The following is a 72,089-nucleotide window of genomic DNA, read 5'->3' as shown; positions in this document are numbered from 1 at the left end:
GCCAATAATTCTTTTCATTAGGATGATCGTGAGCGCTGACCTCACGCTGACCTTGGATTGGTCGGCCATATACATCACCATTTACATGGAGATAGCTGAAAAATATTAAATAACCATGAATCTTAGAAAAAAATTCTAGAAAATGAACAACAGTTAAAGAAGAAATATGTAATTTTATTTGTACTGTAGCTCTTTGACAAGTGATATGGTAGACAATCATGGAAAAACAATTATTTAACTAATTCATAACCATATTTCTGATAATTTATTCCTGCAAATGGTATATGTGGGTGTGCAGAGAGTGGCACTTAAGTTCAGTCACACAGCACAGCACCTTGAGCAAGTGTCTTCTACAACAAACCAAAGAAGGCCACTGTCTTGTGTAGGAAACTCCTCAAATACATGTCTGTGTGAATGTTGATAACTTACAGCTTCACTTGAGTGAAACAATGAGTAATGTTAACATACCTTGTTGACATTATGATCAGATGTTCTGTGTATTCAAAGAACTAGGGAATAAAAAACCCTATATAAAATAGGCAACAGGAAGAGCATCTGGCTGTAAAATCTTGTCTCATCACATAAGTAATGTCTGGATTTTAAGTGAGGGAAACAAGTGATCAAATCTTACATTTTAATGAAACTTAATTGTCAATATAGTTTCCATGATTATCTATGACATCTTTCCATCTACTCATAAACTTTTTAATTACATTAATGAAAAACTCTTTCAGTTTTGAAGAGAAGAACTCTGAAAGGTCAGTTTTAACTTCCTCAGTTGTTTCGAGAGTTAATCCATCCAAATGATTCTGTAAACTAGGGAACAAATGGTAATCTGAAGGAGCAAAGTCTGGGGAATAAGGCAGATAAGCAATTTTCTCTCAGCCAAGTACCTCAATCTTCTGTGACGTGATCTTGCATTGTCCTGACAAGACACCACTCCCTTTTGATTCACTAAAGCAGGCCTTTTTTCCCCATTCAAAGCAGCATTCAAACACTAACTATTGACAGTAGATTTGTGCATTGACTGTTGAATTAGTTGGTAGCAATTGAAAGTGGGAGACTCCTTTGCAACCCCACCAAACAGAAAGAAGAACCTTCTTCACATGGAATTCCCTTTTCAATTGTGGTTGGGCCTTTCCCCTTCACTAAGCCAGTGCTTATGACACTTAACATTTTGATAAAAGACCCATTTTTTCATCACCGGTCACCATTCTGTCCAAAAAGGGTGAGATAAGTTCACGAGAATGAAGAGAAGAGCAGATCTCCACTCGAGATTTGCAGTTGGCTTCAGATAAATCATGAAGCACTCATTTTCTAAATTTTGGGACCTTTCCAAGCTGTCGATGGCAGTGAACAGTTGTATGGCTTGAACAAAGTTTGCCTGCCAATTCTTCAACTGAAACTGCATGATCCTTTCCAAGTTCTGCCAAGAAGAGCTTGTCATCAAACACAATTGGACGTCCTGTTCAGGTCTCATCTTCAAAGCTGAAATTTCCACTTCTGAATTTTACAAACCATCTTCTGCAAGTTCTTTCATTCAGGCCTTCTTCTCCATAAGCTGAGTGACTATTTCAAGTCATTTCTGCTGCAGAGTTCCCTTTTTTCAACTCATAAAGTATTATGTGCCTTAAATGCTCCTTCGACACTTCCATGTTTAAAGAGCTTTATTAGTGAAATTTGATTAGATTATCTTGCAAAATGAAATTTAATTAGTTTAAATATGTCCAAATACATATAAATATTATTTGATACCATTAGACATTCTAAAATATTGTTAAAGCATTTACAAATTGAAAATATAGAAATTGGACATTACTTATGGGATGACCTGATATGTCCCTATTCAAACCTATGCTGGCGTTAGTTTGGATAGGGATATATTTGAGTGCATTGCAATGTAAAAAGACTCAGTATACTCTGTTAAGTGGTTAGTGTTAAGAAGGGCATCCAACCAAAGAAATCATGCCAAAACAGACAAATGGAGCCCAGACAGTCCTTCAGCTGGCCAGCTCCTGTCAAACCAAGCAACCCATACCAGGATGGAAAACAGATGCTAAATGATGATGATAATAATGATTATATATATATATATATATATATATATATATATATATATATATATGTGTGTGTGTGTGTGTGTGTTATAATTTAGAACAAACAGTAAGTTGTCATTATAGTACTCTGAGTTTCGAATGCCAGAGTGAAGAGCTACGATATATACATACATATATATATATATATATATATATATATATATATATATATATACATATATACATACATACAGTTATCATAATCATCATTTTTATGTTCAATTTTACCATGCTGACATAGGAAGACTTCTTGAGGTAGTATTGAACAGTTAGATGCCTTCCTAATACCAACTCCTACTTGTTTTGCAAATGCCGTACTTTAATCCATGCCTTTGCATGCTAAATTGCAGCAAGATGTTTTGTCTATGGGGGACACAGAAACAATAACGCTGCTGAAACAACATTATTGATATCATTTAATGTCCGTCTTCCTTGCTGGCATAGGCTTGATGGTTTGGGAGGAACTGGCAAGTTGGAGAGTTGCACCAGGCTCCATTATCTATTTTAGCATGGTTTCTATGATTGGATGCTCTTCCTAATGCCAACCACTTTACAGTGTACTGGGTGCTACTTAAATGGTACCAGTACAGGTACTTTTTTCCTGGTACCAACACCAATGGGGTCACCAAATAACCTGTGAAATAAAGACCTTTCAGTTGGGAGAAGGAGCAGTACTGAGGAAAGTGGCTTTGCGCAAGGTGAGAAGTTAGAGTAATAGGGGGATAGATAGAGGTATCTTACTATAGAGGAAATACTCGTTACCAAGTATTTCTTATATAGGAAAAGAAAGGAGAGGAAGAAGAAACAGAGTTAGAGGAAAAGATAGAGAGGCAATCTGAGTGAGAGAGGCAAAGAGATAGTGTTGGAGATGTATTGGGGCCTATCCACAGAAAACAGTAGTGGTGCGGAATATAAATGTTAAAGAGGGGGGAGGAGGAGAATGTTTCATAAGAGTGTCAGGAGGGAGTGTTTAGATATGGAGAAAAGGTAACTGTAGCTAGTGATGACTTGAGAAATTAGAGTGGCTGGAGGTAGGATGATGTAGATATGTGAGGGAGAGTGAGATGCCTACAATGGGTGGTAATCGTGTGGTGGGACGGGGGGAAAATGGGCTGCAGTGTAGTTTTGATAAAGGACAGATTATGAGTGTGTTGGGGGGGGGGGGAGCATGACTGTAAAGGACATGCCTGTATGTATAAATGGCCATGATTTTACTGAGCTTGACAGGTCTTCTCAAGCACAGCAAATCACCAGATGTTTTGATACCTTGTCATCTCTGTGAGGTTCAACATCTGAAGATCATTTCTCACCACTTCATTCCATGTCTTCCTGGGTCTAATGGACGTCAGTCTACAAATTTTACTCATAACATTTTGGTTAACCAATGGATACTGTAAAAGTTACTTGCCCAACATGCAACAGTGGGATGGAAACCATTTGGTTGCAAAGCTAACTTCTTAACCACACAATCATGCCTGTACCTGTATCTATCTAAATATACACACATATACATACATATGTATATAAACATATATATAAGTACATATATACAGACACATCACATATACACGTGTGTGTGTGTGTGTGTTTCAGTAACATTTCACTACTTTTATGTAGCCTTTGATCTCCAAAATAATCAAAAATTTGGAAGGTGTGGTTAGTATATCAGCAACTTTTCAGTTGAATGGTATTTATCAAGCTGGTATTTGGAACTGAACAACAAGATTTAACATAAAGGTATGGCAGGGTTTGTATCTACTAAATATATTATTGATGTAATAACAAGATTTCATCTGAGATTTTAAATATCATGTGAACATTTTAATACAAATGGGTTGATAAAATGGTCTTTGATGGATTTGCATTAAAGTTGTTTCTGAATTAATGGATCAGAATTTCATTAAAAAATTAATGCTTCTGTCTTTACTTATTTACCATATATCTGTCTGTATAGGTTGAATAGATCTCTAGAGTAGCTGTTACAAACCGTTATACTCATTCCTGTTTCATTATAATCAACTCCTATCTTTCTTAACTCTTCAATATTTAAACTGAGATAATGCATGATTAATCCAAAACAATATGAGTAAATAAGCATTAATTTGACTAAGTAATCTGAACGCTAAAGGGTTAAATTCAACAGAACTGCAACATCCTCTATTTTGGCATTGGTTAACTTTATTTATACTGTAAAACAAAAACAGCAATAAAAGAAAATTAACACTTACCTTCCAGTGACAACATTTTTTAATCGGATACGCTCTTCTCGGGACCAATTTCCAGTTTTACAAATAACTGTCCAGTCATCCCCTAGAAGAGTATGGTAATGGAAATACATGTTAGACAGGGGTCTGATATGGGTATACATGTCAGTAAAGGATTATCTGTCTATCTTTCTATATATCATCATCATTTAACGTCCGCTTTCCATGCTAGCATGGGTTGGACGACTTGACTGAGGACTGGTGAAACCGGATGGCAACACCAGGCTCCAATCTAAAATTGGCAGAGTTTCTACAGCTGGATGCCCTTCCTAACGCCAACCACTCAGAGAGTGTAGTAGGTGCTTTTACGTGTCACCTGCACGAAGGCCAGTCAGGCGATACTGGCAACGGCCACGCTCGAAATGGTGTCTTTTATGTGCCACCCGCACAAGCCAATCCAGGGGCACTGGCAACGTATATATATATATATATATATATATATATATATGTGTGTGTGTGTGTTAGATAGAAGTCAGACGTTTGATAGGGATATATGTTAGAGGTTAAACAAGAGAATATGTTGGGAGTTAGACAAGGATATACATTAAACAGGGATTAGATAGTATTTGTTAAAAGATAAGAAAGAATTTAGAGGAAAGAAAATAAGATTGGAGTAGAGAAAAAGAGAGGTTAATAACTTGGAACCACATCATAAGGTTGAGTATGTCATGAGAAAAGGAAATATTTAAAATGTTTTACTCAGAGGTCATCATCAGGAGCCTTTATTGTGCAATGAAGAAACACGGTAACGATATTCCCTTTATCCACACCAATATAACAAAGTCTGTTAAATTATCAACAGATTTGAGGAAGGGTGCAGATCAATAAATTTATACCATCAATACATCAGACATGGTATTGTAATGTCAGTTTTTAGAGATAATTCTTTACAGGTGTTGTTGTCTGTTATTAGCAGTAACACATTAATGCTGTTCTTATGTCAGTTGTTAAAGCTAACATCTTACTGGTGGTGTTATGTCAGTTGCTCAACCTTCCAAAATAGACGATGCTAACCTAATCCATTTAAGTATTGTAGCAATTTTCTCTAATTCTTTTAGCTTATCTGAGTTTTTTTTCCTGATGATAAATTCTTAGTAAATAGAATGAACAACACAAGGTCAAACCTCATCTAGAAGCTCTTTACATTACCAATAATATTTTCAAAAATAAGACCATAACATCATTAAAATGAATTCACCTGCATCTCCTACTCCATCTTCACCAAAGGCACTAACTTCTAAATTATTTGAAAGTGGGGAACGAAAATGATGACCATGCAAGTTCCTTCTTGTAGCAACATGCATCAGTTGGATAGTCTGGTCACATTTTACTGGAACCCTGGAAAACATAAATGATTAAGGAACTCACACTGATTGTAAAAGTTGACATGTTAAACTACAAAAGATGGAGTTTAATTTTTTTTTATTTTACTTGCTGGGACTAGATGAAGAAGCAATGCCCATATTCTTCATAAGCCCTCTTAGATTGGTGAGATTGATGCTATTATTATTCAGCTTAAACTGTGACCTGTTGACACCTACAGGAAAGATATAATGAGGAAAAACTTGATGTAATGGTCAGTGTAGGGGCTGGGAGCTGAGCACAATATGGGCAATGAGAAAGAGAGAGATAGTTATATGTTTCACTGAGAAGATCTAATAAGGCTTAAAATGTCCAGATTTGTCACCCAACACCCCAAATCAGCTTCCTTCTTCCCCTATTACATTGACCAAATACTTTTAATATCCACTGTTTTCCAGCTCACTAATATTCTGCCTTTCATGTAAGTTAATTTTACACATCCAACTTGACCCAGTTTTCTCCAGTCTCTGCAAATATTATGTTCCCCATACTTTACTGTCTTTTCCACAAAGAGAGAAATCCTTTGTTGCCAGAAGTGTTTACAAATCTATCAATTATGCCCACTCCTTTTACCAACTATACTGCTTGCAGACACTAAACACTATAAACAGTGCCTATTTCATGTTAACCAAAAACAGGCATTACATAGTGATGATGAAATTAGCTAAATAAAGAAGCACAAGAAAGCTCGCATCTATTGATCACTTTTTTAAAGTGGAGTTAAGTAGCAAAGGTAGTTTCTTCTTAGTTTTAAGTCAGTAATAATGCAACGTACAGAGCTAGGTAACTTCAACCAATCAAAACTATCAATGCATTGATGGGAGATGAATATTGCATCAACTCTTCAATCTGATCACGATAGGCAAGGGAGATAATTCTCAAATCTGAATAAACTTGTAGTGGAATTACATGTGTAATTAAAGGGCTATTAAAAAAGACATAAGAGCTTTATATCAAATAAAGTTGCTTCTTGAGAGTAGTTAAATATTTACTCAAACCTACTAAGACAGAGATTGCATGACTATCATTAGAAAACACTAAAAGATTACCATGAGCCGATAGGCATATTAGGTTAGAGCCTATCCGGATTTCTGAGGTGTTAAAGCAACTGAGAATACAAGACACTTCCTTCCTCTGAACAGGGAATCAATCCATCAAAGGGTTAACTCTCAGCTGCTGCTATTCATACTCATTTTCAGCTGAGTGGACTGGAGAAATAAAGTGTCTTGCTGAAAGATACAAATACCCATTCTGAGAATCAAACCCACAACCCAACAATTGTCAGCCCAATACTCTAACCACTAGGCTATGCATCTTTGAAAATTAACACATTGAAACATAGACAATGAAATAATTTACTGGTAAAGAATGAAGGTCATCACTTCACAATTAATAAAATGAGTTGAAATACCACATAATAATAACTAACACACTAAAATAAGAACCTTCTCTCAGTTCAAAGAATATGGTATCTTGGGTCATATCAGTCCTAGGTCAGGTTAATATTCCTGCCACCAAGGATAAAATAAGTAGCAGAATGACAACAAATAGGTGACTGAAAAACGGAAGCCTGAAACATGGTGGCTCAAAGATATGTGACAAACATGGAGTTTCACTCATACAATGGTTTAGTAGTTCACAAATTTCAGTTTGGAATCTTTGGTTAAAAGATTTACAAAGATCTAACAGACATTTTGACATTAGTCATGCCATTTTCAATGTTGGAGTCAGTAAGAAAGGCATTCAGCTGTAAAGCACTACCAATTCTTAATGGATCAAAGAAAGAAATAACAGGGTGGGGGAGTGGATTGAAATCCAAATGATTAGCAAAGCAAGATACACAAATGAAAAATAGAAAACAAGTTATTTCTATTTTGACAACTTTTTCCATGGATTTGATGAAATAAATAATTGGGATAATACATTTACCACAGAAAGTGGTGAAAATTCTACCATATGGTTGCTCTATCTGTAACAAATAACAGCCAAGCTCCTCAAATTATGCCCCACTATGTTAATAAAAAAAAAAGGTGGGAAAGATACAGTGCAAGCTTAGAAACCGCTAAGAAAAGGACAGAATGGTCCAGGCTAGAGTGCCTTTGATTATGTCTGATCCATTTGGTCTGACCTGAGGCTAAACAACAATAACAATGATGATCATTACCACTCACCCTCGAAAACAGGAGGTTCCTGGTTTGGGTTGTATCTGCCAATAACTATTGTGATCATCTGAAGATTCCACAGCTGTTACAGACTGGAAGATAAAAGAGTTGTGGAACATCCACAATTTTGTTTTTAAAGTGATTCATGAAAATAGAGACACATAGTTCTATTACAACAGCTGATGGATTTAAATAACATGAATAATATCTGTATGGGTATACAATGGTATAAGTATGGTGTTAGGATTATACAGTGAATAGAAAACATTTCAACAATTGCAACAAAGGGCATTACTTTTTGTATATGAAAGTCAGACAATAAAAAAGATATGTATATCAATGAGAATTACTTGCAGAATTATGTAGGATCCATTCATTGCATATATGAATGTTAATTTATGAGGTTGAACAAGAGTTGAAACTACTAAAAATATTGGTTGTTATATACAGCAAAGTTGTTATGTATGGGTGGTAAATGCAAGGTACATCAAGGGCTGATATACTGATGATTTAGCCAAACTGTATCACCAGTGGAGAAGGATGAAGTTCACAAGAGAGACGAGAAGGATGTAAGTTCAAAACAAGTTGCAGTTGATGTAATGTATGTTGGTGGGAGACAAATCAGCTATCAGTGGCCAGAGTTGAGCTAATTACAATACAAATACAAAACCATCCACATTTGACAGTGTAATGTGTTAAACAATATCAAGAACAGAACTTTAAAGTTGACACATATTTGAACGTTAATGAAGGACAACACTTAGATAGGTACATTCCTCTATTGTAGTCTAGTAGTTGCTCCAGATGAAAAAGACTTGTAGATGATTAATCTAGTTCTCATTGCATAATTTGTTGAAGAACTAGAGAAAGTTCCAAAAATAGAGGAATAGTTTGCAGATTAAAGACCTAATGGCAAATATTAAAGTTTCAATTACAAACAAAATGTCTGTAATATCTGAGATTTATGCTGGCATGATATCTAAAGAGATATTAGGTGATGGTGAAATCTCTGACAGACTGTCTGAGAACCAGGAGTAATTAGTAGTAAAAGCAGCCAAACTAGATTTGGTTGATGGTTTCTACTTCATTAGTGACCCAGTTAGTAGTACTAGCCAATGTTGTGGTGAAAGTAGCTAGAGTAAGGTAAGGGTAGAAAATGTTTAGGAAGATGTTACCTCTGTTGGTAACGAAGGGTTTCTTTCTTCATACACAAAACAGACAGTATGAGATAAAGAACTGAGTGTGTGTGAATGAAGACAGGTATGACCTGTTGCATTGAAATGTTAAGCTGAGCATGGTAGAAAAGGCCAAAATGATGTAGGAGAATGGCTGGAGATTAAAAGAATCATTTTTTAGGTACATGAGAGATGACAGCAATGAGAACAAGTGATATGGATAAGTAAAAATGATGCATTTACTGACAATTGAAGGTAATTACAACATAGAAAGTACAAGGAAGAAATCAGAAAAAGTGCAGTCAGGTATTGAAATATTGGGCTTCACAGACAAGCAAAATAAGATTGAGATGAGTGACACACAAGAGATATAAAATTAAGATGAGTGACAGATAAAGTAGTGATAGAGCAGACTAACTTATCACAACATAGTAAAAGAAACCCCAGAAAAATCATGGTAATGATGAAACACTTATATTCATCTCCACTGACTTTTTAATGTTTTCTATTGCACCTTAGTAAACTTATAGATGAACTGCTTTCACAATAATCTTGGATTAAATGGCTCTATTTAAGAAGCAAGGAAATAATTAAATGAATATGCCTGATCACTTCTGAAGATATTGGTATTGATCTGTAAGGCATAATGTGTAAAGTAATGACAATAACACACATTGTGATTGAGTATGTAGCAGTATAAGAACAACAAATAACTAGCAGTTATCAAGATTGATTTACTATTTTTAATCACATCCTAGTATATTACTAATCTTTATTTTATTGACACAGGAAGATATTCAGAGTTGTTTCTTTCAATTGACTAATAATTGTCAACAACAACTCTGTGGTTTTACACTGAACTGTTACACAAGCTGAAATATTTAGCATTATGAAAAACAAGGAAAATTTCTGTTATGCTTTAAGCTCAATTCCAGCCAAAGGCACTTATACTTTTCATTCTGTTGGGTTCAAAGTGTTTTGACTGTTCTCTTCCTCATGATGTATGGCCTTGCACTTATGTTAGAAATCATTATGAACAGCTAATACCAATAGTTCTCGCTATTTCATATCGCTGATTCCATACGTGTTTCCCCACATACTATCAATGTTTTCCTCATGATAAAACGTAACTTCTACTTACTTACTCTTTCATACTCGAGGTATTTTATGCTAAGCTAGCTAAGCATTCCATTAATCATTTGCCAACTACTTGTAGCTATCCTACTAGAAAGAACAATGAAGTCTCCTTCAAATCACATCCTATTGTCATAAATAAGGAGGGACAAGTCTGAAAAGGTACAAGATGGTCATGACTGGAATACTTTTGATCATTGACCTACCTTCTCTGCCAACTTGCCTATAATCCTACTACACTCTTTTGCATCCATAGTTTATGCTCAGTATACCATATTGAATGTTTATTGCTTGTCAAGCATAGTTGTTTTATCTGATGGTAGCAGAATTCTGTCATCTTTCTTGCTTACTAAAACTTTGCTAAATTTATTTTAAGGTCCCTCAGTTCTAGGTTTTGCTTTCACATCTGGAATTTCTAAACCAAATCTTCCACAGCTTCTGCTATAAAAACATCAACATATTCAAGAGCATCCTCTCAGCCCTTGTAACAGATGACACTTCACCCTACTAATTAATTTATTATGCAAGTGACTAGTTCATGACATACTGCACAAGAAACTTGGCACAGGTATGGCTGAGTGGTTAAAAAGTTTGTTTTGACATCCAATTGTTTTGGATTTGAGTAAGTCTACTCTACTATAGCCCTGGCCTGACCAATGCCTTGAGTGTGAATTTGGCAGAAGTCCATTGTTCAAACCCTCCAACCCATGCCAGCATGGAATGTGGACATTAAATGATAATGATGATGGTGTGTGTGTGTGTCTGTACATACATATTTATGTATATATATATAAACAGTATTATAGATATAGATGTGTGTGTGTGTGTATATATTTGTGTCCCTTAACACTGTTTGACATACATATCATCATCAGTGTTTCACAGGCAGGTTGAAGATGGCTCCTCTGCATAGCTTCAGTTCAATGACAGAAACCCATAAAACAATGTGTATGAGTTTTGGGTCATAAAAAAAAAATTAACTGAACTGAAATATTTAAACAGTAAAGATTGACTCAACTACAAACTTCCTCTTTTGCAGCACTTTGTGATGTTGAAACTAATCAATTCAATAAATACTTACGTTCAATCCTAAGTTAAATAAAACTAGCAGGCATACCCGGTGTTGCCAGGGTGCATTAGTTCAAAAAGGCTTTTTAACTAATAAAGCGATTAACATACCCCTCCCTTAAGTACCTTTCATGCTTTATGGCAAGACTAACACCTACGTAACTCTTTTAGGGAACCACATGTGTAATATTATGACAACAATCAAGCGAAAAAATAAAGCAACAAAAATTATAACAGCAATAACGTAGGACTGAAATATGGCACCAGTATGGCAAGTCTACAAAACTTCCTTATAAACAACATTTTTAGTTTTCCCCTGGAGGATGAAGGCATGTAAACTGTTCCTACAACCCACTCTTGAGCAACCAACGCACAGTTGACCGTGTGAAAAGCATGGTTCGGCTAAGTAAAGTCCAACGACAGACAGTGATTGCCCCTGGGACTTATTAATGGACATGGAGTAACTGAGTCAAATTGGAAACTGCACTCTGTGGAATGTGAACGGTAAGTCAGCAGCTGAAGGCACAAGGGGAATTCGCAGTATGAAGACGTCTTGACCTTTACTAGAGACGGTCATAATCGTTGCTTCAATGACATCGGGAAGTAATTTTGTGATAACAAGGCAATACCGTCGCACGTCAGTGGATTTAAATTCCCTATCAGTATAACAGGGATACCTACTTGAAGAGTAAGAATATGTGGAGGTACACCTGAAGGCTCCAAGGAATTCAAAAATTCAGTGGGATAATCAACTACCTCATCCTGATTTTGGAATGGTGTCTACTGACTTATAGACTGTCACATCCCCAGGCAAACACAGTAAAAGGCGTTTGTTGATTGCACTGACTGCAACGTCTTTAGGAGCCAAAATGGCTCTTTGGCAAAGCCAATCTAGATCTCCGCTGTGGACTTCTTGACCTGGGAAGACCTGGCCCTGAAGACTCTGGATAGTACTGGCTGTTGTACAAATGTCACTTATGTCAACATCTTCATTTCCATCTTCTGGAACTTCACCATTGCCAAGAAGGAGAATGTCCCTCACAAAATTTTCTGACAATGGATCCTCATGGAGGTGCGCTCTCATGTTGGATTCTAACTTTAAAGTAACAACATGACCCCATAGAGGTGAAGACTTAAGGCATGCCATTACTTCATCCGCCCTTGTACCTTTCAGAATCACTGGCAAGGTTTGTCTAAAGTCTCCAGGTAGCAACACAGTGACACCCTCCATTGGTTCGTGGCTTTACTTTATGTCTCACAAAGTTCTATCTAATGCCTCAAGGGCACCCTTGTGTGCCATTGTGCATTCATCCCAAACAATCAGGATGCATTGTGCGAGCAATTGCCCTTTGTCCAATGTCTTTGAAATGTTGCAAACAGGCGTTGGTGAACTTGCGAGGTTAAGGGGAAGCTTAAACGTAGAGTGTGCAGTCTTACCACCAGGGAGCAGAGTAGCAGCTATGCCCAAAGTTGCCACAGCTATTGCGATGCACTTTTGTAGCCTTACTTTTGCAAGAATGAGTCTAGTTACGAACGTTTTGCCTGTCCTGCCAGGAGCATTAAGGTAGAAAATGTCCCCTTTACGACCCTGGACTTGCTGAACGATAGTGAAGTAGGCATGCTTCTGGTCATGTAGCAGCAGTGCCTCATTGATCTGTACATATGCAGATAGTTCAGTAATGTCGTAAGATGTTTTCCAAACAATCTCAGAGATCATTTGAGGTAGGCTATGCAGCGGGGGGGGGGGGGGGGCTGTAAGTGGTCATTATATCACTACCTAAAGCTAAAGTCTTGTTTTCTATCTCAATCAGCGCTAGGTTGTATATTGTATCGGTGAAACTTATGTTTAAAGTAGGGAATCGAAACTGAGCAGCTCGCCTAAAGTCCTCAGACAGGTCATTCCTAAATTGAAGCCACAAAGAATATGGACTACTAGGTGCACAATTGTGCAGTATAACAGCAAAAAGTGTTCTAAGGCTTCCAGGCGATTTGGATACACAAGCCTCTGATAAGCAGGTTTACCACTGCCCGTCATCTTCAAGAAGACCATGCTGTTGACATGCCTTTTTGTAAGTTGCAAAAACGTTTTCATCCACAATTCTTAAACCCTGAAAGCAAGTTGGGCCTGTTACTTCATGTAGAAGATGGAGATGAAAGCACTCAGTCTGATTTGGGTGCACTGTATAAACGCACCCAAGGCAATCATCGAACTTAATGCCTTTGTGCCCTTCAACAGTTTTACCTGTCTTCCTTCTCTTACAAGTCTTGCTGTTCCAGGTATAGTAGGATGGAACCTGTGGGTAAAGGAGTGTCCGTGCAAAAGGATCAACCTGACAAAGTTTAAAAAACACAGTAGAGCTTGTGCTATTTGGGCAGCAGTGGCTTCACTGAAATACAGTCTATGGCCGTTTTCCAGATGAACAGCAAGCTGGACAATGGCAGGATACCTTTCGTGTATTGGAAAACCGAAAATATGCCAAAACGCTTCATTGCTGCTTATGTACCGTGCAGCCTGCTATTGTGTTACTTCATTGTGTTGGTTGGTGCCTTGGAGGCCAAACATGGCGGCATCGAACCCTTTATTAACGTATTTGCAGACATATTTCATTGATTTGACAGAATTGCAAAATTCAACATTGATATGTGCTTTAAATGTCTTTGAAAGAAGCGGACAGTAAGGTACTATCCATCTATCGCCAACTTCAAATTTCCCTATGGTTAAGGTTAAGCTTCCGTCGCATGGCTTCCTACGCCTATACAGTGGGTATCCGTCTTGAGCAGTTTGAGTCTGGGACACAAATTTTTTGGGAATAATTCTTAGAGCATACACCATTTATCAAGCAATCTTTCCTTGCGTAGGCAGGCCCACAAGGGCCATGGACCATATTAGATTTCATTATGCCATGGAGTTCACTATCAACGCCCGGATCAGGTATTTCAGCAGAAATTAACCAGTCTATGTCATTTGCATTTATTTTCTGACTTAACCACAGAAGTGTGTGTGCGTGAGGCATGCCCCTCTTTTGCCACTCAACAGCGAACATGAAGTTTTTAACATGGCGAAATATTTGGCCATTGGTGAGGAGGTCCTTGAATTAAATAGTTTAAGTCTAAAAACTCTCGCAATGACCTCAGGCCTATCATGGGCTTGTTGACCAGGCAGAAGACTCACTTGTATTTCATTCCACCTGGTATTACAAGTGAAGGTAATGAAAAGGTCGGGCCCACCATAGTGCCGAACGTAAATCACGGCATCTTGCAAATGTTTGTGCATATATCAAGGACTACCAGTAAAGGAAGATGGAAGTAATCACAATTGGCCTATCCTTCTAGGGGCAACATTGTTATTGATGCTATCTCTAAGATGGATGTACTTTTCAGCCTGTAGCTTAGCCTGATTGAACCGTATGTATTGTAAGCACTGAGACTCAATCTTAACAGCATGTGGTTGATAAAGGTAGTGAGAAAGATGTAGGTGATTCAAACTGCTGTCTCTAACCATGTACCGATAGGTATAGTAAGCCATACACATAACTGATTTACTGCCAACAGAACCTGCCCCTGATAGGTTTTGTTGGGGAATGTTTAAGTGAGTACGAAATAGGGGATACTGAAGTGCGTCATAGGACCTATGGGTTTCACAAATTTGTTGGAGCTCATTGTCTCAGCAGTGCAAGACTATGTCCCTACTTTGGTGTTGTTCACCTCAAATAAGCACCACAACCTCATTACATGAGGGCTCGTTATAGCGGCGAGCGTGTTGCCCAGAAGGCCTATGGTCTGCATTGATAACTAACGTGAACTCTGGAGAGTCAGCTATTTGTAAGGCATACTTAAAACTGCGAACATAGCTGTTTGTTTCGTGAATCAACTTCTAGAGCTGGTGTATTAAGGTTAGGTCGGTACCAGGTAAGAAGGACTGCCGTCTGGCAGCCTGGTTTGCATAGTCGCCAACAAAGCAAAGTTGTAGAAACTGAGGCGAGGCAGTATCGATTGGCTGAAGAGAACCAAGCCTGTGATAAATTCAATATTACTTATTGCTATAGGAACTTTAAAGGATGGCATCAATTATCCTTCTCTAATGATGTTAGCCTCGAACAAAGTCATTTGGAAGGTGCAGTTATAGGCACAAATGCGCTTAAGAAATTTGGTAGAAAAAGGCGAAGCCCCAGTCAAAAGGTCAACCTATAGACCGGGGGGGGGGGGAATCTTCTAATGGAGGTATTTTAATCTTACCATTTGAGCAGCATATGCCTGGGGTTTCTCCAGGCCACTTTTTGGCCAGACAAAAATCGCAGATCCTACTCATTGTGCCAATTGTAATGTCCGATCTGCTGCTGTAGTTGCAACTGGGATCGTTAGTGAAAGCTTTTAATGACCAAAACTTACTTGAGGGCCTTTGAAGTCCTAGCCTGTCAGCTGCAAATGTTATTCCTCCACCGTTTACCAGAACATTTTTTCGAAATCAATTTATACTTAAAACCTCTTCAGACACATAAGCAGTGTGCATGTGAAGTTTATATTTACTTGTTTAAGCTTTGTACTGGATAAATTGAAAAAATAACTAAAATAGTTCAAATACCAAGAAATATGCATACTCAATTTCAATTTTACCAAATAATTTACAAAGGAGGGAATGGGTTATTTCCCTTGGAAGCTTAAAAATAATTAAGCCTGCTGTTCAACCGTGCCCAAATGTTATTCCTCCTCTGTTTACCCGAACATTTTTTCGAAATCAATTTATACTTAAAACCTTCCCAGACACATAAGCAATGTGCATGTGAAGTTTAAGAATTGGTTGAGCTGTTTTGGCGCAAAACAAAAACCACCAACACACACACAGACATTTTCAGTTTTAATATGTAAGATTTATGTAGGTATAACAAGATCAATAAACATACACACTGAAATGTTAAAGTGAAAGCAAGTTATATTTCATGTTGGCAACATGTTGATGGAAATATTACTTTCAAAATTTTGGCACAACGCCAGCAATTTCAGGGAGGGGTAAGTTGATTACATCAACCCAGTTTTCAATTAGTACTTATTTTATTGACCTCAAAAGAGATGAAAGGCAAAATCGACCTTGGTGGAATTTGAACCCAGAACATAAAGACAGACAAAATGTTGCCCAGTGTGCTAATGGTTCTGACAGCTTGCCACCTAATATTGATTATTATAATTAACCAGCTCATCAATATTACTTATTGCTATAGGTAATAATTAGAAACTTAATCACAAAGGAGGCTGTCATACTATATACAATAATACAAGCACTCAGTCACTTTTGACTACTACTGAAATAAGCTTCAGTAAGTATACTCATTCTTATACTAGTTTTAGGTTCACATGTTCATGCTAGCAAAGTGTGGGTTGAACAGAGTGTTCCTGAGATCAAGTGATGCTAGTTTTAGACTTCACCCTTCTATGTAGGTCAGGTGTAGGTTGAACAGGGGAGATGTTTCCATGGTCAGGCGATTAATCTTGGACATTGGTACCTAAGTGGAATTTGAATTCAGAACACGGAGGCAGTAATAAGTGATCAAGACCTCTGGCAATATTCCACACTTAAGACCTGTCAAGCCAAGTGAGATCATAATCATGGCTGATGCCAGTGTTTTGTAACTGACACCTGTGCTGGTGGCACATAAAAAGCACCCATTACATTCTTGGAGTTGTTGGCATTAGGAAAGGCATCCAGCTGTAGAAACCATGCCAAATCAGACTGGAGTCTGGTGCAGCTCCCCAGCTAACCAGTTTTCAGTCAAACCATCCAACCCATGCCAGCATGGAAAACAGATGTTAAATGATGATGATGAACACAAAGAGATAGAACAGATGAAAATGACATATACAGGTGCAAGCATATTGTTTCAACTTCAGTCCCACTAAGCAACACTTTCAGCAGTTACCATCTACTATAGAAGCCAAGCTGACCAAAGTCTTGTGAGTGGATTTGGTAGACGGAAACTGAAAAACCCATCATGTACATGTGTGAATGTATGTGTCCCACCTTGTCTGAATGTCATATGATGGTTGTAAATGAGCATCACCATCTTACAATATTCTGTGAAAAAATATATTTGGCCAGGGAGAAATATTACCTTGCTTGGTAAATGGTGGGGGATGATGGTAGGAAAGGCTCCCAGCCATAGATAACTTATCTCAATGAATTCCATCTGCTCCAAGCAAACAATGAAAAGTGGGCATTAAAGTAATGATGAAGACACAAAGTTTGCTGGTTTTCTTGTAGTTGTAGGTGCCAGATGATGAAGGACAGTAACAAATAGCAAAACCTTATGCCAGTGTGGAAAAAAAAGAGGGGATGTAAGATGATGATGAGAATAATATATGGTCCAGCTCCTTTACTTCTACACACTAAATAGCCTTCACTTATGTGAATATGACATATACTTCATGTGACATGAGGGTTACCTACCTGTTGTCCACTTCCTGACCCATATTTGATGTCATGAGAGTGTAAACGGACTTTGTGATATGGATTAAGCAACTTTAATGTAGAACCACACGTCACATATTTGTAATGGAACTCTGAAAGAGAAAATAAAGATTATATTAATAAGACATCAGTAAGGTGGGGGGAGAAAGAGTAAGAAGTTGTTAAAGTGTTACATTAATTAACTTGGAGGAAATGGTGAATGAAAGGGTCAGTAATATGAGTGAGGTTGATATGGTGAGTGGAGGAAGTCTGTAAAATGAGTAAGGTTAATAGCAAATACAATCAGTTCTTAAAACACAGTTAATTAATATGTTCAGAACCAGCCACAGGAATGGACAGATGCTTGTAATGTCAATTGGACAAGTGTTTAAATGTACCTCTGTATAAGATGCTAGTCTTTCTATGACAGTGAGTAGAGGGAGAAAATGTAGAGTACAGTTGTTGCTTAGCTCCAGGTCTGCCCTGGTCGAGCATTCCAGCCATGGCCATCTAGTCTTATTCAGACATAGTATATCTAGGATATACTACTTAATGTGCCTCGCTGTGTTTAAGAATGTAGGATGTGATTTACAGATTTGACTGCTATTACTATAAGGTCATACATCCACTTATAGGCCTCCCTCTTTGGCTTCTAGAGAGTGCAGTGCTTTGCTGCCCTGGAATTCAGTAAAATACCTGCAATGAATCTACAATGCTTTATTTACAGTACAAGTGTTTATTCTTTCATTTGTTTTGGCCATGCTGGACCAGTGTGTTGTGGACATGTAATAGTGGAGATTAATATGACTCAACCTGTGGAACTGAATCTAAAAGCACACTTCTAAGCAATTACTAAATAAGCTATTATTAAGATAATTTAGACCAGTTGGTCCCAACTTTTGACCATCATTACCTATTTTGTTAAACCAATAGCCCTAGCCCTGTAACCTTTTTTAATATCTAGATAAAACATTTGCTATTTTTACAGAAATATTCGTTTTTGTTTGCAATTCATGTTGTATTGTGGCCTTTGTACTTATGGCCTTTGATATAATATATCTATGAATATTTTACATTTTATCAAACATTTCGTCTGTCTCCATGACACTTTCACAATAATACCTTGACTTACTTGGATTGTGATCCATAGATTGAGAAATGTTTAGAGTAAAAATTTAGCATATCTATCTTGCAGTTCCAATTTCTGATCATTACTAGGTGTCTTCCTGACTGTATACATTGTCTCAGGCTAGATTCCAAGTGGGAACTTTATTTCTAAATTAATAGTAATGTTGTTATCTGCCAAGTGGATGGAGCATGTGCATATTTTTTAAGACACAAATTGCTGCAGTTCAGCTCTTTGCTAACACATTGGGTCAAATGAAAGTTAAAATGATGATCATATGCCTGAAAATCATTGCCTCTCTACAGTAAGATCTCTAAGCTTCATTCTTGCCACCTACACTTACAGATGGATCAGGATGCTACTGTTAAAACTATGAGATGTTTAGAGTAACTCTCTCTCTCTAGGGTTCTGTAAGACCATATAGCTGCACCTGGAAAGTTCTTTTCCAAGATACAGGCCTGGACAACATTTGTTAAGGAATTAACACCCGCACGATCTTCACTAGGGTGTTAGGGTTAGGGTTTTAGGGTCAGAGTTAGGGTTAGTGTTTAGGGTTAGGGATGGAATTCCTTAACTCAAACCCTAAAACCCTAACCGTAACCCTAACACCCTAGTGAAGATCGTGCGGGTGTTAATCAGAAAAATTACCAAAAATACAAGGTATGTAAGTTAGATGCTCTAAAATTCAGTCAATTAGATTAAGTTTGTACACACAACATATAGAACAGAGATATAAACGTACATGAAATATATCATAAATCTTTGAACCGTTTCCATCTACTGATATAACTATATATATTAGGGGGTGCCATTTTTACATCAATGAAATAGCCAAATGGATATGATACTAGACTACCTTTTGGCTACAGATCTTATGGTGACAATTCATTTCATTGCGCTTCCAGGCAGAGCATTATATCTTACATGGTTTCAGTCCACCCAACTGTTGAGAAGATGTGAGAATTTTACTTGAGATAGATTGATAACCTACCAGGTAGATATGCACTTGTCACCTGCTTAAGACAAATAAGAAGACAAGAACTGTCTCTCGGAAATATCTAAGGGGACTCAGCAGACACATTAAAGAGGAGGCAATAGATATTATCCTCAGATGTAAGAAATAATACAAGCTGAAATTTCTGAAACAACTATTACTGTAGATTAGTGTGGGGAAAATGAGTTTCGTGTTCGAACTACCTGCTCATTTAATTTGGGTAAGTGGTTGAATACTCCACAAACACGTTCTCTTAATGTAATTCAGTGTGGGAACTAGCGTGACACCAAGATTGGACCTTTGAATTACAGATAAAAATTCATCCGAAGGGCTTATATTTTCCGTCTACTCAAGCATTCCAGCCACGATCATTTCCGTGTTCCCTAAGATAGTATAAAGCAAGATTTGAAGGATATTTGCTTCTATTTCTAGCAGATTGACTGACGTCTAAGTTATTTCAGCAATGACTGAGCAGACCTTCCGTCATTTATTCAAATAGTGTATCTAAAATTACATTGTTATGCAATGTCCTGTTTTAAAGACGGTAGTGATTTGATGGAGATTTAGTTACTCTTCATAGCATATCAATCGAGTACTTGGAGTCTTTCTCATCGTGGGTATAAAGTTTTAACACATCACGTTTTCTCTATACTATATCATTCACCATTGAACTAAAGGAATAAAGGAAGAGAAGAAAACAGAAATGAAAAATATGACAGTTGGCGTCTACTTAGAACGAAATATTACCACTAACGTGTTTGTCTATACATGTAAGTATAAACATGTAAGTATACACGTACACAAACGCACACATACGTGTGTGAATATGTGTACATGTATGTAAATGTATATGTGTGTGTTTCATTGAAATTATTTGATTTCTTCCTTAAAAAAATTCACGCCGGTCACTAACAAAGTTATGTGTATGTGTGTACATATATGTATATATGGGTGGGGTTATAGTACTTACGTTCTGTTTCTGTAAGAGTAAATGCAGAGAATAACAATAGCGAGAGACTGGTGACGGACGGCATGGCCATTGTAAGAAAAATCCGTGTAAAAATTGATGAGAAACAGATTCGATTTCGCCAATGTCGTCCAATAAATTAAAGACACGTCTCTACAATCACACGCTTTTATACCTCCTCACACCAAAGAGTTACACAGTCAGAGAGTTATTCTATAAGGTAAATGATGAAGAATAGCGTCGGTATGGATTATATGCTTCTAATGAGGGGAAATCACTGGTTTACAGCATTGCTGATGGTGAAAATTATAAGTGGGTATTGATTCGGAAATATTTCAAGGAAATTCGTTCGAGTAGCATTCATGTTGCCTTTTTTTTTTTTTTATATTTAGTTCCTTCACAATATAATTTGGAGCAAGATAGACACACACACACACACACACACACATACACACACACACACACACACAAACACACACACAAACACACACAAACACACACACACACATATAAATACATGCATACGTACACCTATACACGTACATACACACACAGACACACGCATATTTGGCTACCTACAAACATACATACGTTTGTTTTTATTTGCTGAGGCTGGAGGCAGGGGCAGTACCCGCCCATTACTTTTGTAGGCCATCCGAAACAGGTGACAGGTGAGCAGTGAGCACCTGCAGAAAAGACATGAGCAAGGAAATGATGGATATTCTGGGGAGAAAGAACAAAGCATAGTGGTGAGTGCATGATCCTTAGAAATGAACGCAACAGGGATGACGAGAGGTGGAAAGACGAGTGGGTCGGGGGTGCCTGATTGGAGGTAGTATGAGACCAACTAGCTCCGAGGGACGGGCTATTATAGTTGCCTCAGAAAAGAGAGGAAGAGAAGACAGCAGACCTGTGGATCAAGGGCTGAATGGAAAGCGTCCGCAAGTGATCAGGTCGACTGGCCTTTTTCCCTGGACGGGGTGAGCACCGTTCCGGATGTGGAACCAGTACTACAGTAAAGTCCTTAAGTTTTGTAGTGTCAGTAGTTGTTGGTGGAGGGAAGTGAAATATTTTCTGGCTCTGAAGAGAGAGTTAACGTTTGAAATGCGGTCCTTGCTATATTAAGGATGTGCTTTTTCAAGGAGAGATCCTATGCGATAATAATGATCAATATTTGGAGCTAACAGTGAGGGCTGTAATTTAGTGCTCTTATGTGTAAAGAGTGGATAATACGATGACATATTTTGTGAAATGAGTAACGCTTGATTATTTTTTTCTTTTTCTGTTAAAATAACAAGATTTACTGTTAAAAGGATAAGCTTCAACGGAGGATGCTCTCGAGGTATCTATTCATAAAATTAATGCAGCTTTGACGTGTGATTGCATGTGGATGGTGCATGTTTGGGAAATGTAAGAGACGAATAGAAGGTAGAATCATTTGTATAAAAGTGGACGTTGTTGAACGTCGTTAGCGTGTAGATCATTGATGAATAGTAGGAAGAGAATGGGGGAAAAAGAACCCTGGGACACACCAAGGTCTATTTTGAAAGTGGGGAGGAAAAAGCTTCGTCAACACAAGTGACTATGGTGCTATCTGGTAAGAAGCTACCGAACCAAGAGTCGAGAGATGTGTGGAGCCCATAAGCGAGAGTTTTTGATAGGTGATTCACATTTTAGACACGAGGGAAAGTTTTAATGATGTTCAGGGTAACAACCGTACTTTAACCGAACTTCTCTATAGCGAGTGCCCACTGGTGAGTGGTATAAGAGAGGGTCTCCAGTGGATCTGACTCTGCGAAAGAAGTCATCATGCTAATGGTTACTGAGAATAGAAAAGGAATCGGCGGAGGTAAAGAATACGCACACCACCCATTTTCGGCCTAACCCTAAACCTAAGCCCTAATATACATACTTTGTTGTTGATGTTGAAATTTAAATGAAGGAGCCTTGGATCTAGGTTAGAAACCGATTCTTTCCCTATTGGCAAGAAATCTTGAAATAAACTGAATAATGACATACATACATACATACGAACATACATGCACGCACACATACATACATACATATATACATACATACATATGAAAGACGTTATACTGCAATCAACAACTACCCACCAAAGTCGTGAAGGTACTCCCTCCCATCGCAACATGATGAAACTAAAACAATTTACAACGCCATCCGTAGGAAAGACTTTCCTGGGATGATATATATATATATATATATATATATATATATATATATATATATATATATATATATATATATATATATATATATATATATATATATATATATATATATATATATATATATATATATATACAATACTCCTATTATTGAATATATTCATAGATACCGACGAAAGGGATATTGGTGGCATATTTTCATCAAATATTCTATAATGTGAAACATGAAAGGTCTGATATCGTTATTTGGGAAGAGAAAAGAAATCATATATAGTCAGGGAGACCGGCTGTCCTGCATATGCGAACATCTCTTCCAAAATTAACGAGGAGAATATGTTTAGCAAGTGCTTTGATATCTGCAGCTTCTCCATACTGGTTATAAATTCACATTTATAGCAATAATTATTTGTACACTTGTTTTTATTAATAAATGTTTAAGTGATTATCTGGAAAAGCTTGTGTTTTCACGTAAAGAAAGCAACTAACTAACGCACACTTAACCAATACAATTTGTAAGCAGAACAGGAAAAATGTACAAGACTTTTCTACAGTTCGATATATATATATATATATATATATATATATATATGTAGTGAAACTACCTCCCGCCATTAGATACAAACTACTATCGCCATTACATAAATCTTCTCATTTAAATATAAATAAACGCGAACGTAGGGGAAAACATTAACCTTGTCATCACGTGACTGATCATTATTCGAATCAGCAACTTCTTCGAACCTTTCCCGCCAGAACGCAAACTGACCAATCAAGGCCCCTAATAAGGTCACGTGATAGAGTAAAATTCTGAAGCCATCGGGAGCCCATAGTTTGTTATAAATAGCTTTAACTCATACCCAATAATTCGTCTCGGTCCAGTTTCTCTTTGAGAACTGTTCCGTGTACCACACGACAGCAGCAGCAGCCAGCGACCACTTCAGCAGCTTCGTCCAGCCACGATGACCTCCGCCGTCGCCACATCAGCAACAAGAGTCTACTACTACTATCCAGCATCATCATCATGACCAACACGATTCTACGATTACTACTAACCAGCAACAATCTCCACCAGCGTCTACACGACCTTCTATGTACACCAAACCTCCGCGGCACATCTCTCTCTTCGATTCTGTTAGGTGACTCAGCTTCACCACGGTAAATAAACAGACAAGAAATTCTCAGCCAGCGACGAACATCTGTATAACAAGAATCACGGCCCGGCATCGATGCCACGACATCACAACTAGTGATCAGCACTGCCACACTCAGCCTCTCCTCACTTTCACATACAGAACTTTTCCTATAGTGTACTAACGATCTGGTATAATTGTTCACGTGTTATTGACTCTCTTTTTCTCTGCTGTAATATTTCTCATACACACATGTATCACTCACATACACACTTTACTTTGTATGACGGCCTGTCTTTGATTATGTTCTTATATGTCGCATTCACACTCTCACACAGACATACATCTTTAACGCTACAATAAATATCTCTGTTATTCATCTAATACGGTTGTGGTCTTTCATTACTGGTCATCTATGTTATCGTCGCATAACATATCATCTATATCATCATCGATATTATTTTGTGTTCGACCGTGTGACACGTTTAAATAAAAGGAGTCCTCTGTTTTTCCATTCGTCACCATATCTCCTTTTTGAGTTCGCACGGTCGGTCGTCCCTTACATATATATAGCTGTCTCTCTCCATCTTTCGAACTCACGCTAGACAGCTCACATCAACATACCAACGTCCCAACAACCATGTTCTCACACACAGAAGGCGTCTCAACAACCAAGAGTAAAGCCGTATATTTTCCACCTTAAATAAATATTGTTGAGTTGATAGTTTGGAGTTCTGCGTTCCGTTCATTCTAATTTAATATAGGAAATTGGGTGTACACCTAATGGCGTATAACCAATTTCCTACAGCCCTCTTCTGTTGATCAGTATGGGACGGAGGAGTAGTAGCTTTTCGTTCATTCTGGCAATTTCATGACAATATGTTTCTGCAGTAATGGTTTTTCCGGGTTTTAAGAAGTTATAGTGGATGAGTTCAGCAGTACACCACCAAGAAGTCACCATAACCTTCCTTTTGAAGAGTTTGGGTTTAGGGAAGGTTTTCGGTGCTTCATTTTAGTCCAGCCACTGCGAAGAACGTTTTTTATTATTGTACAGAATCTACTTTTCATCGAAAGTTACAAAACGGTCGAAAAATGGATCGGTCTGGTTACGGTGAAAAAGCTACGAGCAAATTTCATATTTGCCCATTTTTTGATTTTCATTCAAATCTTGTGGTACCCGTTTGTCGAACATTTTTGATTTTTCGATCGCATGGAAGTGGTTGCAGGCAGTTTTCTGGCTAACTTGAAGTTCTTTTCCCAGTTCTCGATTGGTTATACGTGGATCTTTCTCAATGACGGTCTTTAATTGACCGTCATTGATGACAGATGGGCGTTCATTACGCTCACGATCTTCAAGGCTCAGGTCTCCACTGCGAAATCTAAATCATTTTCGAGCTGACCACTCACTGGTCATTTCCTCACCAAACGTTTCGTTGATGTCGCAAGCGGTTTCAGCTGCTTTGCGTCCTTTTTTGAAGTTGAATAGCAAAATTGCTCGAATATCGCGCTTTGACAATTCCATTCCAGATGATTGGAACAACATTCTCTTTATTGCACACAGAGGCCCAAACATAGAGGGACGGTACAAATGAGGGAGAGGTCGATGGTACGTATGATTTTTACACAGGTGAAAAGTTAAAAATTTATATAAGCGAATGATAAACAAATGATAAGCAAGACAAATACACAAACAATGAAGTGAGGGATGGATTTTGCTTCGACCCAGCAAGCCCCATGCCACCACTGTAACCTTTAATATAACCTTATGGATACACTATGTGGGTTCATTCATTCGCAACAAACTCGACACAGCCTTCCATCTTTTTTCATATACATCAGGTGACAGGCATTTTCCAGTGCTTTTCTTAGCAACTAACTCTTTGCTATACCTAATAGACTCAAATTTTATGTCTCCTTTGAGGGCATACCACCATTTGTTGTTAATAATGGCACCACACTAACTGTCTAATTCGACTCATGTACTCCTCATTAGCCGAAAGTGACTTATTGAGCTTCCAGTAGCCGGATCCCTGTCTACATACCTTATCTAAGTCCAGCCTATAGGTCACAGATTTGTGGTCTGTATAGCTGACATAGTGAATTTGTGGACGACTAACTAGGTTTTTGTCTATTTCCCTAATTAGAATCATATCTAGATAAGATTTGGTTGACCCATCGCTATTAGTCCATGTCCAAATTGGAGCGTCAGGATTATCTAGTCTGAACCTATCTGCCAGCTGAAATCGACTGAGCAGATTATTGAAGCACGGGTTTCCCCCTCTTATCAGTAGACAAACCAATGTAATCTACGCGTGGACCGCAGACTACATTAAAGTCAGCTAACATTACTATGGTGTGAAACGTCTCAAGAAACTTCTCCAGGTCTCGAAAAAAGTCAGACTGTCCAGTTCCCGAAGGAGCGTAGACAGCTACCAGCCTGAAGACCTTACTACTGCTTAGTGTCACGTCAAGGACGACCAACCTACCTTCCGTGTTGATGAAGATAGTTCTTGTCTCTAAATCCAGGATTTTTCTGAGCAGCACAGCGACGCCTCTCCTTCCTCCAGGTAGGCATAGAGAAATAATTTTCTCGTACCCATTTAGGAGGGGGAAAAAACCCCGTCGACTATTACTCAGTCTGAACTCTGTGACAAGTACTATATCCATCCTATGCGCCTGAGGTAATTCAGGAAACGACCTTGTTTCCATTCTTCCCCCAGGCCGCGTGCATTTAAACATCCAGCATAAAATGTATCCATAACATTGTACTTACGGTTGGAGATGGGGTAGCACTACCATCTCATTCCTTTGGTTTTTCATCCGGGGCTTGCGAAGTGTCGTTGACTAGGCTCTCAAACATTAGTGGAAAAAAGTCTTTCCTCAGAGAGCCTATGTCATTTTTAAATCAGTTTCCTAACCTATTATAGTTAGTCCTGTCTATTTTGTAAATTGCTATATTTTGGGGGATGTTTTTCCCCCTCAAAGTTTTTTGTAATGTTGTCCGCATTGGGCACGTCTTCCAATTACTGCAGTAGTGACTTGTTAGTTATCACTACAGCAGTGTAATTCATGTCTAGGTGGGAAGGGAACATTTGGGGCTGGGAGGTTTTGGTCGTTGTTTTCTGTTGGTTGTTTTTTATGTTTTGTTGTAAGACTAGTGGGATCGGATGGGGAGGGTCGTTTCCTTCCTTTTCTGGAGTATATCTCCCACCCTTCGCCTTTGGCTTCTTCCATTTCCTCTTCCTCTGTTTCATTTTCAGATGTTTCCTCACTTGGTTCTTCATCTGTTTTTTCCTTTTGTTTTCGACAGGCGGGGGAATCGCTGCTTTTTGGGAGGAGGTTGGCACTCGGCCCTAATGTGGTTTTTTTGGCCGCACTTGTAGCAATGAGGCTTCCTCTCCTCTTCTGTTACTCGCACCTTTGTCTTCCCTACCTGTATAGTTTCTATAATATTTTCTAAATCGGCCGGGGCAGCCTGTATAATCATTTCGAGGCCTTGCCCATACCAACTCTGCTGTCCCAGTGCTGAGGCTTGGAGAATTGTGATCTCATCCTCCAAGCCGTTTATCCTGACTGCCACCAGCCAAGCGGGGTCTACCTCGGGTGGGATATCGCCTACCCTAATCTTGGAAGTCCGCCTTCCAAGATAAGGAGGTAGGAGAACCACCTCCGCAGTTTTTAATCGCTCCGCTGATGCTTGTTTTGCCTTTTCCTCGGGTTTCAAACGGACATCTATAGTGGCTTACTTCATTCCTCTTCTGACATATGTCAGGTCGTTCCAAACTGGACAGAGGCACGGCTCCACTGCCTCTTTACTTGCGTTATCCATTTTTTTTTTTTTGCTTTGGTCACAAATAATTGTATATCACGGTACACCTCAGTGCATTATGCGTCGTTTCACTGGGAGGAGTAATCACTGTTTCGCTCCCCTTCCTTTCCATCATACCTTTATATTTTCCAAGCTCATCGCTTGCACAATCTATTGTCTTTTTTGAGACACCGGCTGCTGCTGCAAAATTGCTAGCTTTTCTTCCTTGAATAAATTCTCTTGTCAGCATGCTATTTAAAACTGTGCTGCCTTTTCTTCTTTCCATTCACTTGTACCAGGGTCTTGGCTTTAATAGGTGATTAGTCCATCTTTTATTTATTTATTTATTTATTTTTGGAGAAATACAACAATATTTTCTTCTCTCTCGCACGGGTAATGCCAGCAGCGGGGTTTCCATCTCGTCCTTTTATAGAGGGCTGGTAGAGGTTAGGTGTGATGACGGCCTGGGGGAAACTCTGGGCCTCGATGAAAATCAACTAGCCAGTCGCTCTAAAAGATAGTTCCAAGTTGATCTTTAAAATTGTTCCCCCTTCCTCCTTTAATAAAGAAGGTAAGGTTTGTTTTCTCGCTGTAGCAAAAGAGACGATGTGAAAGACTCATATGAAAGGAATCGGGACAGGCATCTTCATCTCCAGCCTCGGGCTTGTGAGATTCCTCATTTTCAAGCTAAAGAGGAAAATAAGGTTGTATATAAGAAAATGGGGAAGGCTGTTGCGAGCATGGTAAGAATGAATGAGTCCGCATAAGGTACCCATGAGGCAAATTAAAGGTCTTAGTGGAACGGGGCTTGCGGGGCCGAAGCAGAACTCGTCCCCAACTTCATTGTTTGCCTAAATAGTTCGTCCTAATCATTCGTGTAAATAAAAAAATAATAATAATTAATTTCATTGTATTTTATTGTATTTGTTTTCGTCTTTGTGGTCCCACCATTGTACTGTGCCCTCTGCGGACAATAAAGAAATTGCTCCTCGACTATAATGCAACCCTAATTCCTGGGCACCTCCTCACAAAGATACGGGCTCACATATATTGTTTTGTCCCAACAATGGATTTCATTTATAAGTTTGGTATTTGCTTCATCGTAAAAAACGATGTACTTTTTTCTTTTCTTTCCTTACAGGGTAAGGCTTGGGAAATTTGGGGCTGTTGTGTGCATGTGCTCATTTTTTCCGTGTCGGGTGGGGTAGGGAGAGGATTGGTGTCTGCAAGAGAAATGTGGGGAAGAGTGGGCTTGAGCGGGAGTCGGGTGGGACGGGGCTCATCATTTACAGGTTGTCTTCCACCTCTTTCTCCTTCTTTTCTCCACTTTTTCCTATCCGTCTTCCTCTTTATTTTCACCTATCTCTGCTTCCGTACTAGTTACTGCTGGAAGCGGAGGTGCGGCTTCCTTTCCGCTCACGGGCCTGGTTTGCATTTCTGTGGGTAGTGGAGGACAGTCTACCCTAATGTGACCCTTTTGGCCACATTTGTAACACCGAGGGATCCTGCTCTCCGCTCTAACCTTCAGTATTGTGTCTTCAATCGTTATAGTCTCTATCATTGTTTCTAGGTTTTCCAGGACGGCCTGGATTAACACTGCCCCTGCCAATTCTTGTGGGCAGTACAAGTGGCTTGGAGGACCACCACCTTCTCCTCCAAGCTCAGCAGCATAGCGTCCACTAGCCAAGCTACGTCTATTTCTGGTGGTATGTCTTCTACCCTTACCCTGGAAGTACACCTTCCAAGGTATGTGAGGTTGCCGAGCGTAGCCTGGCGTTCGATGCATCTTGGAACCACACTTCCACAGTTCCAAACTTTCGGCCTCTGTCGAGGTAAACAATCTCTCTCCATATTGGCTTTAATGCGTTTTCAATTTGAGCAACCGTCATTACCGCAATTTCCCCGTTCAGCTCACTCTGACTAACCAACTTATGTTTAGATAAGATTGTTATTGATAACAATTTTGTTTGTCAACATTCCAAGATATGAAATGAAAACAAATCAATATTTCTTAAAAAATAGGGGATTCGGAATAGAGGCAGAACCTTTAGTGTCTAGCAACTGCACCTTGCCAGTAATGGTATGGTAGACAGGCATCACTGGTCCTCATTCAACTGCTGGCACAAACCAGATGAAGGGATGGTGTTAACACTGCATCAGTAGACGAAAGAGTTGTCAGCTCAGGTCAATGGCCTAGTGTTTGGGGTCAAGGTGCGTCTCAGGCAGAGGCATACGGTTTTGGATATCAGCTAATTTGCCCATGATATATTCATGATGATAACAACCAGACCAGAACCAATACCGGATTGGTCATCGCCCGGGTTAACATCAACGAGTGGACAGGCCTCAATTTCTCTCGCTCACAGAGGCCAGCAGAAGACGGAGAAAAGTGGCGAAATCTGGTTGCGACATCATCAATGAATGTTCCAATGATTGCACAGTTAAAGGAAGGAAGGAAGGACTTTGAAAAATGTTTAATAATTCAATAGTTCAGATAGAACTTTGTCAGCCCGAGTTACACTTTGAGTCTGAGAAAAAATTAGAAGACAAGACTGAAAGTAGTTGCTCTGAAACATTTCTGGTTGGCTTCAAACAGATATAATTAACTGCAGGGTTATTCGAGCTGAACCTGTGTTGTGTAATAGTTGATATTAGAAGTTGGGAGGACAGCATTATTAAAAAAAGGAAACCCTTTGTGTAAGTACATAAACCAACACTCCATAAAGAAAATATATCTTTAAAGTCTTAACTTTATCCAATTAGTCTCTTAAACTCAGTTAAAAACAAGAAAGAAAAGAAAAGCAGAAATCAATGTGAAATTTGATAAGATAAAATATTTTATTAGTTTTACGGATCCAAATCCCGCTTGGATTGTATACGTCTTTCATCTTTCAATATCGACGATGTGAAATGTATGTAATTGTCCGAATGTAAGAAATAATGTTCAATTAAATGCAAATGTTCATATTTATAATTGCCTTATGTTTATAGTTCTACATGTGTCAGTGTATTACGTGATATCTTGTTAACATGATACAGCTACATGGAGGGACATCTTTCAGCTCTCGTTGTCTTAGTCGCGACAATATCGCCAATGGCAATACACACAAGGCTGAAACGCACAAAAATACTCCAGCCAAATAAAATGAACCCCTATAGTGTCCAGTCAGGTCTCGTAACAAACCTAGAATGAAATAAAAAGATAGTATTAACAACAATTATTATTATTACTATATCTTATTTAGACAGATTCCCCAGTTCAGGACCACAGCCTCCCATACTACCATAAAAGGCAAGGCCAGTTATGAAAAATTGTGTCACCATAAAAGAATCGACGCATACTTAAATATGTCTTAGTAAATCAGATTGATTGTTGTGTAAACTAGTGAGCTGAAATCTTCCCTCCCGCCAAACAGCTTGATCGAACTTTCTGGAAACTCCGTTGGGCGTTATAAAAACTGGATTTTGAAAACGTTGGACAGAACAACTTCTGGCGTTATACGCAACTGTGCCGCTCAGTTCCATGATAAGTGTTCTCACTTTTTGAATTTCTTCCGCTCAGAACAGCCTGGAGTTCAGTTCGGAACTAAATCAATCATCTTTGTGATAAAGCATTCTCTTACAGCACTCTCGCATAAAGTACATCCTTATTTTACAAGTATATCATGTGAAGAAAAAACAAATTTAGTATGCATTATCATACACTTATCGAAAGATATTGTAAGGTTGTTTTATAGGGGGAAATGTATGATTCTATGCATGTAAATACAATGCTGTACAATAGGATAAAATATGAAACTATGAATTTATATATAAACTGCGTTATATAACAATCGTATTTCATTTTATCTTCTGAACAGTTGTATAGTTGTTCATCTTAGAAATTCCTAGTTTATATTTCGACCAAGAGAACTGCAGGATGTAAAACGCGTATTTTTGGCTATGATGCTTTGTCTTACTGCAATCGACTACCGTTGTAATGACCATCGCCATGGTTTTGTTGTCATCCACTCATTGCAAATAACTGGTAGGCGGACGAACACTTAACATCTCTTTCATCTTTTTAAGGGAATTTTGATTTAGATAATTATAAAATGTTTCTTAAAGGTAAGTCAATCATTTAAATAATATAAAACTCATATCAACTGTAGGTTATGTATGCTAGGGAAGGAGGTTTAAGGAGATGATGTGATCTCTCCATATAACTACCAATGCACGGTAAGCAATTCTTTTGTATTAGGTTGTCTGGAAGGTTCTGAGCGCTTTTTAATATGCAAAAAGGGATATAAATAATTGGCCTTTCAATAAATTTTATTCAATGCAATAATTTCCATTATTATTAATGACCTTTGGCCATCTATCCAGATAATTTAAATATTCCATCAGCATAAAATTTTGGCTCCATCTAAATCGTTAAATATTCTTCCTTGCAATGAGTTCTGTAGAGACAAAAACAAGTGGTAGTTGAATGGCATAATATCAGGAAAATATGGTGGATGAGGTAAGAGATTCCAGCCAAGTTCATGCAACTCTGTTCGGGTAGCCAAAGACATATGTGGTCGGGCATTGTCTTGTTGGAACACGACCCCTTTCCTGTTGGCAATCTCCGTCCTCAATTCTTTGATTTTTTTTTTCTTGGTTCAGATTAGTCAGCTGACGACACTACACATCAGAATTATTGGTCCGGTTTTGTGAGAGAAGCTCATAATAAAGAATGCTTCTATGGTCCCACCAAACACAAAGCAAACCTTTTTTTGGCATGGATATTCGTCTTTGGTTGCTGTTTTGGGAGACTCTTACGCAAGCTCCAGGATCTTAGCGGTATTTCGTCCATCTTTACGTTCTGGGTTCAAATTCCACCGAGGTCGACTTTGCCTTTCGTCCTTTCAAGGTCGATAAAATAAGTTCCAGTTGATCACTGGGATCAATGTAAATGACTAACTCCTCCCCCGAAATTGCTGACCTTGTGTTAAAATTTGAATCCAATATTATTAGCAATATTTATTGTGTCTAGCACTCATGCTTATCCGACTCCCTAGCCCACAATACTCGGTCTCTCATCTGTAATGTGCCACACGCAGAGCAATTTTCTTATGCATTTTAAAATATAAAAATGTGCGTTTTATATGCTGAAAAAAAAGTTAATTCTTTTCTCATAATTATAAACTGCTCTCGGATTGCTATTTAGAATATTATGCAGTGAAAACTTGTATTTATTCCATTCGATATAACGTGAAAGCTGTTCTATTTATTCAATTGTCGAATAGTTGTAAATGCAAATATTCTTGATTAGTAAAATTGTATGAAAATTAATAGCAATACTAAGGCGGCGATTTGGTAGAATCGTTAGAACGCCGGACTAAATGAACGCGACGCGCAGCAAACCATCGAAAACTATTTAACAACACAAATACGGCCATAAAACTCAAGTCCAGTATATTTGATGGTGGAGTTAAAACGATATCATCGACTCCAGTACTTGACTAACTCTATTTTATCGACCACTGAGGAATGAAAAGCACAGTTACCCTTGACGTCATCAGAACTCATAGCATATATTCCGACACTCTAACAATTCTGCCAACTCGTCTCCATAATAATAATAATAATAATAATAATAATAATAATAATAATCCTTTCTATTGAAGGCACAAGGCCTGAAATTTTGGGGGAGGGGACTAGTCGATTACATCGACCCTAGTGCGTAACTGGTACCTAAATTATCGATCCCGAAAGGATGAAAGGCAAAGTCGACCTCGGCGGAATTTGAACTCAGAATGTAGCGACGGGCGAAATACCAGTAAGCGTTTCATCTAGCATACTAACGATTCTTTCAGCTCGCCGCCTTAATGATGATGATGATGATGATGATGATGATGATAATAGAGCATCGAAGGCCCGATATAAGTAGCCTTTAGAAGGGACAAGCAAAAGTGCCTAATAGTCGACATGGCAGTGCCAGATCAACATATCGTGAAAGAAAGAGCAAAGGCTGACAAATATCGCGCCAACATGTGCCAGCTGCGGGAGTCAAGCATAAACGTTGTTCAATACTACCCAACCTGAAGAAATATTTGGACACTTTAGAAATATCCTACAACCTTGGTGTATAGCAAAAATTGGCTTTACTTGGAACTGCACGCATACTGCGTAAGGTATTGTCTGGCGGAGGTCCTTATGGCTTGATACAGAGTTCAAATTTCCGATGCACACGATATCTTCAATGTACAACACAACTAATGGCAATGACTTGTGCAATCGCTCATTGCTTCCCGTATTTCAGAGGCAGTAACCGGCTTTTCGCAGAATCTCAGGTCCATCACCGAGAGCCGTGATAAACCGTTTAGGTATGACGTAAAGTTCGCTACCGTCGTCGACCCATCATCCTCCCCAAACAGCCTCGCAAAGTGCTGCTGGAAAGCCACACACATCTGCTCAGAACCGAGTAGCACACGTCCGTCCTGATCCGTCAAAGACTTGATCGTGGTTTTGTTTCCACGTCGCGTCTCTACCGTTTGGGTCCATAGGATGGCTTTTGTTCTTTAGCTCTGACTACGCATCCATCGTGTTTCACCCCAAAGAAATGGTCAAGAGCCATTCTCGCCGCTATCACGTCGGTCGCGATGCTTTTACTAATAGCTTCTTCTAGTTTGCTAACTAGTTCTCCCTCTAATCTATCTCTTTCTATTGCTAAATCTTTGGCTGATAAAGAAGCCATCATAATGTTCGACAAAGGAACGGGCTCCTTGTCGAGAAATATTGAGAACGAAGAAAGAATTGAGAATATATAAATATCGAATGGCCTAAACTTAATGACGCCACCGAGGCGAAAAATGTTTCGTCTTTAAGCAACGTCAAAACTTTCGATGTCAACAACGAGAACAACAACAGCAGCAGCAGTAACAGTAGCCACAATAACAACAACAATAACTGCAACAACAATACGAAAGAAATTAATCATAAAAACGCAAATATCGCCTCTGTGTCTTTTGCGTTAGCGGTGGGAAATATGGAAGAAGAATTAACATTGGCAAGGAAAATTGTAAAAGAGATGAGAGAAGGGTAGCTCTAAACCCTCCATCCAAGGTGATAGAAAATATCGCAAGATGCACGGTAACATACCGCTGCATCGGAGTCAAGCTCCGGCGGGTGGAAAAATTCCCCCTGGGAATGAAGTACAAAAATGCCTTGGGAGCGTGTGGGAGAAAAGATTAATCGCCTTTCTCCAGTCTCTGTCCTCTCCCACATCGCAGCTAAAGAGGATTGTGGAAGGCAGTCGAACTATTTCACCCCTACGTAACAACACAATAGTACTGCGTTCCTTTGCCCTTTAAATGCTAGCAGCGGAGGAATACACACGACGACTTCCGCCCAGCCGAAGGGCGCGGAAACTTAAAAAAACTTTAGAAGTCTGTGTTCCCGTCGGGTCACCATTTTAGATGGTGCAGGTCGTCGTTGTGCCACCTAATATGATTTTCAGACGGCTGTAATCTCGCTGGTAGTAAACCCAGATGAAAAACATACACAAGCAAGGTTGTAACTTTAAACATGTTTATTGTGGCTACACGTATATACACAATGTAATGATAAATAAGATGGTTTATGTGTAATGGCCATGGTCTTCCGTGCTATGCTCCTATCTGCAAGCTGGCCTGTGGCATAAGATAGTACCAGTCAAGTTGCGTCCTCATAGCCTGCGTGTCAGTGCAGAAAAGAGAAAGAGATGAGGTCACGTGTCTGAAACTTAATGTTGTGTAACGCTCTCTATATCTGGCCAGCTTGTTTGCTCCACTATGAAGGAAGTGGGGTAATGCGTCTACAAAACTTTCAGTAGCTGTCTAGAAGCTGGATGCTTAATACGTGATTATCAACTGTCCGGTGACTTCGGTCACACGGAATAAGACGCTGATTGGTTACTTATACATTCACTTGGAAACAACTTATTGTATTTTCTCTTTCACACAACGCATTGATTTTTACTGCTTATTGGTGAGCTAACTCTTTTCTCTGCCAGCATCACTCCAGTAGATTGTTATTCCTATCGTCGTACACATCCTTATACACGAGTTAAAATCATAATTACCTTTATTTATTTGTTACACCGTGTTATTCTCCCTTTAAATAAAGTAAACCCCAAAAATGCCTTCTGATAATTACATTTTCTCACACTGAGCAACCTCTCTTATCAAAGATGGAGGAAGTCTTGAAATACGTTGTCTCATGTCAGTTCTCTGCTGAAGGGAAACTCTTCGGTTTCGAAGTCGACGTTGGCCCTTGGTACTTCTAGCAATAAGGATGAGGTGATTTCGTTTACTTCTGCTCCGACCATTCCTGAAGCTACGGTTGCTGACAATCTCGAAAAAAATCAATAACAGCAAAAGTCTTGCCCCCTGGGTCTGTTGTTATTGTTGCTACTGCTGTTACTTCCCTGCTGTTGTATGTCTCTTTTTTTTTTCTGTTCCTCTTTTTCAGAACAGAAGGTTTTCAAATTGACCTTTACTACCGCCTGTGTTATAAAAAGATCTTCTATCCTGCACCACCAGTATGGATGATTCCATCTCCGGCTCCCCAGTGGGATACGATTCTATGAAAACGTAAGATAGCAGTCTTTATCCAAGGGAGATAACAATTTTTAAAAGATGTTATGACAATGAGATAATATATACAGTACTTGCCATTTGAGATCCAAATTTTATATATTGCAGGGAGAGAAGACACATACTAAACATCATACATACACCTTAATACACACATATTATACACGTATATCTGAGAGATTCGACAAGACGGAGCAAGACTATTTTCGAACCGAAAGTAGAGTACTCTCAGAATTCAAAGTAATTTTATTTTTTTATATGAGTAACTCGTTATATATTCACGAAATAATTTACATCTAATACAGAATACCAAGCAACTCAAAGCAAACTGATAAAGTTGTACACGAATTTGAATTTAAAATTATACATTGCTGAACTATTATATAATAATTTTCAATCTACAACATCAGATAATCTATTTCAGATAGTAACTGATCCTGAGAGAAGCTGAAAGTTTTTCACTCTAGCGATGATGGGCGAGGTCCAACAAAGCAGAAGTCGCAACGCTTTATACGTCAAACCCTTTTTTAGCGGTTATAACTTTACCAAGTTTAATAAAATTGCATGAGTGTATATGTGTGCCTGAGAGAGAGAGAGAGAGAGAGTTTACTTGAATATGGTGTGTTGCCTTACCTGCAAGAGAAGCACTGGCAGTGCTACCGACTCCAAGTGCCAGTGTGAAAAACCCGAACGATACAGCTATATTATCTTTGCCTGCAATATAAGCCAATATGGACGGGTCTAATCCAGCTGTTATTCCATAGAAAAGTCCAAAAAAGGCAGAGAATAGCATGCAGAACCAGAAGCGTTGCAGCAATGGAATAAGAAGAGTTGACACGCCGCTCAGTAACATGGCCACGGTGTAGAGCATTAAGATGTTCAATTTTGAATAACACGACGCTGCTCCAGCTAGTAGACGACCGACAAATCCAGTGACTCCGATTACAGACACTAAAATGGCGGCTTTCTTTGTGGTTGTACCAAATGACTCAGCATAGTCCGATATGATAATAACAGGAACTCCAGCGCCAGTAGCTGACAGCAAACAGGAGCAGAAAAGCACTAGATATTTTGTATTTTTGAAGATATTAATATCACGGAGATAATTTTTTATACAGTTCCAACATCTATGAATCTTTCCCGTAAAACTTTGCTCTCCATTTTTTGAAGATTTTTCCACCAAATGATTTCCTTCCATGACGTTTGCACAAAAGTTTTGGTGATATTCTAAAGAATATCTATCAACAGTTGAGATAGAATTAGATTGTGTACTGGAATATTGCTCATCAGTACACATGTGTCTCTTCGTTCCTGTTTGAAAATCTCCTGAGTCTTTAATAACATTTATTGATGAGGAATGAAACTGAATGTAATTTACGCTAGAGTCTCGTTTCGTTTTACTGTAAAAACTTGATTTCATATCGATCAAACCATCCAGCCATAAATCTTTCAGAACTGCCGAAATATTAGGGTAAATATTGACATTAAACGAGATTGATCTTCTTTTAGTCGACTTATTCCGAAATTGGCAACAAGGAAAGAATTTATTTCTTTTGGGGAACATCAAAAGTGAACAAAGACCAGTAACTAGTTGAATACCAGAAAGGAACTGCATTGATGGTCGCCAGCCAACCGAAGCTATCAGCTCGCTGATTATAATAGGAAATATGATATTTCCCACTCCACAACCACTCGATGATATTGCACAGGCAAGACCTTGCTTTTCCTGGAAATGTTCCGTCACACATAGAATGGCCGTCAGATTCAAGCAACCGAAACCAATTCCTAAGGAAAAATAACAGAAATTGATATTATTATGAATGTTATCTAGCTATCTATCTATCTATTTGCAGACAGACAGACAGACAGACAGACAGACAGACAGACAGACAGACGGACGGGTAGGTTGATAGACAAACAGACAGACAGATAGATAGATAGATTTACAAATAATGCTACCTAGCTTTAGAAACAAGCTTAAATAGAGAGCTTGGTTCTTCGGAAAGAGTAAAATGAATTGCTTGTATTAGGTCCAGTCACTTTACAGCATGCTACTTAAAGTTTCATGGTTGAAGATATTATTCAGATAGACCTGGCTGGTAATAGTAATTCCAGTAAGTCTAGCGATACGGCAGTAGTAGGAAAGCGCGACGTGGACTTCCAGTAACTTACATCTAGAATAGCTGCGGCGTGACTATGATTGATATCATGTTTATTGATTTAAAATGTTTGATATCTTAGATAGGATATGGAATTTTTCCTCCTTGCAGAAGTTACAAAGAGTTTTTCCGCTAATTTTTTTACTATTAAAAACTAAAATCGATCAAAATATTTTACAATTGGTATGACTTGCCTATAGTTGTCTTATATAACTTGAGAGAACTGCGGTGTTTCTCTAACATATTTAGCAGCATATTTGTGAATCGAGTAACAACTTGTGACGGATCAGATTAAATCAATATTTGTCTTCAATTTAATGTTTACGTTTATGTACTGCATGTGGAATTATAATTAAAACTTTGCATTTTTCTCTTTACTTTGATTAGATTTAATTGAAATTAATCATTGAGACTGTCTCTTTTCAACTTCACTACAAAGATAATTTTTAATTCATTGAAAAACTTTTCCTCATTACATTAAATATTAAGTTATCACTATTGAGTTTCGTGCAGACAACGTCCCAGTGTAATTTTTCTCGATTGTTCATTGTAATTTATTCTCTTATTTACTACAGAAGTTCTTGCTAATTAACTCGTTTCTTATATATTGAAAATGTCTGATGTTTTAGATAGCACTTGGAATTTCTCATCATTATAAAGGGCTACAAAAAATGTTTCCATTTTCTTATTTTTTTCTAAATGCTAAAATCGGCCATGGCGTTTCAAAATTGGTACGATTAGCCATTAGTTGCCTTATGTTGCTCAATAAAACTGCAGCGTTTTTCTTTTCTTTTCTTATGCATCAATATTTCTTTCTTATGACTTATAAAGGGAAAAGGAGTATTAGTGAGTTAATTGGAAAAAATATCAACGGAGAATCGTAATAGTGGTTCTTACTTGGAACATACATCCTTTGTCAGGCTTCAGAAACCATAATGGTAAGATGTGGAATAAATTGTATATTTACCTGCTAATACACTATACAGCACGTAGAGTTGTGGGAGAGTGTTGGCATAGGAACTTGTAAATAAGCCTATGACTGATATAACTGAGCCAAATATTGCAACTGGACGTGAGTGGAGCCTCTTGACCAGAAGGCCTGCAAATGGACCTGTGTAATAAAGTAAATATATCAAAAATTGTTATCATAGAACATATAAGGATTGCAATGAAGAAGGAGACAAGGAAAGAGTCTATAGCCATCGAAATGAGAAGTTCATAGACACAAGAAAGATAATACCAGTTCGTAGTCAATAGCACACGGTAAGTTAAATACTGTATCAAGACGTCGCAGCCATGATGCTGAGCCGGTTACAGGTAGAAGGAAAGGATGTAGTAGAATTAATCGATACGGGAAGGATAAAAGGTAAGCTCTATCCCATAGGGATTTGAACTCAAGACGTAGACGATCGAGACTAAATATATAAAATATTTTGCCTATCAATTTGATGGCATGCACTGCTCTGTCACTCAATGATGATGATGATGATGATGATAATGATGATGATGATGATGATGATGATAATGATGATGATGATAATGATGATGATGATAATGCATGGACAATTTCATAGGGATGTTGCAGATAAAACAGACAGAGAAAAAGATGGCTATGGATGACTAAAAGTGACTTAAAACCGGAAACGGAGGCTCTAATTTGTGCTGCCCAAGAGCAAGCATTAAGAACTAATTACATCAAATATAAAATAGACAACACAGCAGAAAGTGATAAGTGCAAAATTTGTGAACAAAATGAAGAAACCATATGGCATATTACCAGTCAATGTATGCCACTACAATGTATGAAAGGCAAATTCGATCTCGGCGGAATTTGCAGTCAAAACGTAAAGACGGACGAATTGCCACTAAGCAGTCTGTCTGATGTGCTAACGATTCTGTCATAACATCGCATAATAATAATAATAATAATAATAATAATAATAATAATAATAATAATAATAATAATAATAATAATAATAATAATGATAATGATAATAATATACAGAAAATTGCACTACTGGGCACATACAGAAAATTGTACTACTGGGCCCATACAGAAAATTGCACTACTGGGCACTGCACACATCCTACGCAAAACACTTTCAATACAGTAACCATAAGAGCATCACAGCCAACCACAGCACATACCCAAGGCACACAGAGCTGCGCTCGGTAGTGAAGTGAAAGCACGTTATAAAAATAAAACTACTGAACAATAATAATAATAATAATAATCCTTTCTTTATTGGCCACAAGTGCCGCACCAGAAAAACAAAGGGCGATACAACAAAAGGACAATAGGGATTTACATATAGTGCGTATAAATTGTAAAAAACCATAACAATTAACAATAAAAATTCGAACAGTAAAATTCCTCCAAAGTGGGGAAGTTCCACCCAGGAGTAGCCAAGGAACCCTACATATCCTGGAGACGTCGAACACCAAGGGAGTCTCGGGCGGGTATCTCTCTTCTCTCCATTCCCTCTGGTCAACAGGCGCATGCTCAGAGTAAGCCCATTCACACGTGACATCCTTGCTACATACACCCACCTTTAAACAAAAATACCGGTGACAGTGGGGTGGGGGGACAGTATTTCTCTCTCCATTCTCACCACCCTGTGGAACTTGTAAGTCGATAAGGACTTGACCGAAGCGGAAAGTATCTGTCTTCGGTCCTTTCAACCTCGACCACACTACCTCTTTCGCCATAACCACTCTACAGAGAAAACTGCCTCTCTTTCCCGGTCAAAAAAAAGGCGGCGGGGCGATCTTTAATTTGGACACGGCCGATAATCGAATCCGTCCTACACGCGTCAACAGTTTGCCCACCACTAATCCCCTATAGAAATTCAATGTGAAACTTCCACCGGCCGCATTGCCTGACTGGCACTTATTATTATTATTATTATTATTATTATTATTATTATTATTATTATTATGGCGGTGAGCTGGCAGAATCGTTAGCCCGCCGGGTGAAATGCTTAGCAGCATAAATTAAATACCAGTTATTCACTGGGGTCGATGTAATGGACTAATCCCCTCCCTCGCCCCCAAATTTCATGCCTTGTGCCTTTAATAGAAAGGATTATTACTACTATTGATTTGACTCTACTATTGATTTGACTCAGGTTCGTTCTTATTCCAAGTAGAGTTTATATGGGTAGCGGGTTACTCCCTGTAACCTGAGGTATCCACAAGCTTTCAGTAGCCTTTCAAGTGCTTAAGATCTAACAGTACAACTACAGCAACAACACAGCACGGGAAATGTATGAAAGTAACTTTCAGCTGCTTTCGGCACCGCCATCACCAACACTGTAACAATAGAAGAGATCAATGACAAACAAAAGAGATCAATAACAAACAAAAGTGATCAATAACAAACAAAAGTGATCAATGACAAACAAAAAGCAGTAACAACACTATCGAGAATACTGCCACCTCAACCACCACCGCCGGTGGCAACAACAAACCCACCATTACGAACACCACCACTAACGTCATTAACGAAAATATACAAACGAAGCAAACGAACAATGCAAATCTGCTGTTAACGATCTCGCCGACGAGACGCAGCAAGTCAATGCAGGATTTTTTATAAATGAAAATGAATTTAGAAGTGCAAAATATACGTTGGAGAAATATGGGCGAAATGTAGCACTGATGTCCTTAGATCTGTCTCGCAAGACACTAATTTGAGGACAGTTCTATACAAAGCTATTGGAATAAAAAAAAAATAGAATAGAGCAGGCAACACACCCGCAGGTAGAAAAACATACAGTGGCGGGCAAGGGTAGCGAGATCCTCGGGGGGACTCTGAGTGTCGGAAGAGATGAATTGGCTGATCTTTTCGGGCCGGGGTCTATGGATAGTTCCCAGAAATCCTTGGCCTGGCAGTTCTACCGGGAAGCTTTATGAGTTAGAGACAAGCTCTACTGGCACGGAAGTGTTGTCAGACGGACATGTCCGAAACGTGAGCAAGGCGATGAAACCGTTCTGCATGTATTCGTCCAATTTTCCACCAAAATTTTTATGTAGTACAAAGTATGATCTTGAGTAGGTATAAACGTTTGTGTTAAACGTTCTAAACTAAAATTACAACACAAAATTCGGATAAAATTATATTGCATACAGAAAATATCAATATAAATAGTCTTTCTCTCACTTCGTTCTAAGCAATTAGTACTACTTCAGTATTTTATAAGTATCAAGAGAGTCCGCCATCAAGCTTACAGTGTGAACAGAGTTTTCTTAGTATTAACAACTCTGTGTTCCGTGCTTTGCACTATATTTTCTATTTCAATTTCGGAATATTAAATCTAGTAACAATTGCCAGAATATTGTACTGAAAATGTCAGTACATTAGACATGAATAACCACAACAGACTGTCACAGAAGTAAGGAGTGAGAGAAGAAAGAAGAGTGGGTGAGAGACAGGAGGAAGGCACAAACAGAGGGAAGGAGAAGAGGAGAGAGAGACAGAAAGAGAGAGACAGAGAGAGAGACAGACAGAGAGAGAAACAGAGAGAGAGACAGACAGAAAGAGACAGACAGACAGACAGACTTCGAGTGTATCACAACAAGATTACGGACGAACATGTATTTATTGAATTAAAAAACATTAATATCGATAAGGCTTTATGACCACTAGATCATTTTAGACTTTGAATGATATTGTAATAGTAAACTAAAATTGAGAGTGGAGAAAAGGCAAAAAGAATGAGAGAATGAAAAAGAAAGAAGAGGGGGAAGAGAGAGAGAGAGAGAGAAAGATGGTAAGATGATTAAGGTGTTTGAACCTGTATTATATTCCATTACCAAACGATCTGATGGAGGTACTTTTATGTTCTTGTGGAAACTGTTCCGGGTTTTGTTCTAATAATAAAATTACTCGTCTAAGAGAAAGAGAGAGAGGGGGGAAGATATTTAAAAAATAACCTTGTCAAAGCCGGAGGTGCAATTCATTTTCAACGATTCACCAACTATAAAAAGATCTAATTCTTGGGAGCTACAAAAAAATTTACAAGAGAAACATATAAATTTTTTTTTTTTTTCTATTTCAGTTAGAAAAATCTCTATAAGAGCAGGGATCTAGGTGGTTTGGCTGCCAGCATTTCAAAAATTAAAGTTAATCGAAAATTTTAAAATTTAGCACAATAATATTGTTACATTATTTACATTTGACGGATATTTGTCCTCATCTTGTTCGTTGTTAACACAATGTTTCGGCTGATATACCCTCCAGTCTTCATCAGGTGTCTTGGGGAAATTTCGAACCTGGGCTCTCATTCCTAAGGTATTTTTCGATGTTATCATAATTATTATTCAGGTCACTGAATCTAACTCGGAATCTTGGGGTTAGTAACCCGCGCTCTTAGCCACTACGCCATATGCCCGTGGGCAATTATGGTGTGAATTTTAGGGCTTATAAATCTAATATTTTCCTATCCTTCCTTAATACCGGTTCCCATATGCTATTCATATCTGCGCTCGGTCTGGTTGGGAGGTTGTTGTGTCCTAGCATATGTGCTGCTTCTTTTAGTGTTCGTATTTTCCAGTGGTGTTCTCCATCTATTATTTTAACTTCATCTCACAGGGGGAGGTGATCTCCATTTTTCCATACATGATCAGCTATACCCGATTTATCAATGTCTCCCCGTGTCACAGCTTTGCGATGTTCCTCTAGCCTTATTTCGAGGAGGGCGGCATGTTTCGCCTTTGTATAACCTACCACAGCTGCATGGGATGGAGTACACGCAGTTTTTGGTCATATTCTCTTCTATTGATGGTTTTACTCGGAGATATTTGCGAAATGTTGTATTACTCTTGAATACTGTCCTGGTGTCATATGGGCCGCATATATTTTGTATCTTTTCGGAGAGGCCTATCACATAGGGTAGACAGACGGTGGACCGTTTATTGGTTTCATCCTCTCTTTTCTTCATAATTGGAGTGGATAGTATGTTTTGGGGGTAGTTGTTGCTTAATAGATTGTTACTGAGCCTGATCATCTCTTCATGGTGGGTTTTCACGATCGCTACTTATTTTCTTTGCTCGATGTTTTAGGCACTGAGCAATCCCTTTCTTTACACTGTATGGATGGTGAGAATTGAAGTTAAGATATCGTTCGGTGAAGGTCGGCTTGGTGCGTGTTATTAATAAATCCAGGAATGCCAGCTGATTGTCTTTTTCCTTTTCCATTGTGAACTGTATGGATGGCTTTATTGAGTTCACATGATCTAACAGCACTTGGACATCTTCCTGGTGGGACCAGAGTATAAAGGTGTCATCAACATATCGCAGCCATAGGGTTGGTTTTAGTGGTGTTGATCCTAAAGCCAAATTCTCAAAGTATTCCATATTTTTATTGGCTATTTTCGGTGATAATGGCGAACCCATAGCTAAACCCTCTTTTTATCAAGATATATCAGTGTCTGTACTGAAGTAGGTAGTTTCTACACAGAAGGTCAACATTTCCATCAAGTTTCTTATTGGTATACTAGTGCGTTCTTTTAGATGGGTGTCCGTCACTAGTTTTTCTTAAATCACCGATAGTGCTTCACCAGTTGGGACTTTGGTGAACAGACTTATCACATCTAGACTCACCATCTGGTTGGATTCAATGGAGGTATCCTTGATCAATTCTGTGAAGTGGGTGGAATTCTTCGCGAACGAAGTTGACTTTCCTGCTAATGGACTGATTATATCCACAAGGAAGCGGCTTAATGGATGACATGCTGAACCTCTACAGCTCACTATAGGCCTTAATGGAATACCCTCCTTGTGAATCTTAGGGAGACCGTACATGTATGGTAGTTTACTGTAGTGTTAAGTCAGTTGTCTGTACTTCATTGGTGTAAAGTGATCCTTGTTCTTGAAGATCTGTGACAACTTCCTCTCTGTTTTCAGAGTTGGGTCTTTCTTTACTTTGCTGTAGCTACCATCACTTTTAAGACTTGCCAATTTTTCAGAGTAATCAGACTTGTTCATCACCACTGTAATATTTCCCTTGTCTGCTGGAAGTATTATGATGGAATTGTCACTCTGTAGTCTTTTGATAGCGAACTTTTGGGAAGTTTCGCTTTTTCTAGTACCTGTTTCACTTTCCACCTTCGTTCATCTCCCTGAGCTTTTGGCATTTTACGACTATCTCTTCAATAGGAGCTATTATGTCCAAGTATTGAATGTGCTTGATGGTTGTCGCAAAGTTGAGACCTTTGTTTAGTACTGCTTCTTCAGATCTTTCTAGATGTCGGCTACTTAAATTAATTACTGCTTTCACTGGTGGGTGACGGACTTCAGTCTTTATTCTCTGATCTTTGAGTTTCATAAACTTCTTAATCTGGCGTGTCTTCACCATTTCAAATTATTTCATGTACGACTTTCTTAGATCTTGTTGGATTCTCCTTTTATCATCATCTCTGGTTATTTTCCTAAGTAATAGAGATAACCTCTCTCCTCTCACGGACGAGGGCATGTCCTGCCCTTTTCGCTACTCTTCTAGCTTTATATGAATCCACTGGTGTCATTATATTCATGCCAGGTGGGATAAGGTTTGAGTTTCAACATCTGCACAGGAAAGTTAGATGATTTGAAAGACGAGCTAGTTTTTGATGGAGTTTCTCTATATATCTTCATTGAAATCTAATGTCGGCTCCGTACCGATTAGATAATGCAGTTCTATATTTAATATTATTTTCCAAACTGAATTGCTGGAGTTATTTCACTTTCTCCAGAAAAATGTTTTAAAAAGTTATAGAGGTTTAAAGTTTGATCATTTTCACTCAGTCAGAAAACAAGATTTGGAAGCTGTGATTTTGTGCGTGACTGCACATTTTGTTGTCAACATCCTGAAAATAGTACGTGTTGTCAATATTTGTAAACAACACGTCTTTTGTAATTTTAAGCATTCAATGTGCATTTATGCGATAACACGAATTAAAAGATTTATCTAAAAACAAAATAGCACATTACAAATATAATATTTTTTAAGAAACAAACTTTTTGTTGGTTAGTTCATTAAAAGCGAAAGTTAAAAATGCATTCAATCAATTTCTTGAACAAATCACAATTTTCATATCTCCTGCGCTACATAAATTCACATGCTCAATTGTCATCAGATGGATAAAACAAGTGGTTTCAATGCATTTGTCAACACGTGCTTTCTCGCAGACAAAGAGTTCTCATGTTCTGCTTGTTACTATGGAAACAGGCATGAATGTGTTTTACGATTGGCTAAAATTACCAAAATTTTCAAATTCTAATTGCGAATAATTCTTTATTGGTTTAGAGTGAAAATGATTTTCACTTCAGTCATTAACTAATAAAAGTGTGTCATTATACAGAATATGAAATCAGTTCAAACAGAATTAATGCTAGCAGTCAAACCGACTAGATCCGAAAGCTGTAACTATACTGAGAAGTAATGTTTATCGTCACTTAAATATGGCCGTTCCATAGGAACCGACGTTACTGTTATTTTTAACCTCAGGCGGATGCCTCCTCCAACAGGCTACTTGATGCAATTTGCACCCGATATATATTACAATTTGTATTTCATTTGACTAAAATTTGGAAACCAAAAACAAAGTGATTGATTATTTCATCTCAACTACTACATGCTCTACACGTATTTATTGTATTCTGTTGTAAAAAACAAAACATAGGTCGTATAAGCACAAACGTGTAATCTGTGAGTGGAACAGTAAAAATATAGAAGACTTTTCTCAAGTTCCAAATGTGAATTTGTCTGTGTTAACTACATCCCAAAGATGGGGCCTTGTATTTTTGTTAGAAACCGGCTTCCCCTCAGTGGAAGATTTATAATAATGAAAAAATAGAAGAGACATACATACATACATACATACATACATACATACATACATACATACACACACACATATACGTACATGCATGCACTCACACATGCGTACGTACATACATACATACATACATACATACATACATACATACATACATACATACTTGATATAATGATTTGGGATAGAGAAGAGAAACTGTGCACAGTTGTGGAAATTAGTTGCCCAGCGGATGTCAACATAAATCTGAAGATCAGTGAAAAAGAGAACACCTACGCTGAACTATTGACAAATCGGCAGTTACTCTATCCAGATTACAAGTTCAGGTTTATACCTGTAATTATTGGAGTTCTAGGATATGTAACACACTGCCTAAATACCAATCTTGAGAAATTAGGCTTCTCAAAACCAGAAAGGAGAAAGCTAATTCGAAGACTACAGATCCAGTCCATCGCTGGAACTGTAAAAATCTGAAAAACTTTCCAGAAGTTTATCATTTAAATATATATAAGCATATCTAGATATGCAACTATATGCATGAGAATACATACATAAAACATATGTCTGCACATACATACATACATACATACATAAAGAACAAGCATACAATCGCATATGAAAAGAGTATACATTCATTGCAGCAGTGCAAATGCATTACATATGCAGCCACATATATACACATGCGAACTCATACTAACATACTCACAAATTACCGGAACTGTCTTGACCCAGACAAAGAGGAATGGTCTATTTGTTTAATGACCGGTTCGAATTTTACAAAATAAATACACTGCAAGTAAAATATGCATGCATACTTACACACATATACGCATGCATACATACAAATACACAAACACACATATATATATCCACATATACATACATGCATGCATACACATGCGCACGCGCACAAACACACACACACGCGCGCGCACAAACACACATACACGCGCGCGCCCACTTTCTGAAAGATAAATATTTGATTGGTATTAGTATCGTATGTTCTGTTCAATGAACTTCAATGAAATAAAAGTAGATTAAATAAACAGCTCGAGTAAAAATAGACAAAAACTTCAAATAAACGTTCATAGACATATACAAAATAACGAACGATATGTGCATAACTGTGTGTGTGTGTGTGTGTGTGTGTGTGTGTGTGTGTGTGTGTGTGTGTGTGTGTGTGTGTGTGTGTATGCAAAGTGACGCACTACTGTGGGTGGAGAGGTGCCATTAAGTTCAGGTCTTGTAAACATTATTGATGTCCCTAAGTACAGAAACATCAGTTAATCCATACACCACTTCCCTGTCTGACCATCCCTGAAAACAGATATTCAATAAAATCCTTCCTTAAAATGACCCAGCCTGTGGACCGAACAGCTTCTTAAGCGTTTTATGTTCTAAGAAAATATGACATGCCATGAAAGTTCCAGCTCAAACCAATCCCATTTAATTCTGCAATCTATGAGCTTAGCTTACTTAAAATAAAAAGCATGTTATCACTCTTCCAATCACTAAACACAAATTACTTTCTATTCTAGTTTTAAAATTTTTTTTGTTTCTTTTTTCATTTTTTGTGTTGCTTTTGTTATTGTTTTGTTTTTGCTTTCCTTATATGAATTTAAAGCAATTAATATCTATTCATCAAGAGCCAGCAATCTCGCAGAATCGTTAGCACACCTGGCATAATGATTAGCAGTATTCCGTCTGATTTTTTATTCTGAGTTCGAATTCCGCCGAAGTCGACTTTGTCTTTCATCCTTTTGGAATCGATAAAATAAGTACCAGTTGAGCACTGGGGTCGATATATTTGACTAGCCTCTACCTCGAAATTACTGGCCTTGTGCCAAAATTTGAAACCACTATTTATTCATCAAAAGACGGTGAACTGGCAGAATCGTTAGCACACCGGACAAATTGCTTAGTGGAATTTCGTCCGGCTTTACGTTTTGAGTTAAAATTCAAACAAAGTCGATTTTCCTTTTCATCCTTTCGGAGTCGATAAAATAAGTAATAGTAGTGTGCTGGGATCGATATGATCAACTTCACCCACCGAGATTTCCGGCCTTATGCCAAAATTTGAAACTAATATTCATTTATCAATTTATCTTGAAGTTTTAGAGAAAAATTCTTGTTTACAGTGTATGAATGGATTTGATCACAGAACAGGATAAAGATTTTAACTAACTGGCTTTCAATAGAAGTGGGATATTTTGTGCAGCATTTTTCTTATTTCCTTTCTTTTTTTCTTCCACTTACCAATAAAAAAATGATCTCATCAACGCAACACGAATTAGAAAGGGCAATGTACACTTTTTCAGGGTCTCCAAGGCACGTGGGGTGAGGAAATTACCTTCAAACCGGAGACTAATCCGAATGCTTGCAACAGAGTAAGGCACTCAAGGTGCCAGGTGGTGTTAAACTAAACAGTAGATTATGCATGCATCCCAAGTAGAAATTGGAAATTAATCATAAAGAGCCGAAACAAATACCACAAAGCATACTATACGGCGTTCCACTGATTCCACCAGTCCACCACCCAAGGCTTTCTCTGCACATGTGTACATGTAAGTTAGTTTGTCAATTATGTATGTTTGTGAGGTGGGGATGTATACATGCAGCACGCATGTATAGATATATGCAATCATGTATGTATGCGAATGAATGATTCTTTAATTTGTCGACCATAGAAGGGTGAAAGATAAAGTTAGTCTTGAATTGCTTAAACTGAACCTCAAATTAATCAATCTTAGCAGTTTTGGACAGTCCCAGTCCCATTTCGCCGACTGAAACATTAAAGAAAATCTGAGTACTTTCTGCACCATTAATATTATTTTGATATTTCTCTAATAGAAGGCGACAAGCTGGCAAAATCGTTACCGCGTCGGCAAAATACTTAGCAGTATTTCGTCTGTCCTTACGTTCTGAGGGCGACTTTGCTTTTCATCTTTTCGGGATCGACAAAATAAGTACCAGTTGAGCACTTGGGTCTATGTGATTGACTTACCTCTCCCCCGAAATGACTGGCCTTGTGCCAAAATTTGAAACCAATATTTACCTAGTGGAGAAACTAATATTTATGGCGTTGTGTTAGGCTCACGATCATTACGTTGTGCATTTTATTCAACAGATGGAATTTTATGTTTGAAAAGATTGTTCTCATTGGACATATTTTAAGAAGACCAAATATATCACTAACCGCTATACTGGTTTACAAACATCAAACTGCAGAGCCATATTTTATTGGAGGAGCTTTGTAAAAGACATAATCGTTAGAACATAGGTTACAATGTCTTGCAGTGTTTGTCCTGAATCTCTGCACACTGGGTTTCATTGTTTAGGAGTCAATAAAAGAAGCACTAATCCAGAGAGGTAGACTGGCACAACTCTAAGAACGTTGAAACGGTTGTCTTGCAGTATTTGTTCTGGATCTCTACATTCTGACTTCAAATTACGCCATGACTTACATGGGCGATAGGTTTAATCTGTTGCCGATTTAACACCACCACCAGGCACTTCGGGTATCTTTAGCGGAATCCACTCAATTGCAATCCCTTGGGTCAGGTTTCTCGCTAGAGGATACCTTTCTCCCACACAGACTAAAGGATTTAAAAAATGATGAAAGACTATTCATATATAATATTAGATTTAATGAAGCTTCTGATTTTGCTCACGGATAAGGGTCAATCTTGGACTGATGAAGATAGGCAAAATCCTTAGAGCGTCTGGGAAAATGTTTTGCGGTATTTGTTCCTGATACAAATCCTACTGGGGTTAAGTTTGCCTTTCTTCTCCACGGGATCGATAAAATAAAATACTAGTTGATATTATCGTCTAACCTTCTCCTCTCAAAATTACTAGTCTTGTACGTAAATCGGAAATAATATATTTCATGGGAGGAAATGTTTAATCTTACAATTTTCAATTGACATGGATGTAAGGAATACTCCATGTCTTGAGAGAAAAACCAAGCCATACAAAAAATAAACTGTCAAACATTAACAGAAGGATAATATTAATAAAATTGAATAAATTTTTACTAAGAAAAGATTGACACTGACTTCGAAGTTTCGCTGACAGTCGGCTTCGTCAGTCTGACAAAACAGACTAACGGTGAAACTACGAATTCACTGTCAATATTTTCCTTGAAAATGTGTGTCCGTGTGGTGTGTGTGTGGGGGGGGGGGGTCTCTGTATGTGTGTATGTGTGTATGTTTTTGACAACCTTGGAGTCAAAGAAAGAAAGAAAGAAAGAAAGAAAGAACGAAAGAAAGAAAGAAAGAAAGAAAGAAAGAAAGAAAGAAAGAACGAAAGAAAGTTGTAACGTACCAACACCAAAAAGTAATCCAATGGATATTGAACCGACGGCTGCCGTACGGGCTTTGCCCTGCTTGAATTCATCTAAAAGTTTCACATAAAGAACGCCAAAAGAAAACACTATTCCTGTTACGATGACGTTGATGATATAAGAAATAACAAGAATAAACCATTTAAGCCATCTTGGACTTTGCGCTGTTTCACTGGAATTGGTCTGTATTTCACAGAAACTGGTCTGTATTTCACTAACAGTAATCTTTCTTTCACTCGAAGCATTTTGTCTTTCGCTGGAAATGGTCTTTATTTCGTTGAAAGTAGTCTGATTATCACTAGAGTTGGTCTGTCTTTCACTAGTATTTCCTTCGTGATGCTGGTGTTCCATTTCCTGTCTTCTGGTTGTGTATGTGTATATGTCTTAAGTATTTATATATATCTTACGTGTGTATATCTTGTATGTGTGTGTGTGTGTGTGTGTGTGTGTGGTGTGTGTGTGTGTGTGTGTGTATCTATATATAAATATATATGTATGCTTATATGTATCGTTCGACGGATAAAAGTGACGTGGTCTGTATTACGTGATGTTTTGTGAACGGTGCGGGGTATGATGTGGGGGGGGGAGTTGTGTGTATGTGTATGTATGTGTATGTATGTGTGTGAATGTGTGTGGAAGTTGTGCGTGCGTTCCAGGAGCTGCAGTTCTAAAAAATGAGAAAATCAAATACAAAATAATTTAACCAATTTAAGAATAAATTTTAACGAAGATCTTTTTGAAACTAATGGATGACCTTGTTAGATATTTAAACAATCAGCTAATTAAAGATTAAGCACAAATTATATGAAAAACACACCTGCACATTTAATCATGGACATGGCACAGACTATGAAGAGAAACAGAGTAAAACCCTCATAATAAGGGAACACGACTGTGTGCTACCTAACGTATATTTGTAATTAGAGTAAAATACACAAGTATACAATGGATAATGTATTCCATGATATACAAAAAGACGAGAATGCTTTTTAGCTTAAATCTGTTTGATCAGTACTTACTAGAGCTAGAGTCTAACAACAAGAGCCACAGAATCAAAATCAATATATATATATATATATATATATGTTCATATAATGATATCTACCAAATGTATTGGTGAGATAAAACATGTAATCTTTACCAAAATATCAAAAATTCGTCCACAAAGGTCTATAGTAAACTCCTTATGAATCGATCTCATTGGTTATATATCAAAAAATTTTAATAAGAGCTTTGACGCTAAATCCATATATATTAAAGTTTATTACCTTTGTATACATTTCTGTATAAGGTCAAATTCAACTCTTAATTCGAGTTAAATAAGTAAATTATCTTACACATCCTCAGGGTAAAAAGTAAACACCAAAAAAGATTTATAATTTCTAAGGTTGATCCATTTTCAAAATTCCTCCCGAATAATAGTCCGTCTAAGGGAGAAAACCCTAATAATATTATTAATTATAAACAATCAAGCAATACAAATTATTGAACACTGGTAATAAATTCTAAACTAATGGAGATCTATATTATCTCTAGAAACTTTAGTAAATAAATACAAATATACAATTAGATTATTAGAAATAATAAATCATACAGTTAATATATCCTGTCTTTTAAACCTAATATTATATTATAATACCCGATCATACTGAAATATATAATTTATTTAAGCCAGAAAAACGTATGCCTAAGAAAATGGCTACATCTGAAAGCATTGTATGTGAGTTTATTCATTAACTTACCCTTAGAAAATAATATAAAAAATAATCCAAGATTACACAACGAGCAATATCTATTACCTTTGTCATAAGGGAAAGATTTTCTAATAATTGACCATTCTAACGAATATTTCTTCTTTCGTTCCTTCAGTTCCCAAATAAATTTACTAAGACTAGTATTCGCCATTTTACTTCTATCTCTAAACGTATTATAATGATTCGATATTCGTTGACAAATTTGTCCCGAAGAACAACCCACGTATATGTTAACATATGTTTGGGTCGTTACCTTGCATTGATAAACTATATTCTTCAATCTAGCATTTGGGCCTTCAAACTTTAATCTTCTGGGGGTTAACCTCTGTTACTGTAATCCTAGTACGATTATTATTATTATTATTATTTATATCAGAGTTTCCATCACTATCCTCCCCAATTTTCTTTGATTTAGGTATTTTAAAATTATGAGCTGCAATTATTTGGGCTAAGTTCTTAGTGTTTGAGAAACCAAACCTAATGCTATGTGTATTAATGATTTTACCATAATGTGAATTCTTTGGGAAATATCTACTTATCACCTCTCTAAACTGTGCAATCAAATTAGATTTAACATTTCTACTAAAAGGGATTATGAACCATACATTATTATCTTTAGTGTTATCGCAGTTATTTGTATAATTCTTAAAAAAATTTAAATCACCTATGTTACGTTTATGAAAATCTCTTGGTTTATTTTCCTTATTTCCTCTAAACTTATTCTTATACTTATTATTCTTATAATTCATATCTGTCTTAATATTGTTACAATCAGGTTTGTCATAGTAAACCTTCTCTTTGTATCCTGTCCTATTTAATGCCGAATTATAGAATTGAGCTTCATTATCAAAAACCATATCATTTGCAGATAATTTAGAAAGTCTTAATGAAATATTTCTTACTAAATTATCGATAATTTTTCTAGGATGATTACTCCACTTACTGATATATTTCAGGTTAGTGGAAGGTTTATGATATGGTCTATATGTCTCATTTCTAATATCTAATGTCACATCTAAGAAATTAGCTAAAGAAATATCGTCTTCATAAATTATATTCATCCACATTCTACGAAAAAATCTAGCCAATCTACCTTTAATTTTTTGTAATTGTTGGTTGGAGCTATTCCTTATAGAAGGCAATCATCCCTATATAGACCCCCCCCCCCCCACACCTAATCATAGGAAATTGATCCTCTAATTCATAAAGAATAAAAGAACCTACCATATCAGCTTTTTGTGCGGAGTCCGAACTCCCCATGGGGACATCGAAAGCATCCGGTGTATCCTTACGTATCCATACTTTATCATTAAAACTAATTAAAGACTTCCTAGCAGCTAATATCACTTTAATTTCTTCTCTAGTAAGCCCTGCCTTATTATGAAAAAACCATAGTGCCTTATTCAATATGATCGGGTTAATGGATGTATAAAAATTAGCTATATCAAATTGAATGAATTTAGTATTTTTCTTGTCCTCAATAGAATTAAACCACCCGATGACTTGGTCTGTATTCGACCACAAATTTAACTTCAACTTATCAACTATAGTAGTTATGTACTAATTTATAATATTTCCATATTTGCCTTCAAAATCGGACGTAGGGATACTGAGTAAAAATATATAAATAATAATAATAATAATCGTACTAGGATTACAGTAAAAGAGGTTAACCCCAGAAGACTGAAGTTTGAAGGCCCAAATGCTAGATTGAAGAATATAGTTTATCAATGTAAGGTAACGGCCCAAACAGATGTTAACATATACGTGGGTTGTTCTTCGGGACAAATTTGTCAACGAATATCGAATCATTATAATACGTTTAGAGATAGAAGTAAAATGGCGAATACTAGTCTTAGTAAATTTATTTGGGAACTGAAGGAACGAAAGAAGAAATATTCGTTAGAATGGCCAATTATTAGAAAACCTTTCCCTTATGACAAAGGTAAGAGATATTGTTCGTTGTGTAATCTTGGATTATTTTTTATATTATTTTCTAAGGGTAAGTTAATAAATAAACTCACATACAATGCTTTCAGATGTAGCCATTTTCTTAGGCATACGTTTTTCTGGCTTAAATAAATTATATATTTCAGTATGATCGGGTATTATAATATAATATTAGGTTTAAAAGACAGGATATATTAACTGTATGATTTATTATTTCTAATAATCTAATTGTATATTTGTATTTATTTACTAAAGTTTCTAGAGATAATATAGATTTCCATTAGTTTAAAATTTATTACTAGTGTTCAATAATTTGTATTACTTGATTGTTTATAATTAATAATATTATTAGGGTTTTCTCCCTTAGACGGACTATTATTCAGGAGGAATTTTGAAAATGGATCAGCCTTAGAGATTATAAATCTTTTTTGGTGTTTACTTTTTACCCTGAGGATGTGTAAGGTAATTTACTTATTTAACTTGAATTAAGAGTTGAATTTGATCTTATACAGAAATGTATACATAGGTAATAAACTTTAATATATATGGATTTAGCGTCAAAGCTCTTATTTATATATATATATATATATATATATATATATATATATATATATATATATAGTCAATAAAGCATATGTCAGATATGTCAGAAGAGAAGCACACTCTAAAGAATACATCAATAATTATTACAGCAAAAAATTATATTTTGGTCATAGAGTTACCAAAGGTTTCGTATCCACAAAACTAAAGCCTTGTGGACAGCTCGTCAGAGTCTATACTACAAAGACAAATTTTTTTCTCTACGTCACGGACGTGAGGAAACGCTCAGAAATCGAAATTAAGTCTTAACATAAAAAAACGTTAATGGCAACGGGTTGTCTCCCATGAACTAGAAGTGAAAACAACCCTTATAGATCCGAAAAAGCCTAACCAGAAAGCGGGGAGATCCAAGTTTCTAGTAGGTAGCGCTTGAAGTGGACACATTTAGAGAAAAACTTCTTAACTATTTAACGCGCCAGGTTTAGTATAATCCTTAAGAATTTTGGCTATCTCCGCGGTATTTATATCATTCAACCACGGTAGAGGTTGAATATATTCTTAAGTCCAACATTTCGTCAATCGCAGCAGCTTCCAAGCTTCATTACTAATTCAGTTCTCATCTAAATTTCAAACTGTTAACAGGTTTAAAGAGGACACCTCCTCAGCTACACTTAGGCATAAATAATTTGAGATTTGGTTAGAAAATAGTTACATCAAAATATCTGAGACCTCAAGTGGTGGGCAGTAAGGCACCTATTCACCTTCAGTTAACATAAACTTTTTAATTTTAAAATAAAAGTATACTTTTCTTGGGCTTAAATGATAGAAAATGTATGAAGAATTCAGAGTCGTTAGTAAGAGAGTAAGAAAATAACGCTTAGCAATAAGAATAATAAAGAATATATTGCTAAAATGAATGCTTACGTTCAAAGGCGGCGAGCTGGCGGAAACGTTTGAATTCACAGATATATTTCTGTATCCAGATTTCCATCATTTTGTACAGAGCCTCCAAGGTAGATGAACGAATCGACAACCTCAAGTAACTTACCCTTAACAAAAATTTTAGTGGGGTTACAAACATCACCACATGCAGGTTGATACATTACAACTGTTTTTTTTTTTTCAAGTTGATGGTCAAGCCAAAATCATTACAAGCTGAGTCAAATGCAGATACAAGAGATTGCAGACCTGTTTCAGAATGACTGACAAGATCGCAATCGTCATCTTATAAAAGTTCCCTAAATAGTGAAGTAAAATCTTCGTTTTGAATTTCAGTCTGTTCAGATTAAAAACATTCTCTGTTGTCCGATATTTTATGTAAATACCCTCCTCAGAGTTTTGAAAAAGTGTGACAACACAACAGCAAAGGTTTCCTTGCTTTACTCCATTATCAACGGCAAAATATTCAGAGAGCCTAACCCCAAAATTAACTCTAGCTTTCATATCTTTCTGGGCAACTTATTTTCCTTAGAATTGGCCATAGAGCATTTCGATTAACAGTATCGAATGCTTTGCTCAAATCAACAAAGCAATGGTATAAGGCAAGATTCTTTTTAATGCACTTCTCTTGCAATTGTCTGATAGTAAAGATACAATCAGCTGTGCCCTTGGAGGAGCGAAAACCACACTGAGACTCAGACGCCATATTTGAAACGATGAAGGTATTTAAACGTTCTAATAAAATGCGGGCAAGTACCTTTCCAACCACAGACAAAAGCGAAATCCTACGAAAATTACCACACAGATCCCTTGGCCCAGATTTATACAAGGAGATTAATATGGCATCAATCCAGTCTTGAGGAACTTTCTCAGTTCTCCAACAATGACAAATTAATATTTTTAAGAGTTCAAACATTTTGTCACACACATTTCAAGACTTCTGCACAGATTCCATCAGACCCTGGAGACTTATTGTTATTCAGCTAATTCACAGTTAAATAAATGTCATTTAGAGTTGGTTCAAATGCCGTCTCTTCTATAACTGGAAGGTGTTCGATTTTTTCTATCTTCCTCATGTCAGCAGATGATGGTCTATGCAAAAGTGCGGAAAAATGTCCTACCTAGCGCTTATGAATAGAAGCAGTGTCAGTCATTTGCTGTTCTCACTGGAGCTATTGAACTAGATTTTGGGCCATATACCTCCTTAACGTAAGTAACTTTCCTTAGCGCAGTCTGCACTTTTCTTTTCAGCTTTCTATAAGTTTCGTTTGAGTTGGGGTTCAAGGACTGAGAAAGAAGTGTATTACCTAAGTTTTGTTTTTCTAAAAGTAGATCATGAATTTCTGCTGATCTATCTGAGAACCAGTCACTGGACTTACAGGATTTAAATCCCACTGACGAACTTGCAGCCTGAAATACTTTTGTTTTGAAATCTTCCCATAGATTGTTTGGCACAACATCGTGGAATCTTTGCAAGTTGCTTGATAATTTAAAGTTTGCAGCATTTAACTTTTTGTGTACCTTAGGACCGGACTGGCGATTTTTAGGCATTATCGAAAAATGTATTTTTCCACGCACTAGACGATGGTCAGTTCAGCTTTCTGCTCTTCTCATGGCCCGAACGCTAAAAACATCTTTCATATCACGTTTTCTGATCAAAATATAATCTATGAGATGCCAGTGCTTAGATCTTGGGTGCATCCAGGTGGTTTTATATCTATTTTTCTGCTTAAACAGAGTGTTGGTAACAACTCGATTATTCTCAGTACAAAAAGTCAAAAGAGCTACTCCAGTTTTTTAAACTTGCCAATCCCATGTCGGCCTAAAACAGGCCATGAAACGTAGTCATTTCCAACTCTTGCGTTGAAATATCCCAACATGACCAGCTTGTCAGAAATTGGTACTTTCCTCAACAATTGTGCTAGATCGTCACACACACACACTCACAATTACAGCGCACACACACATACACACACATACAAACGCATACCCAGTACCAACATACACGGAACACACATGCACACACGTACACATCACCTGGATAAACCCAACGTACAAGGACACCTAATAAATACAACACACACATACATGCTCACACACATGCACCCTCATGCACACACATACAGTTGCTCCCTCACACACACACGCACCACAAGGACAATTCAAACACAAACATACTTAGAGACACACACAAACTCACGTACACACACACACACCACAAGGGTATTTAAAAAAACACACTCACTCAGACAGAGAGACACACACACACTCACGTACACACACACACACCACAAGGGTATTTAAAAAAACACACTCACTCAGACAGAGAGACACACACACACTCACGTACACACACACTCACGTACACACACACTCACGTACACACACACTCCCACACTTACACAAAACACTCCCACGCACACACACAGATGCACACATACATACACACACAGATGCACACATATGTACACACCCTCACACATACATACGGTTGCTCTCTCTCTCACACACACACACACCACAAGGACGATTAAAACAACACATACATACTCAGAAAAATAGATATACGCACACTCTCACGTACACACACCTAGCATTCCCACCGACACAAAAAACACACAAACACACATACACACGCACTCACAAACGCACTCACGCACACACACGAACAAACACATATACACATACACACACATGCGCACACACAACACCCTAACAAATATTAATCACACACATACACACTCACACAAACGTGCACACACATACACACACCATGCTACCATAGATAAAACACACACATACTCATATACACATGCCACACACGCACACATACAGACATACACATATATATGAACCATCACACACATACGGTTGCTTACACACACACACACACACACACACACCACAAGGATATTTAAAACAACACACCCACTCAGACAGAGAGACACACACACACTCACGTACACACACACTCCCACACTCACACAAAACACTCCCACGCACACACACAGATGCACACATACATACACACACATACGCACACATACGTACACACCCTCACACATACATAGGTTACTCTCACACACACACACCACAAGGACGATTAAAACAACACATACATACTCAGACAAAGAGATATACGCACACTCTCACGTACACACACCTAACATCCCCACCGACACAAAAAACACAAACACACACTCATATACACATTAAACTCTGGGACCAATAAAAACGGCACACACACACACACACACACACACACACACACACACACACACGGACACAAACACACATATATATACACACACACATAGAGATGTGCACAAAACCAGTCCCAAAAACCAGTGAACCATGACAGACTAGCTCACAGACCAACCAAAAATAAAAATTAAAATAAAATTAAAAAATCCCTTTTAACTCTTCCTTCCTCCCACTCCAGCTAACCAGTCATACTGTCTCTTAAGACAGCAAAACATTCCCTCAATATACACAAGAGAAAAAAGCCAGGTCAGTTCCTCCTCAACTCTTCGCGATTATCAAAGAATATGTATATGTATTTTTCCATATATGTATTTTCATACTTACACTGTTTTAAAGAATATGTATATGTATTTTTCCATATATGTATTTTCATACTTACACTGTTTTAAACATTTTCATCTTATTATCAGAGAATGTGTGATAATCAGTATGTAACACTACGAAGTTCATACAAAGCTTTATACTTTAAATATATTCCTCTTATTATCATCAAAGAATGTATATATGCATTTTAATATTCAAACTGTTTTTTAACATTTTTTATTATTCTCAAAGACTTTTGGTAATCTTTTTCTAAAAAAGTGAAACCGGTTAAGTTAAAAAATATCTTTAAAATAAGTGCATTTTCCAACCTTCTTTCATATATATTTCCACTTTTACGGTATTCCACAACTTTACTTTATTATATATATATATATATATATATATATATATATATATATATATATATATATACTCTCTTTTCGCTTTTACTTGTTTCAGTCATTTGACTGTGGCCATGCTGGAGCACCGCCTTTAGTCGAGCAAATCGACCCCAGGTCTTATTCTTTGTAAGCCTAGTATTTATTCTATCGGTCTTTTTTTTGGGGGGGGGGGGGGAATAAATATTTGCACATGTCAAAATTCTTTATTTATTTGATTTCTAATGAACATAAATGGGATATACCAATACTATATTTGCATATACATGCATAAACTAAGAATATGCAAAAGAAACTAATAAATTATAGTAACTAATGAATTAACATACAATTATAAATATAAATATAAATAAGTATTCGTACAGAATAAATTTATGAGTCTCTATGCCACAAAACACTGTTAAAATAATTCATTTTACTAGAACTTTCTCGTTTGTTCCAATAATCTTATCAGTAGTCATTTTAAGTGTCAAAACGCTAACTTCTTCATTCAGCACTGAGACAACATAAAGTAGTGTCGTAATAATGGCGAGAAGGAAAGAACTCACAAATTCAGTGAAAAACTTAATTATTGAACAGTGGAAAGCAGGTAAAAGTTACAGGAAAACATCAGAGACCCTTTGTATTCCATTTTCTACCATATCTTCATTTATTCAAAGATATAAAAAAAATCGGGAACTGTTGAAAACAGAATATGATCCAGTGCACCACGCAAGATTTCCCCTAGATCTTTAAGAAAAATGAAGTAAAGAATCGAAAAAAATGCAATGATCACCAGAAAAGAGTTTCAAGAAGATTTGTTAGCTTCAGGGACTAGTGTTACACTACGAACAATCAGTAATGAACTTCATAGGAATGAACTGAAGTCATGCTCTCCTAGAAAAACTCCGCTGTTGACTAAAAGGCATAGAGATGCCCGTTTAAAATTTGTTTATGAACATAAAGATAAACCTGATACATTCTGGGAAAATGTTCTATGGACAGATAAGTTGAAAATTGAATTGTTTGGACGAAATTCGCGTAGCCATGTTTGGAGGAAAGATGGTACCGCCTATTCGCCGAAAAACACGATTCTTACCATAAAGTTTGGAGGTGGCAACATCATGGTGTGGGGGTGTTTCTCTGCAAATGGCACTGGCAATTTACATGTGATAGATGGTAGAATGAATGCAGAGATGTACCAAAATATTTTGAACAATAATTTATTGGACTCTGTAGAAAAACTCCAGCTTTGTGAAGGGCGGGTTTTACAACAGGATAATAACCCTAAGCACACAGCGAAGTCTACCAAAAGTGAATTGTCGATCACAATATAAAATTATTAGAATGGCCAAGCCAGTCACCTGACTTGAACCCCATTGAAAATTTGTGGCGTTATTTGAAAATGAAAACTCATTCAAGAGCCCCAATGTGCATTCCAGATTTGAAGAAAATTTGTCAAGAAGAATGGGAAAAAATTCCCAAAGAAAGATGCGAGTCATTGATTAAGAACAAGAAGAGTTTGGTTGAAGTGGAACTGAACAATGGTTATGCTACGAAGTATTAAATCAGAATTATCGGTTATTTATGTTCTGTACGAATACTTTTTTTACCCCTAAATATTTATAATTGAATATAAATTCCTTAGTTACTATAATTTATTAGTTTCTTTTGCATATTCTTAGTTTATGCATGTGTATGCAAATATAGTTTTGGTATATCCCATTTATGTTCATTAGAAATTAAATAAATATAGAATTTTGACACGTACGAATATTTATTTCCGCCCACTGTATAGTTAAATTGCATATATCTACCACGTAAATAAGCGTGAATATTTCACGGAATTGTACTTATGCGCATGCGTTAGGTGATATAAAAGAAACAGTTCAATTTAAACAAAAAATACACTTTCTACTATCCAGTCACCACTACCACCACTTCCATCACCACCAACACCAACACCATCATCATCTTTCTCTCCCCCTCTCTCTGTGCCTTTCATTAACCTCTCCATCAGAACATCAACCCTCCGTTAAAATTATTACGTTCGCCCTACCTCACGTCATGGACGCTCTCTCTCTCTCTCTCTCTCTCTCTCTCTCTCTCTCTCTCTCTCTCTCTCTCTCTCTTCTTCTTCTTCTTCTCTCTCCTTTTTCTTTCTCTCTCTTTCTGTCTCACTCTTCGTCTTATATTCTTTTCCTCTCTCCCTTTTCTTTTTGCTCTCTTTCCCTTCAACTAATCACATGAAAGTGTTACCCACGTGCTAAGTAACGCAATGACAAACAGAATTATTATAAGATGTTGATCATAGGTCCATAACACTTTGAACTTACTATAAAGCACTCTTATCATTAATATCAGTGATAGCCGGCGGATAGAAGAGTCGTTAGAGTGACACTCACCCCGGAGTGAGAGACAAGGTTCTAAAATCTGAATACAGAATTTCCTCCAAAATTTCTTCAACCTAGATAATGAGACAGTATAATGACTTCTTTATTCATGGAGTCATGAGGCCACTTCTCTTTGCTGTCAACAGCAAATCGTTTTAGAGAAATAATTCTATCAGGCACATGACCATGGATTAATATGACTATTACATGATAAAGCAAGCAGACATATATTTACTCTCATGATGTCATAAAACTATCAGAAAGTTTATCATTGTCAGTCTGCGTTTCAATACACAGATAAGATTAGTGTGTGTCTGTGTGAATGTGAGTGCGTAAGAAGTGAAAATAAACGTAACAACCGTTTCTAGATAACCTTCTGCATCCTTCTCGCCACCCTCACCACCATTCTCGCACTCGCCGTCTCCCTCGCCAGTCTTTCAGACACTTAATCTTCTAGTCACCCTCTTCGTTACCGTTCTCACTACCATTCTCGCACTTTCTATCCCCGCTTCTCGCCATCTCACTCCTCACCATTTTAGTCACCCTTCCAGCTACTTCAAGCCACCCTTCTAATCATTCTTCTAGTCACCCTTCTCGCCACCTTTCTATCCCTCCTCCTTGCCACCACTCTAATTCCCCTTATTGGTTACCCCCCTAGTCACTCTTCACACCAACTTCGGGATTTAAACTGTTTAACAACCAGCCAAAACACTTGTTAGTCTTACATTTACTGCAAAAGATAATCGGTTGCTGCTTTTCTGTCCTTCTCGCTGCAGCCATGCTGGGGCACCGCCTTGAATTTTTGAAGTCGAATGAATCGACCCCAGTACTTATTTATTTATTTATTAAGCCTGATACTTATTCTATCGGTGTCTGCCGAACCGCTAAGTTACAGGTATGTTAACACACCAACACCGGTTGTCAGGCAGTGAAGAGGGACGAACACAGACACACACACGCACACAGACACGCGCGCATAAATCCACAAAGCTTTGGTCGGCCCGAGGTGCCACGCAGAGGGACTGAACCCGGAACCATATGGTCGGGAAGTAAACTTCTTACCACTGTCAATATATCGATTGAAAAGTAGAGGTCTCTAAATGGTGGCTGTATCTGCTAGAGATGACAGCCAACTATATTTGAAATCACACGTCATCGTCTTAATAAAAGTGAAGGACAGTAGATAATGTAGTCTTGACAGTTCCTAAAACTTCGGGATGGTCACGATTGGAATGACTTTGTTCATACGTCTATTCGGTCAGAGTAACTTAGGGTTAAATGACTACAACTTGGCCTATATTTTGAACACAGGAAACTGAAAAGCATTTTTAGATAAAACAATAACTGGTTGTTTTTTCCTTCACTAATTTGCAATAACTTTTTTTAAAAGGAAAAAGAACGCCGACAGAGTAATTCGATTACGATGATGATGACGTCAATGACGACGACGACCATGATGATGATAATTTTGGCTATTGTGATGTTACGCTACATAAGAGATATTTATCACACCGCACTGAATATGTCTTGTCCCAGTGCGTGATTCATAAAAGAAAATATTTTAAAATTAAATTTAAATCTCTCTCTTTCTTTCTCTCTCTCTCTCTCACACACACACACGCACGTACACACACACACACACACACACACACACACACACACGTACACACACATATACATATGTCAATTAAAAGAAAATTCTTAAGTAATTAACTATTTCAGTTTTATAGCAAACGTAGTTAACGTAGCATGTCACTAACTTTACGTGATCGGTATGGGAAAACATAATTCTGGAAGTTAGATGAAATAGTAACTTTTACCTTATGTTTAACATATCTGCTGTTTTGTGGCGAACATTGGAGATTGAATTTCGAGATGGTGAACTCTAAGCTATTACAGGTAGAAAATTCAAACATTTGGGGAGAAGATAGAAAGAGTAAATATAATGAAAATGAAAATCAAAAACACTACGAAATGGAATGATGTCATGAAATAAAGACAATTCAAAACTCCACTTTAACTAAAGAACATCACAATTTCTAAGCGATTAATTAGTTAGAATTTAACTCTTTTAATTCGTTGAAATAAGTGCGATCATTAAACTATATATTCCTTACCACTTAAATTACAGAAAGATCGTTGCTTTCTATTGAATAAGGTTTTGGTATTACCCATTAAAAGATCCTTGCACGCAACTATTTAATGAGATGAAATCGATATTGGTACCTCATGACCCTTAGGTCTCCAGTGCATTGAACTTTTACCAAACAATTACCATTGATCCACTAAAGTCAAGAAATTTTCTCCATGTATTTTTTTTTAATACTGTTATAGACCTTTCTACGCTAGGCCATATTTTTTTTTTTTTTCGAAGTCTTTCATTATTGTAAACTGGCTTTCTGGTATTAGAATTCAAAACTCCCCTATGGCTATTTTATTTATTTCTTGCTCTTCAGGGTGAGCTAACTTAATCACACCACCTCCTTTCCATATTGTGTATTATCCCTATCTTTATTCTGCTTTGGTTATCAAAGTCCTTCCAAACTTCATTTTATAGGTCCCTATAAAATATCTGTAAAATGTTTGGGGTATTAATGACTTAGTCAGTGAGAAAAGGGCAGTAATCTTCACCTCTTTATAAACTGGAAGACTTTAACGGGGTCCACTCTATGGACCCAAGGACTAAGTGGTGGTTTTAGAGCAAGTAGTGAATTAAGTCTATTACAAAAGAACAGGAACAGCGTCTACGGCGGTCTTCAGTTTCCGTCTACCAAGTTTCATCCAAATTACTTTAACAGACTTTAGGCTAGGGTAAAAAGTACTTGCCCGTAGTGGAATTTTATTAGGGAAATTTGAACGCGAAATCACGTGAATGTGAAGCAAATTTCTTAACCACACAATCATACATAAGCCCGGACACTACTGGATTAGTGGCCTAATGGAAACGTGTTATTACGCATAATTTAACTCCTGATATAAAAATAAACATTCGTAGTTCGAATCCAGTTCAGTACCTGATGATAAGTTCAGCACCTTAAAATAAGATACCTGATGACGATTAAAAATCAAATCGGCCAAAACGTAGTGAAGATGCAAATATTACAAAAATTAAGAGGTACTTGTTCTTTGGTAAGTGGTCAGATCACAGACATCATGGGTGATGTGAATGATTGAACAACAACCAGTCAGATAGTGTTAATTATGTAGGATATTGAACAACTAATCATATAGCGGTCACTTACCTTGTTATACCTTTGGTAAGAAAAAAAAAAGGGACAACTCGTTCTTCACTTCGTAGAAATTTCCTCCTCTGTGATAAATCCTGAATATGTAATCCCGGGCATATAATAATAATAATAATGATGATGATAATAATGATGATGATGATGATAATAATTTTGGCACAACGCCAGCTATTTCAGGGGGAGGGGATAAGTCGATTACATCGACCCCAGTACTTCACTGGTACTTATTTTATCTCTCCCAAAAGGATGAAAGGCAATAATAATGAGATTGGAGAAGGAAATGAAGGGAGAAGTAGAAGACGGAGGGGGAGGAAGGAAGGAGCAGGATTGTCGTTATATAAATAAAATGTCTGTTATGGAATAGGTAGAGGTTGGATGGTGGGGTGTACTGTTAGTGTTGTGTTTTGATTGATCAATGCAATATGGGTTTGTCAGTGGGAAGACCTGAATATCGGGAAAATATTGTTTGCCGTCGTGGAAGAACCCTGGTTAATAGAATGACATTGTGTGAAAGCTTTCGGTTATATATATAAATATATAAAGGAAAAGGGGTGGGAGGTGGAAAGAGACGGAATAGAAGGAATAATGGAATGGCATGGTGGTGGGGAAAAATGGAGGAGTGTATGTTAGAGGAACATCTGATCAAATATGGTAGTAGAGGGAGAGGTTAAGAGAGAAAGAGAAGAGGATTTAGAGAGAATAGGTGAGGAGTGAAGATAAAAGATCGGTAAGATGCATAGTATATAAAGAGTAAGAGGGAGAAGAGAGGTCGAGGGTAGTAGGAGGAGATCTGAGTGTGGTAGTGGGAGAGGGAGTTGGTATCTTAGAGATCAGCTTGGAGAGGAAAGTATAATAGTAAGGTATAATAGAAGGTATGAAGAGAGACAGAGTGAGTTAATAAATGTGTGAGTGCTTGTGTGACAATGTGAGCGTGAGCGAGTGTATGTGTGTTTGTGAGAATGTGTGTGAATATATATGTGAATATGTGAGTTTGTGTGTGGGGGAAGGTGAGTGAGTTAGTGAGTATGTAAATGTGCGTGAGAATGTGTGTATGAGTGAAGAAGAAAGAAAAAGAGAAATAGTGGTTTGATGGTGCTCCTGTGAAAATATGTCTGCTTGCTCCAGCACGTAAGCCTGTAGTATAAAATTGATTATGGCAGTAACAGACTTGTCAGTTCAATTCTGCAACCTTAAGGCTCTATCCCTAGGACTAGTTGATGTTGATAGTAAAAAAAACAGTGACATGGGGAACTAAAGGTGCTTGAAATAAAATAGCTTATCTCATGCGATGAGAGGAGAGCGTGAAATGAAAGCATCTCTCTTGGCACAACCAGTGTTAGTGGTGGCTTTGATTACATGGCACAAAAGTGTTTTGATACTTAAATTTGCACCGTTACAAAGTTTTGATGCATCCAAATGGGTTCTCCTACTTTCAGTTGCAGATTATAAGGGAGGACACCAGTGAGCTGAACAATTTTGAAAACTTTTGTTGGCAAGTTGGCAGCATTATCAACATCATATACTCTGTGAACTAACTTGTATCATTTGAATTAGACTGATTTGAATTAGACCTGTTAAATGACGGTGGTGTTAATATTCTGCACAATGTCATATTCTAGAGCTGGGGTGGCACGTTCAGAAATCCACTCATAGTTTCTATAATTCTGTGAGGGTCTAGGATAAATTTTCATTAGTATTTCTATCATACTTTTTATAATTTGACATTTCCACTCTCAGTGCCGGCTGCTAGCCGGCCATTGCCCCCGAATGATGTTAAAACATTTGCAAACTGGGTCGCTGAGATATCCCTGTTAAGCTACAACACTCATGTTGGTAGAAAGATGAAGTTTTTCTTCTCGTCTCCAAACGTAAGGTTTGGAGAGAGAGCAGATGTACCTTTGGGATGACTGGCAGAGTTTACCTGAAATCACCAGAGAGGACTATAACTCCACCTCTGCGTATGTTGCAAGGTGCAATTGAGAGCCTCAAAAGCAAGTCAGCGATACATTGCTCATTTATCTCATAATTTCAACTTCATCTTTACTAATATTGTACTTCTTGATAGTCTCTCGAATCTGAGAAAGACAATTCCGCAATTTCTCGCTGAACAACCTGCACAGAAGATCTGTTTATAGTGATCGAATGTTTAAGCTATACATGAGTTCATTCTTTCCATCAAATCAACATTGCCTGTTCAGACGCATGATGTGCCACACATCAGATGTTGAAGTGATCGCAATTTTTATACGCACAACTTTTATAATGTACAAGGTTAAGTGAAGGCTTCAAATCAGAATGAACATTTTTACCACATATGAGCAAAGTTGCAGTAATTTCAGAGGACGTCTGAATAGCAGCCTGTGTGAACTAATTTTTGCCAAAATTAGGCTGATCAAAAGTTTCTTTGGCTACACAACTAATAGCATCAAAGAAAACTGTTCCTCGTGTGTCAGATATCGTATTTTCTTGAGTTTTGTTTAAGCTTTGTTTTATCTGGAACCATGAGATTATTTTAGTGGACATACTGTTCCGGGTACTGAATGTCATTGCTAGTTTCATAAAGAATCTTGTCATTAAAAGTTGAAGCTACACTTCGTACTCGATTGACAATCCACTATGTTCAAAATTTTTGCCAACCATGAACAGTACAGTATTATCAATGCGTATTAATAATTGGCTAATCTGGCAGAGGTAAACTCTTGATGTGGTATTTTTCTATTCTTGTTGTGTTTGACTAAGTATATCTTCTGCCATACTGTCCTAGCGATTATGCTAAAGTCGCTGAGATTGGAAACATCAAGCAACTGTTTTGGGATCTTCGGATGATACTATGAATACTGTGCAAAAGTTGTGTGAAATTTAACTTGATTACCTAAATTCTTCATTTAAAATCACATCACCCAAAACATTAGTTCTTGATAGAAAATAATTTATTCTTTCATAGTAGTACATTTAAAACAGTTCTATATTTTAGAGATGGCTACATTTAACTTTGTATATATTGATACCAAAGCATGTTTTATTAATGTGATCTACTAGCATCTGCAACAACAACAGGAAACAAAATATCTGTACTATGATAAAGACATCTGCATGTTAATTAGTTATGAGTGTGCAACTTTTACTACAAAAAAGTAATTACTAAAGTCTATAATATCTAGAAAACATTTATAAATTTCAATTTTGATTTTTCAGCAAAATATTTCTTTCGTTATTGAAGATTTCAACTATGTACATGATTCAATTAGAAAATCATCTTTATTCAATACGACATAATCAGCATTTTTAAATACCTTACACTTGTATCAGTTTTCTTTCACTGTTTCCTTGCATAGCTCTCTCTGGCACTCTCTTTCCGTTTCTTCTTTCTTTGCTGCCTTTATTCTTATTAGTCTTTTTTTTTTCATCTCCCACTCTATCATTTCTTTCAGAAGACACAAAGACTACAGTAATATTGTCTTTTAGAAACATACTGAAAAGTCTTGGTGAATAAATATGATCTTTGGCATCTTCTGTTGTTTTAAACCAGTTACTTGGTGATTCTCAAATAAAAATCAGAAATTTCACATGTTCACATCTATAACATTTACTGTTGATAGGCTGATATTATGCTTTCTCGTCCACAGTTCCCTATGGTCAAAATAATTTTCAAATAAATATCTAGTAAAGAACTGACTGGTGTTCTGAGTAATTCACTATTAGAATATTAACGTTACAAATCTGCTGAACAGTGTTTCTCTCTTCTTGGAAACAAGCCTATAATCACTAAAGCAAATTATAAAGAAATTTTTTTTTTTTTTTTTTGCATATTCGTAATATCCGACATCTAAAACGTAGGAATCCGAAAAAAGTTTTTAAAAAAATGCATTTGTATTTAATTTCGATTTGCATATTTTCGTCAATTCGCTACAATCTCTTTAAAGTAAACAAAATCAAAAATTGAAATTGGAGGCGGGGAAGAGGTGGTGGCGGGTTAAATATTTTATTTTTTTACATATTCTTAATCTCCGACATCTAAAACGTAGAAATCCAAAAGAATTGTTTTTAAAAATGCATTTTTCAAGGAAAGGTGCGAAACTGCATTAGCCCCGAATGTATATCTACAAAGTAACTTACGAACAATACATACATATCTATGTAATGTATGTATGTATGCATGCATGCATGTACGTAGCAATTGACATCGAATAAACACCGATTACACGGATAATGAGTTTCATACATAAAACTGTACTTCACCTGTTATTTTTCTAATTGGTCCATTCATATAAGTAAAACAGCAATACCTTGCTTGATTAACTAATTAAGTGAAGCGTATCGTTGTTTTCACACATGGTGCTTTTTTTTTTTTTTTTTTTTGCTTTTTAGTGTTATAACAATTAATTCAGTCCCATTCTCCAGTGTATAAAGCATCATCACAAATTTCATAAAGAACATCAGTGACATAAGCACCTCATCTACTTTAATAGTTTTGTATAGTTTCCAGGTGATTTATCACATTTTAGTATTGTAAATGCTTATGCAACATCTGATATCATTTGTGTTTCTTTCTGTATATTAAAGGAAATTTCTTTCCTTAATTATGTTAACACATTACTATCTACTACTGTTTTGTGACTGTAAAGTTCCTCGCAGTCTTCTCTCCATCTTTCAGTTTCTCCATTTGTTTTGGTTAAAACATTGCCATATTTTTCTTCAACAACTTCGCATTTAGTTACCCATTCTTTGGTTAGATTTTTTTGGTATGTTTCTCTGGAGTTATGTACTTTATGATTTGTTACTAATTCTTTATGTCTTTCTTTAACCCATGTGCTTTTTGCTGGTTTAACCTTCTTTTCTACTTTCCAACTGGTTAATCTACTGGTTCGTTTCCATATCATATTTGCTTCAGACTTCCTCTTTCAACAAAACTAATTAAAAGCCCATAGGTTCTAATTCAGAAATTCCTCCAAAGACTAACAACATTTACTATGTATGAAGTCTGCAGCTTTTATGAAATTTTCTCACAAACACTTCTGAGATGTAGCTGTTTTTTACTTTCCCTTTCTCACTTCAATGCTGCTACAATAGCAGCTAGTCATTCATTCATTCATTCATTCATTCATTCATTCCCCACCCCCTCTCTCTCTCTAACTCTTATTCTCTCTCTTTCTCTGAAATGTTGCGATGTTGCATTAATAACACTTTGCTCTATTTTCATATCTATCTCCCGTCTCTGATCTATAGACTTGAGTCGCTGTCACAGCAAATAAGTTACAATTGAAAAGTATATACGGCATTTCTTGAAGTTTATTTGTTGCTTTGCAAGCTATGAATACGATTTTTGTGGTGACGAAATATCAATTGTTGACTGCATATACACTGTATATCAGACTATAATAGCCTTATTCTATTCTTCTAAATGTTTAACAATGATGATTGCTTACGCGCGCGTGTGTGTGTGTGTGTGTGTGTGTGTGTGTGTGTGTGTGTGTGTGTGTGTGTGTGTGCGTG

The 72,089-nt window shown here is 37.3% G+C and overlaps 2 protein-coding genes across 2 annotated transcripts in view; both read right to left on the bottom strand.

Annotated features, from left to right (window-relative positions):
- Positions 1-20,950, bottom strand: part of LOC106876836 (stromal cell-derived factor 2) — a 21,796-nt gene extending 846 nt beyond the window's left edge. Inside the window, exons 1-6 of the mRNA XM_014925550.3 lie at positions 20,791-20,950; positions 17,701-17,813; positions 7,894-7,976; positions 5,559-5,698; positions 4,325-4,406; positions 1-95 (exon numbers count right to left, since the gene is read on the bottom strand). The exon at positions 1-95 is cut by the window's left edge and continues 846 nt beyond it. Of these exons, the coding sequence (XP_014781036.1) occupies positions 1-95; positions 4,325-4,406; positions 5,559-5,698; positions 7,894-7,976; positions 17,701-17,813; positions 20,791-20,860 (583 nt within the window). The 5' untranslated portion in view covers positions 20,861-20,950. The remainder of the gene's footprint in view (positions 96-4,324; positions 4,407-5,558; positions 5,699-7,893; positions 7,977-17,700; positions 17,814-20,790) is intronic.
- A 9,778-nt stretch (positions 20,951-30,728) lies between these two features.
- On the bottom strand, positions 30,729-66,826 carry LOC106876834 (monocarboxylate transporter 9). The gene is made up of 5 exons (XM_014925548.3): positions 66,594-66,826; positions 51,813-52,498; positions 39,638-39,781; positions 37,145-38,296; positions 30,729-31,098 (listed from the first exon to the last, which is right to left on the bottom strand). Exons 2-5 carry the CDS (start codon positions 52,180-52,182, stop codon positions 30,917-30,919), a joined length of 1,848 nt encoding a protein of 615 aa, XP_014781034.1. The 5' UTR covers positions 52,183-52,498; positions 66,594-66,826; the 3' UTR covers positions 30,729-30,916.
- Positions 66,827-72,089: the final 5,263 nt, after the last annotated feature.

Source organism: Octopus bimaculoides, chromosome 4 (genome assembly GCF_046866305.1).
Source record: "Octopus bimaculoides isolate indiv1 chromosome 4, ASM4686630v1, whole genome shotgun sequence".
Lineage (NCBI taxonomy): Eukaryota > Metazoa > Mollusca > Cephalopoda > Octopoda > Octopodidae > Octopus > Octopus bimaculoides.
This window is presented reverse-complemented; position numbering and strand designations above follow the sequence as displayed.

Bases quoted from the DNA above. Each gene is read 5' to 3' on its own strand.
- LOC106876834 (XM_014925548.3), bottom strand. From the start codon at position 52,182: ATGGAACACCAGCATCACGAAGGAAATACTAGTGAAAGACAGACCAAC. The intron at 39,782-51,812 runs GTACGTTACAAC...TTTATTACACAG, and splicing joins TGGATTACTTTTTGGTGTTG to GTCCATTTGCAGGCCTTCTG. The intron at 38,297-39,637 runs GTAAATATACAA...ATTTTTCCTTAG, and splicing joins GCTGTATAGTGTATTAGCAG to GAATTGGTTTCGGTTGCTTG.